Source organism: Juglans microcarpa x Juglans regia, chromosome 2D (assembly GCF_004785595.1).
Source record: "Juglans microcarpa x Juglans regia isolate MS1-56 chromosome 2D, Jm3101_v1.0, whole genome shotgun sequence".
NCBI lineage: Eukaryota > Viridiplantae > Streptophyta > Magnoliopsida > Fagales > Juglandaceae > Juglans > Juglans microcarpa x Juglans regia.
Window position 1 is genome coordinate 29,383,034 of NC_054596.1, and position 72,089 is coordinate 29,455,122.

At 36.4% G+C, this 72,089-nt stretch overlaps 2 protein-coding genes and 1 long non-coding RNA gene across 3 annotated transcripts; all 3 read left to right on the forward strand.

The window, feature by feature from the left end:
- Nucleotides 1-9,927: 9,927 nt before the first annotated feature.
- Nucleotides 9,928-21,132, forward strand: LOC121250581 (ubiquinone biosynthesis O-methyltransferase, mitochondrial). The gene is made up of 9 exons (XM_041149730.1): nucleotides 9,928-10,455; nucleotides 10,537-10,626; nucleotides 13,507-13,585; nucleotides 14,495-14,572; nucleotides 15,670-15,718; nucleotides 15,923-15,972; nucleotides 19,358-19,507; nucleotides 20,761-20,841; nucleotides 20,948-21,132. The coding sequence occupies exons 1-9, from the start codon at nucleotides 10,187-10,189 to the stop codon at nucleotides 21,053-21,055; spliced, it is 954 nt and encodes a 317-aa protein (XP_041005664.1). The 5' UTR covers nucleotides 9,928-10,186; the 3' UTR covers nucleotides 21,056-21,132.
- A 20,191-nt stretch (nucleotides 21,133-41,323) lies between these two features.
- Nucleotides 41,324-42,367, forward strand: LOC121248047. The gene is made up of 2 exons (XR_005937389.1): nucleotides 41,324-41,916; nucleotides 41,966-42,367. It is a non-coding gene; the product is annotated as an uncharacterized LOC121248047 (long non-coding RNA).
- A 3,628-nt stretch (nucleotides 42,368-45,995) lies between these two features.
- LOC121250215 (citrate synthase, glyoxysomal) lies at nucleotides 45,996-54,045 on the forward strand. The gene is made up of 13 exons (XM_041149240.1): nucleotides 45,996-46,389; nucleotides 47,014-47,194; nucleotides 48,167-48,252; nucleotides 49,291-49,395; nucleotides 50,270-50,332; nucleotides 50,549-50,658; nucleotides 50,993-51,112; nucleotides 51,188-51,263; nucleotides 51,471-51,544; nucleotides 51,652-51,772; nucleotides 52,274-52,371; nucleotides 52,476-52,599; nucleotides 53,627-54,045. Exons 1-13 carry the CDS (start codon nucleotides 46,135-46,137, stop codon nucleotides 53,756-53,758), a joined length of 1,545 nt encoding a protein of 514 aa, XP_041005174.1. The 5' UTR covers nucleotides 45,996-46,134; the 3' UTR covers nucleotides 53,759-54,045.
- Nucleotides 54,046-72,089: the final 18,044 nt, after the last annotated feature.

Consider the following 72,089-nt stretch of genomic DNA (forward strand, 5'->3'; position numbering starts at 1 on the left):
ACAACAACAACTTAGCCCAACAACTTCTTCTGATTGTCAGCCTGTTCGGCTGACCTCAAAGGCCGAAATGAAGGAAAGAATTATTTCCGGCCCATAATGATGATTTGGGTGTTGATACCAATGTTTTGAATACCGTTTTAGTCGAGCTATTAAAAAGAGATATTTCGATATCGATATCGTTTTGAAATAGTTTATATATGAATAAATTATATATATATTTCAAAATAATAGTCTATATATGAATAAATTATATATAAACTTATATAAATTATAAATAGTCTGGTCTAAATTGAAGGGGTCAAAAAATGAGTTTGCAGTTTGAAGAAATGAAAAAAAAAAAAAAAGTAAGGGCCAAAATATGTATATCGACCTGTATAGGCCGATATGGCCGAAATTTTGACTAATACGAAACAATATACATGTCTATACCGGCTATTCGGCTGGTACAACATATTTCAGCCATATCGACCAGTACAAAACGGATTTCGAAACACTGGTTCATACGGTTCTCTTTGTGTTCATCTATAAAATAAATAATAAATAAGCAAAAATAAATAAATAAATACACAGGGATTTCATGGTTTGGCATAAAATTCTACATCCATAGTTTGTTTAGGGGTAAAATCCACTATAATATGTGATTTTACAATCTCTCAATACATTGGAGAAATTTAGGGTTTCATGTTGTTGAAGATAATGCCTCCCTTGAGAGAGATTTGGTGGAGTCACTATGCGTGGTGGAGTATATGTGTATCCCCCTTCATTTTTAGAGATTTCTTCCTTTTATAGATGCCTATTTTCTTCCTTGGAATGATTGAGTTCAACTTACCTTATGAAGCTCTTTCCTTTTAGGAGTCTGAGTCAACTTCTTTTAGTTTATCTCTTCCTTACCTTATCTCTTCCCTTATTATTAGTGATAGGTTTTCAATGGGTTGGACCCAATCAATTTTATCCCTAATAGATGCCCGCCATTCTTAAGGTCGACTTGCTCGACAAGATGGCATTGAGAATCTTCAAGTCAACCGTGATGGAGGTAGCCTGTAGAAAATTACAGAAAATCAATATTGGACCTAGTCCATAATTTACCGTTATTATGCGATGCAATGGAGATCTCCATGAATGGTCCTCGAGAAGAATTCGTGAAATTTTTAATAAGGACCTTCGAGGATAGGCCTCTTGGAAGTTTGTTTGTAAGAACGTTTGCATAATAATTTAGGGTACTAATGATTGCATGTGACTGTTTATTGTTAGCAAAGTCCAAATATTTCCATATTTGGTGATCATTTTTGGTTTTTCGTGGCATCAGTGGATTTAGCCTTGTGCTACGATTTTTTGTTGGTGTTTAATGTTTACATTTCAATGTAGATGTAAGAGTTTGTTTGAAGTAACCCACGCTTAAGTGGTCAGGGAGCTTATAGACCCCTTGGATCCACATTAGGCGGTTGTTAAGCCCGTCAACTCGTTCCTGAAGGAAACCCCAAAAGGCAGTTGTAGAGCTCAGAGGCTCGTTCCCGAAGGTAACCCACTGGTGGCGCTTATGGCGAGTGGAGACACTCAACTTTTGTTTTGGTGGGAGGATGCCTCGACTGCGCTAATGGTGCGAATGGAGTTACTCCGCTTTAAGTGTAGCGGGAGAATGTCTCAACCGCGTAAAATGGGGCGAGTTAGGAACTCGACTTAAGTGTAGTGGGACGATATCTCGACCGCATAAAATGGACAAGTCGAGTCACTCAGCTTTTAAGTGTAGCAGGAGAATGCCTCGATCCCGTAAAGTGGGCGAGTGTAGGGACTCGGTTTAGATGTTAGTAGGAGGATGCCTCGACTGCATAAAATGGGGCGATACCTTGACCGCGTAAAATGGGTGAGTGGAGTCACTTGACTTTAAGTGTAACGGTTGGATGCCTCAACTGCGTAAAGTGGGCGAGTGTAGGAACTCAGCTTTTATGTTAGCGGGAGGATGCCTCGACTGCGTAAAATGGGGTAAGTGTAGGAACTTGGCTTAAGTTTAGCGAGAAGATGCTTTGACCGCGTAAAGTGGGCAAGTGTAGCAACTCAACTTAGATGTTAGTAGGAGGATCCCTCGACCGCGTAAAATGAGGCGAGTGTAGGAACTTGCTAAAGTGTATTGGGAGGATGCCTCGACCGTATAAAATGGACGTGTAGGAACTCAGCTTAAGTGTAGCGGAAGGATACTTCAACCGCATAAAATGGGGCAAGTGTAGGAACTTGACTTGTGGGTGTGAATAAGGAGCATCGACTTTGGCAAGACATAGACTCGACTGCGCTGATGTTAGAGTTGAGCTTGACTGCTTTACTGTGGTGGGAGACAAAGTGCAATTGTAATAAAAAACCGAACAAGTTAGATTAGATAATCTAAATCACAAATTTGAGATTTGCAAACTTGAAGCATCTCGCTAAACTGTGGTGAAAGCTGGAGACACACAAGCAAGGCTCACGAGCAGCCATGCTTTGGCAATGATGAAGACCCAGAATGCCCACGATAACGAACGGTATTTTCTAATGATAACAAATTCAGATGCTCGAGCAGTGCCTGAGAGGGGCTTTGTAGGCGATGTTCCGCACCGCGAGGGTAATTTCCAGCAAAGTATATTCCTAGGTCGTGTAAACACTGGGATTCTCATGGAATGTTGAGGAGTTTTATGGGGAGCCTCCAAAAATGAAATTTGTTAGTAAAAGTTAAATTCAAATAGCAAGTTTGAGAGAGGCAACCCAGAGCCATTTAGCTATTGCTTTTAACCTCTAGTCGACTAAGATTGTTTGAGGTTTTTTTTTTAATCAGGATTCTTGGTTGATAGGCGATCAAGGTGCACTGTTCATCAACTCTTCTTTCTTCATGCTCCCAATCATTTGCTCTAGATAGGATTATTTGATTTATAGACATTCTGTACAAACGCATTGCTCATGGTGGAGTTGAGTGTGGGGTTTCAAGTCTTTATGCTTCTCGGTGGTTTTGTCTTTGCTGGTTGTAACTTAGAGCAAAGTTTGTTTCCTTTCTCTTTGGCATGATCTGGCATTGCTGCTACGGAGGAGGAGAGCGGTGCTGGAACCAACTGGTTTGCTCGTCAATCATTTCTCGTGGTGTGTTCTGTGGCTGCGGTGCTGGAGTAGTTGCGAAGAGCATGGGCTACATGTGCATGGGAAATGCTGCATGTGGGTGAATTTCATGGTAAGAAGGGACTTGCAGTGGTGGAGAGGTTATGCTCAGAGGCAATGGCGGAACCACAAATGCTCGCCACTAAGACCTTGATTTGGTTGCACCTTGGAGATGTTGATCTGATTGCATGGTGGAGACATTGGTCCGGTTGCTCGATGGAGAGGCATTGGTCTTGCACAGTAGAGACTGTTGAGTTGTTGGTGAAGTGGTGCACGTTGGTCGCCATAATTTGATGCGGTACTGCTGCAACTCCTTTTGGTCATCGGTGAGCTCCATGCCTGCTTATCAACACTTGTTGGGTGTGATGGTTTTTATCTTGCCAGGGGTGGAGGATCTCACAGTGGTCGCAAAAATGTCTGGCAAACCAAGAGTTGTGCTCACCAACTCCCTTGCAATGCAACAAGGACGTACAAACTGGTGGATTGTCTGTTTGCTAGCCTTCAATGTGCTATGGACTTACCGTTGGTGACAGAAACCATCACCGATAGTTTTCGGTGTCCCCCTCCGTATGGCGCTACCGCTGATGGCTCTAAGCAGTAGAAGCTTATAGTGAGCAACAATGTCGATCTCCTGCAACGAGCATCAGTGATGGTGACGAGAGGTCGAGTAAAGCCTCCCCAGACAGGGACCTTCTTGCTGGCAACAAAAATCTCAGGAACCTAAGGTGGGGGCTGGTGGTGGTCCTACCAGCGCTCAAATGCTTGGTTTTTGTTGATCTTCGGTAGCATGCGTCCTCTGCCCACACCATGCAGGGTGGCTAGCATCAAACCCTACCGGTATTTTGGGAGGGTGGTGGCTACAAGTCCTACCTCGTGGGTGCCTTATGTGTGTTGTGCATGGCACCTGCGCAGTGCAGCGATTTGCTTCCTGTGTTCTTCCTTTATTATTTTTTTTACCATTCGTTGTAGTGTTAAGAGAGTAAATAATAGGAAATAGCAAAGTTGATGAGATCTTATCTAGTTTCTCGAAGACAATCTAGTGAGTCGGAGAATATCCTTCTCCCAATTCCAGTGTAGAAGATTAGTCCATCCCACAGACGGCGCCAACTGTTAATGCTTAAATTTGTACAACAGGTTGGAATGAAGGAAATAATTATTTTCAGCCCACGATGATGATTCAAGTGTCAATACGGTACTCTTCACATTCATTCATAAAATAAATAAGCAAATAAAAATAAATAAATAGAGACATAGAAATTTACGTGGTTTAACATAAAAGTAAAGGTGGGTAGCGGGACCCCGCACCCCGCTGACCAGCCTCGTTCGCCCCGGCCCCACCCATGCGGGGTGGGGGTTTCGTCCCACTCAAGCAGGGTGAGGGGGCCCCGCCCGCACCCCAGGACTCCTGCGGAGGCTTGGGACGGAAGGGGCGAAGCCTCGCTTCGCTTTTCCCCCGCCCCGCTTAATATATATATATATATATATATAAATAAAATTATATATATATAACAAAAAAAAAACCTCCCATAGTAAGTGAAACACGGTACCATTTCACTTTTAGATTTTAGTTAAGGTCCACCACCCCCCCTTCCCCCGTGTCCTTCTCCTTCTCGAACTCTCTTCTCTCTCACTCTTAGACTCACTCTCTCTATGTCTCGATCTCTCTCGCGCTCTCTCAGTCTCTCTGCCTCTCTCGCTTGATCTATTCTCTCTCTCGCGTGACTACATGAGCAGCACCACTGGGACTCCAGTCACTCCACCGTCGTTTGAACTTATTTTGAAACTTCGCATTCGCCGCCACTCAAAGGTAAGAAATCCAAAACCCTAGATTTTATTTTTTTAGGTTTCGATTGGAGATTGGAGGAAGGATGGGTTGAATCGAAGATGGATGATGGGAATAATTGTGAATTTGTGTGCTGTGAAGAAATTTGTGCATGTGTTTGATTCTCTGTGATTTTTTTTTTTTTTTTTTGTAGTTTGTATTTCACTATTTTTGGCCTCTGGGTGTTCGAATTTGGAATCCTAAATCAATTGAAACCCCTAAATTTTAAGGTTTCGGATTGAACCCCTAAATTGATTTAGGGGTTCAATCCGAAACCCTAAATTGAGTTAGGGGTTTCAATTCAAGATTGTTGCAAAGACTGTGGGCATAACATTAAAGAAGGGTCTTTATACTGATATTCCTACCAGATGGAACTCAACCTTCTTGATGTTGGAGGTGGCCCAAGAATATAAGGCAACCTTTCAATTATTGGGTGATGAAGACATTCAATATGTCAAATACTTTGATGAGCATATGGGTTTAGGAAAGCCTAATGTCGATGAATAGGAGGTAGTTTCTACTTTTGTTGATTTTCTCGGGCTTTTTTACGATGTCACATTGAAGTTATCTGCTTCTTTACACCCTACATCCCATGAATTTTATCAACAAATATGGAGAGTGAAAAAAGAATTAGACGACATGTGTAAGGGTTCCAATCTAAGGATAAGGGGGATGACATTGACCATGAGGGTCAAATATGACAAGTATTGGGGAGATTTGATTAGACTAAATATTTTGTTATATGTGGCTGTTATTCTTGATCCCGTCTAAAAATTTCAAGTATGTTATATTGTTTACGACTTGCACATGATCAGGCATGGACTGATCTTATTGGTGAGATGGCCCGAGATACCCTTTATAAATTATATGATGAGTTTAATGCAATTAAAAGTGGTACTGCATCTACTACACCTACACCTACGTCTACCCCAACACCTCTTCTAGACACCAGGGCAACAAAGAAGCGTAGATTGATATGGACTAAGACCCTCGCACATAATCCCACACTAGTCCGTCAATTTACGGAGGTGGTTTCAAAGTTAGACAATTATTTGTCAATGATCTTATTCAAGATAATGATAATTTCGACATATTAGGATGGTGGAATGCAACATCAAAGAAATATTCCATCCTTTCTGAGATTGCCCATTGTATGTTGGTCATCCCTATTAGTACCGTTGCCTGAGTATGCCTTTAGTATCGAAGGGCGCATATTGGATCCTTTCCATAGTTCATTGTCTCCTACAGCTTTGGAGACATTAATATGCACACAGAGTTGGATGATGGGAAATGATATTTATGTTCTGGATGTTTTAAATTTTAAAGAGATCGACGAAGAGGGTGGTAATCAGTCTGGATCTGAACCATCTGGTAATTGTTGTTTTTATTTTATTATTTTGATTTATTTATATTCACTTCGATTCATTAGTATTAATTTTAGTATTGATTGTTGTAGCAACACATGAGACGACTCAGACGATGTCTACTTTCACTGCAATATGAATATGTGCTCAAGTCTCAAAAGACTACCCATCCGGCCATCCCAAATGTCATAGTCAAAGACCCAAACAGCTCGCCTCTTTTTTTAGATTATTAATTTCTTAGAATATTGAAATTTGAATCAGTTGTACGTATTATTTATTTGATTTGTAATTTTTTAATGTTGATGTCCCTTGAACACTTTTTTCTTTGTAATTTTGTAATTGTTTAGACTTTTCATTTTATTTTTGTAATAACTTAGTTATTATTATTATTTATTAGTTTATTAGGTAGTAGACTTATAGTCTATAGTAGTACTTCATTAGTTCATTAGTCTTAATTATATAAATTTGTGTATGTATATATTATTTTTATTCATGTAACTTTTTTTCTTTTTTAAACTCTTTAAAAAAAAACCTTTATTTTTATGGGCCCAAAATGGACAGAAGCTGTTTCTGGGCCATTTTAGGCCCATTTTAGCGGTTTCCCTACGGGGCGGGTAGCACTCCTACATAAAAGCTTACGTCCACGAGTTGTTTGGAGGCAAAATTCACTATAATAAACGATTTTACAATCTCTCATAACTTCATAAATCTCTCAATACAATGGAGAAATTAGGGTTTCAAGAAGTTGAAGACAATGCCTCCCTTGAGAGAGATCTGGTGGAGTCACTGTGCGTGGTGGAGTATATGCGTAGAGAAATTGTAGAGAGCTCCCTTCATTTGTAGAGATCGCCTCTTTTATAGAGGTCTATTTTCTTCTTTAGAGTGATTGAGTTCAACTTGCTTTGTGAATCCCTTTCCATTTAGGAGTCTGAGTCAACTTATTTTAGTTTATCTCTTCTTTGCCCTATATCTTCATTGTCTTATCTCTTGGCTTTATCTCTTCCTTTATTATTAGTTATGGGTTTTCAATAGGTTGGACCTAGTCAATTTTATCCTTAACAATTCTATAAACTACATTCACTTTCATTTTACTGTAATAAGGTGATATTGTCTATCAACATTTGAATTTCTTTAAAAAAATTAAGAAAGATCGAAGGGTGATAAAAGTGTTACATTGTACATAGTGAGATGAAAGTAAAAACTAATATAGTGCCACATTGGTTCTGATACTATTTTGTCATGAACTATGGGTGCGATAGGCAAATTTGCAATTTTCTCTAAAAGGACTTTACATATAGTGCAGCGCTGCGCTGCCATTCCAATTCATCCATCCAACAGAATTTGAATGTAAATGAAATCAATTACTTCTAAAAAAGCAAATGTCAATTATGTTTAGACCAAAGAGTATCTACTATCCCATAAGTGGTAGAGACTCAAGGCAGGGTTTTGATGCTGTGAGAATACTAGGACTGTCCATCTGGGTTCCGCCCCAGGAACTTGGGTATGCCCGAACCGGAACTCGGGTTTTAAACCCGGGCTAGAACCCTGACCGGGTCAGACCACAGCTGGAACCCATTTTTTTTTGTTTTTTTCCAGTCTGCATACGACCTTAAAGGAAAGCCTTTATTCTCTTATTTGCTCACCCTGCTTCGAGTCTTACGTGGTCTTCGGTTTTAAGAAAAAATGATGATCGATGTCGAGATTCCAGGGCTCGGTATCACTTTGATGCTCATGATCTCCTTCTTCCTCTTTGTCCATGCATCATCTTCTTTCGTCCATGTAATTTGTTTTCTTTTTGGGTTAACATTTTGCAGTCTGAATGTTGTTTTTCTCTTGTTTGGAAATTAATATTAGGGTCACAAGTAGAGGATAAAAAGCAATCTTTAGACTTGGCACATAATGGTGGACATGTAACACCAGATGTCGGATTTGCCCTGTTGAACTTCAACGCTTTTGGCCAATCTTTTAAGTTTCAATACTTTTCTTCCTCCTGTCTCAGGGTTACTTAGGACTCCAACTATTCATGCACCATTTTTGACACGTGATAACTAACCTCATTACAAGATTCAAATTTATTTTTTTGTTTTCTAACCATTATTATGAAATGGGTGGCAGGGATTATGAATGAAGCATAAGGCAAAACACAGTGGAGGAGTGCTACCGGTTGAACCATGTTAACCAAACATATGATTTTGCAAGCACAGTTTCTCCAAGTTGATGCTTAAAACAATAAACTAACTGGACAAGTTGACGCATGGATTCAAGTAATTGATAAATGAAACTTGAAAATCAAATTGTAGGTAAAGAGAACGAGGGAAAAGTATGGAAAATTGAAATAAAAAATCGGGTACTGTGTGTACCCGGGTTCCGACCCGGATTTGTTTCGGGCTATAACTCGGAATCGAAATCTAGTTTCTTGGGTTCTAGACTGGGCCGGAAAAAAATCCGGCCTGAATGAACAGTTCTAGTGAATACGTGTTGCATTTGCCTATAAAATCATAAAATGTATGTCCATCATAATTTCATAAAGAAAGAATTTAGTTTACATTATCCAAAGTACTAAAGTTTGTGAACTGCATAGTGAAATAGCCAAAAATTTTAGGAGGGGTCATATATTAGGTTTGTGATGTTTCATTTGTTGGCAGGTTTTTAGAAGGCTTTTTACAAGAAAAATAATTGTAATTGTCAATGCATATTATGCAGCCCTATCACTTGAGCTTGTGTATACTGGTATTAGATTAAGCTATTTTTTTCCTTGTATATACCCTAAAATCTATTTTCTAGATAATCACTTTGCTGTGTTGTTTCATTATAATTTTAGCACTTCACGGCCTGAGGCTGGTAAGGAGAGGAGTATCAAATCACTGAGAAAAATGATATATACAAACTCCAAATACATAAGTTTTGCACAAATCATTTATAAAAAATAATGGATCTCACTATGAAAGAGTGTGAAAAATTCGCCTTTTTTTTGTCTTATAAAAAAAAACTTGCCTTTTTTTTATAGAGCCTACATTTATACAAAAATTTTATACAAAATTTGTATATTTAAAACTTCAAAAATTTTATGTGCAATTACTTTTGCGTATTTCTTATACATTCCACTAATTTAATTGGTTGCATTACTTTTTTTAATATAAAATAAATGCTTTGATCAATTACATTAATAGTATAAAAAAATACACCATACATGATACAACTCATAAAACTTATACCTACTACTCAATGACTAATTAATTAAAAAAATTCAAAACATAAACCTCACATTCCTACAATGAAATATGAGGATAAAATAATAAAATTATATATTTTTAAATAGTGTATAGAAATGTGAGATTTTTGTATAGTACAACTAAATTAATTATTCATTCTAGAAGCTAATAACTTTTGCCGTGACCCCGCCTATCAATTGCCAAGTCTCACATTAAAAGTCATAAATATTTAGAGTAATGCTATACAGAAGATCTATATTTTGTATATCACTTAAAAATATGTGATTTTAATTTTTAATTTTCATATTTTTAAATAATGTATAAGAGTATAGGATTTATGTCTAGAATACGAGGGTAAAAAAATAAAATTATATATTTTTAAATGATTTACAGTGCGTCTAGAATCTATCAAATATTTAAGGAGCCTTGACGATTTGCCGATGTGAGTGGTCTGGTATCGCTGCACTGCCCGTTCAACATCGTGTATCCTTGCACCACCGGAAGCCAAGCGCCACCTTAAGCCGTACAGATCAAGCAGCCCAGGAGCAACTCACGCCAATTCGGTTTCTCTCTGTCATCATTTCGTTTCAGCTACCCCTTTCTCCAAGACATTTTGACCGTCTCTCTTGTAGTTGATCTCCTCCTGTCTCCTCCCTCATTTACTCCTCTCAAACATGGCTTCCAAGCTCCTAAATCACTGCCATCTCCGAGCCCTATGTTCTACACACGTTTTTTCTCCTCGCTTTCCCCACCCTACCAGAGCCACGCTGACCCTACTCCACTTTAGGCCCTTCTCGGATGCCCCCTCTTCCCCACCGCCAGAGAAGCCTCAGTCCTACAATAACACCCGAAACGACATCGGGATGGAGAAAAGTCCGACACAGACTCTGTCGTCTTTGAAAGAGCTCGAACTCGTAAAATTCGCCTCCATTGCCGAAACCTGGTCAGCTTTATCTTTCTTTGGTTCTTTGTTTGTTTCCTTAGTTTGTTTGATTGGTAAACGAAAAGGTTTTGTTTTGAATAGGTGGGATTCTGAAGGCCCGTTTAAACCATTGCATGTGATGAATCCTACAAGACTTGCATTTATACGCTCCACTCTTTGTCGACATTTCAGGTAGATCTTGCCCGCTTTATTCACTCTTTGTTAATTTGCATTTTTAAACATTTAGCCCTACGGATGATTGTATTGTGTTAGCGGATTCCCTGTCATTGCCACAAGTTTCTGTTAATGGCCTAAACATTCAACAGCTCTAGGACTGTGTAAGGGCTCATCTCCTAGGATTGAATGTCAAGATCACCTCAATCCATCTCAAACTAATCATTGATGGGAACTATTATTTTTTTAACTTTTTATAAAAAGTTAAATCCATCAAAATCTACTTCATACATTCATACACATATCTCAACCTATTTACATTTAAATACATCTCAACGAGACCCATAAAATACTATTATTTACAGATCAACTCAGTATCCAAACACAACCTTAAATGATTGTATACATCTGAGATCACCTCAGTATCCAAATACAACCTTAAATGACTGTATAAGGGCTCGTTTGGACATTATCTCACTTCCCAAACATGCTTTAGAATAACTCAGAGTATCTGTGAATAGTGGTGAAATAGATTAAGTCAAGCTGCTTAATTGGGTTTTGGAAAATGAGAGAAAAAGTTGAATAAAAATATTATAAAGTTAAAAAAAAAAATTGTTTGAATATAATTTTTTGATATTATTTTTGTTTCGAAATTTGAAAATTTTGAATTGTTTTTGTATTTTGTTTGAAATTTTGAGAAAATTGTATTAGGTTTTGTGTTTGGATAATGATTAGATGAAAAAGTTGAAGGTTTAAAATTGAAAAGTGTTTGTGTTTGACTAATATTTGCGAAGAAAATACTTGAGAATATTTGAGACTACCCAAATACCTTATTACACAAACAAGGCCTAACTCTTGGGATTATGACAGTCCACCACACTTTCAAATCCAATGTTCACGGCAGCCCACTCTATCAATGTTGACCCGACGGTAGCCCTTCTTGTCTTGACGGCTCCATCACCTATCAATATCCAATGACTTAACAATAAGGGGATGCTTATGGAATGAGATGAGATGAGAAATCTGTGAATAGTAGTGAAATAGTTTGAATTATGATGTTTTATTGGGTTTTGAGAAAGGAGAAAAAAAAAAGTTGAATACAAATAGTATAAAGTTAAAATATTGTTAGAATATAATTTTTTAGTATTTTATTTGTTTTGAGATTCAAAAAAGTTGAATTATTTTTTGTGTTTTGTTTGGAAGTTTGGAAAAATTGTAATGATTAGGTAATGATTAGATGAAAAAGTTGTATATTTGAAATTTAAAAAGTATTTGTATTTGAGTGATGTTTGGGAATGAGATAAGATGAGATGGGATGAAACATCTTCCAAACAACCCCTAAGTCCGGACATAGTACCAATACATCTTAATCTAGTCTGTAAGTTGCTTTGTCACTCGAACTTGTGACATGGTCCCTGCTCTGATACTAGAGGGATGCGTGGGTATTAATGAGATGAGATAAGAATTTTGTGAATAGTAGTGAAATGATTTGTGAATAGCAGTCAAAATTATTTGAGTTAAGATGTTTTATATGGTTTTGGAAAAGGAGGGAGAAAATAGTGAATAAAAATATTATAAAGTTAAAATATTATTATAATATAATTTTTTAATTTTATTTTTGTTTTGAAATTTGAAAAAGTTATATTGTTTTTTGTGTTTTTTTTGGAATTTTGAGAAAGTTGTAATAATTAGGTAATGATTAGATAAAAAAGTTGAAGATTTGAAATTTAAAAGTGTTTGTATTTGACTGATAATTGGGAAGGAAATTTTGAAAACTTTTGAGATGAGATGAGATCATCTCAGTTCCCAAACAAGCCCTAATTGTTAAAAGCCTAATCATTGATCCAAAAACCCTGAGGTTGATAAAAATTGAGTTAGCTAAACTTTTAACCCTTGGATGGTAACAATTTTTGGTGGAAAATGACGAATTTATTACTCATTCTGTGCAATAGTTACCCCTAATGTCTATTCTCATATATATATATATATATATATATATATATTTTGATAGGTAAATCTATTCTCATATTTAGCCATGCTTAATGGCTGGCTAGGTACTTCAAGTACTTGTCTCCAAGTATTAGTTATACAAACACTTATATACCTATGGACGAGTTACAGGGTTAGGTTTTTCCGGCTACATCTGAGATTTTTTGGCTACATCTGAGATTTTTTTGTTATCAAATTTTAAGATAATTTTAGTTGTTGAAGAGAATGATGAAAATCTCTGTTCCGTGCTAACGCTGAACCGTTGTAGAGGTGCTATGAGGAGCACTTTTTCACACGAGATTTCTGACTCTACCTTTACCTATTGTTTGGAACTTATCAAAAAAACAAACACTTAGATACCTATAAAAAAAGCTATACAACACTTATTAAGTTTCATTTTAACTTTGGAAATGTAATTGGATTACCCTATGAATTGTTGTTTAATTGGTAGCTTAACATAGGAGTTAATTTATGCTGTGTTCAATTTCAAGAAAAAAAGAAAAGAAAAGAAAAAGGGTGGCTGTTTCGAGGGAGTGGGGGCTCCTAACATTCTTTTCTGCTCAAATGATCATTTCCTTAATCTCAAAAGAAACTGCTTACAAGAGCCTTGCACCTTAAAAATTGGGCTGGCGATTAGCTAGAGAGAATTCGTATTGAAGTTTCACTGCTGTATATCTTGTTTTTTGGGGTCTGTATTTGGAACTAGGACTTCTAACATTTATTCTATGAATTTTTTGTTTGGATTTATGCTGTTCTATGCATCTACTATTTTTTGTCATGAAGCGCCCACCCCCCCCCCCCCCCCTCCCCCCCCTCTCTCCAAACCAGAGCAATACTATAAAGACATAAAGACATTATTATACCTGCCTTGCACAATTGATAGATTCTGATTAGTTCTTCTTGTTTCAGGAAGGATCCTAACAGTTCTAGGCCTTTTGAAGGACTAAAAATAGTTGATGTTGGTTGTGGAGGTGGCATTCTCTCAGAGGTGCATTTTCTTTAATGTTATAACAATATTTTAAGTTTTGAGAGGTCTATTTTGCTCATGCATCCTTGATAGCTACTCGTACCTCTTAGGAGTTTTTGGTAAGGAGACTTACTTTGATTATACAACCATTTGTCAATGCCCTAATATTTCTTGCATATTGCTTTTTCACCCACCCACCTGCGTGTTTATGTCTCTATTTCCATATTTATTTACTAAACAACTGATGGTGGACTTAGTAACCAAATAATGTGTTTGCAATTCACCCACCCACTGTTGACTTTTATTTTACTAGGTTGGTTCTGATACTATTTTGTCACAAACTATGGTGCGTTAGGCAGGTTTGCAATTTTCTCTAAAAGGACTTTGCATATAGTGCAGTGCTGCCTTTACAATTCATCCACCCAACAGAAGTTGAATGAAGATGAAATCAATTGCTTCTTAAAGTAAATGCCAATTGTCTTCAGACCAAATAGTATCTACTACGCCCTAAGTGGTAGAGACTCAGTGCAGGGTTTTGAGGCTGTGTGAATGCATTTGCCTATAAAATCTAGGCAAATGCAGATTTTATAGGTGAAAATAAAATCTATATCCATCATCATTTCATAAAGAAAGAATTTAGTTTACACATTATCCAAAAGTACTAAGTTGGTGAACCGTGGAGTGAAATAGCCCAAGATTTTAGGAGGGGTCATATATTAGGTTTGTGATGTTTCATTTTCTTTTGCTATGTGGCTATCTTTTAGAAGGTATTTTGCAAGAAAATAATTGTACTTGTCAATGCATAATATGCTGCCTTATCACTTAAGCTTGTGTATACTGGTATTAGATTCCTATGCTATATTTTTTCCTTCTTTTTAAATAAAAAGGTGATCTTCGCTTTGTATATACTCTTTTCTTTTGTTTGTTCAGCCGTTGGCTAGAATGGGAGCTGCCGTAACGGGAGTTGATGCTGTGGAGAAAAATATCAAGATTGCGCGTCTACATGCTGTATGGTCATTCTCTATTGTGACATGTTAATGTTGATTGATGGAAATGGAATTGATGGAAATGGAATTGAGAAGTCACAAACCACTGGATGCCATTATTTTCTCTCTGGGATAGCGCTCTATGATTTCCTGTTGTTAGGACTTCATTAGATTTCTTTTGGATTTCTTTTTCCTTTAAATCTTCCATCAACGGTCAAATGTTGGTGGATTTTTGTGCTAATCAGTGGTGATGGATGGAACGTATCAAATCACTGGTGTCTTGGCACTATTCCATGTTTGCTCCATAAGAGAGGACTAAGAAGTTGTGCACTTATCGCAGTCTAAATTTGTTGCTGTAGATGCTAGTTGATGCTAGTTGATAGGTGCACTTATAAAAAAAAAGTTAATGGTAAAAGATTATTAAAAAGGAAAGGCGCTACTTTGCCTATTACTGTTCTATAGGCAGAGTGAAGATGCTTTGGCTAATAGATAAAAGAGCATCTGTGTGTTGTAGCCTCCATTCTACTGTTAGGGTTTATGTAATCAGCATGCACAGTCGTGATATATTGAAGGGAGGCTAACTTTTGAAAATTGCATTCCAGCGTAGCAAGCTAGTATATCTTTGTTAGTGGATCAAGTTACCATAGGGTTACTCTAGAATTTTTCTTTTCTAGATAATCACTGTGCTGTGTTGTTTCTTGATCATAATATGCACAATAATGAAATCCCTTGATAATGTAAGCATAGTTATAATTTTAGCACTTCATGACCTGAAGCTTGTTAAGAGAGGAGTATCAAATCACTAATACTCCTAATTAATTCTTCATTCACTGATACCATCACTGATACTGCTATTTAATTAAGAAAAGTGGACTGATAAAAAACATAATTAGTCCAGTATTTTCCTAATATATTCTTCAATTGCAAAGCGCAAGCTGCAATAATTCCCAAGTTTTGTGTTTGATTATTAAGTTTATTGGAGTACTTACCAGCTTGATATAATGAGTTGTTTCCGAGATCTTAATTTCAGTTTCATTGGTCAAGGATTATATGATTTTTTGCTTGTATAGATTGTTTTAGACTTGAGTGGAAAATTTTTAACATGGCCTGTCCACACAGGAGTTGGATCCTGTGACTTCAACTATCGAATACTGTTGCACAACAGCTGGTACATGCCAAATGATTACTATTGTGCATTCATAACACAGTCTCTCTATTTATATGCTGTTCCATCTCTTACGATTGATCACATCCATTTGCATGTGGGGTTAAGTGGCCCATATGCGCATAGGACTAGGAAACATTTTTTTTTTCTTGGCAACTAGGAAACATAATTGACATTGTTTCCTTGTGTCTTTGATATTATGGACAGAAAGGCTGGTAGAGGAAGAAAGAAAGTTTGATGCTGTGATTTCTCTAGAAGTATGCTCTCTCTCTCTCTCTCTCTCTCTCTCTCTCTCTCTCTCTCTCATGTACATATGCATACTTGCATGCATAAAATAATAATATCTAGATCATAATCGGTGTTGTTAAACGTGCGCTTAAGCTAAAAACCTCAAGGCCTAAGCTAAGCGAAGTGCATTTACAAAAGCGAGCTTTAAGCACACGTTTTGCAAAAATTCCCAGAAAGTGCGCTTTTTCTATGTTTTCAAAAAGAAAATATAAAATATCATTTCAAGACCCAAAAAATGATGTAACAAATATTTTTATATTTAGATGATATTGAAGGCCATTTATGTACCATAGAGCCACATAGGGACAAAGCAAGCCCCCCTTGCCCCATTCCCCTCTCCAGGCTCTGAAGAAAGTGCACAAATTAGTTAAAAGAAAGTTTACGTCAGGTTAAGAAAATAGTGTATCACTAAAGAGTGTTAAATGCTACCACCGAAAAGGTGCACTTTAGTTATATACTTTTGTTAAATACCTAATTTTTACGCTTAAAACTTATTTACGCAATTTACTGCTCCCAAACAGTGCACTTTATTTATTCACTTTTAATTAGAACATTATATGAACTTTTTGCTCTTGTAAATCTTGTAAAATGCATATTTCATTTTGGTTTTGAATTATTTTTTCTTTCTTATTTCTTAATAACCTTTTATTTTATTAGTGATATTCATACAATTATTTTACAATATATTTTACAACCAACCAGTGTAATAGTGTGACTTCATAAATATACTAAATTTTTTTTATTTAAATTTAAAATTTTACAGGACCATCATCGGTTAAAAACTGAATTGTAAAAATAGTTGTATGATAAATTGTATGTGTATTATTACTCTTATTCTTAGCACTTTAATGGTGTCCCAAAAAATTCAATTGAACAACTTATTCCAACCCAAAATTTCGGACCCCCCCCCCCAAATTATAATCCTTGCTTCGTTCTTGGTGCCACCTGTCATAGGTGATGTGCTTTGAACTCGATATAATAGTCCTAGTTGGCTTTCTAGATAATTTGGTATTTGATTGCTTATGTTAGCATAGAAGCCAATACCTACAATTCTTTTGCTTTTTGGTCATGGTCTTTTTGGTATATTTTGATTTAATTTAACCATGTACTTTAATTTGATTATGGCTATCAAATAAAGTTTTTTTATGAGTGCCTATCAGGTATCATATTTGTGTAATTAGGAAACGATATTGATGGAAGCTTATTCCTTTTTCTTGGACAATGAAATCGAGAAGATTGCGTTAAATTTTTTATTTTCTCCTGATAGTTTAGGTCGCTACTTAAAATGTGACGTTGAGCTAAATCTTCGCCGCCACATAGGTGGCCAAATTTCCATTTTTTAAGTTTGATATTTTAAAATGAAAGTTTGTTTTTATTATAGAAATTTTATTATATAATGAAATTATTTGTTATTATTGTTCTAAAAAACTAATTTAACTATGTAAGAAAAAATTAAAGTTGGCATGTGGCAGATTGTGAGGTTGCCACGTGTTTTTGCTTAACGTTGATGGACAACAAAATTAACAGAGGGTCCTCTTTCTAATTAACTCATCCTATGTGGGATTACTTCTCAAAGCAAAAATTACAATATCTTAAACCTAAGTACCCTATAGCACAAGGGTGTTTGACTAAAATCTCCTAAATTTTATTTAATTAATTGATTACTTGATGTTCATATTGGATAATACTCTTAATAAATAGAGTTTATAGGCTAAATATATTATCATCTTGCTTTTTAAACCTTTTGTTATTGCATTTTTTGGATTTTTTGTTATTATACATTAATTTAAAAATATGTGCTTCACTTCAATCAAGTGTGGGCTTGCACTTCTGTGCCTAGGCTCTAAATGGCATTTGCGAGTGCGCCTAGCGCTTTCACAAACACTGGTCATTATGCGCACAGATTCTTGATCCTTTCTATTAATTTATCTTAAGAGTCTGTTGGATTTAAATTAAAACATCATTTACTATTAAGTCATTTTTACTTTGCATTTTTACATATTTTGGGGCATTTAAATGATACTCAGCTTTTACAGAACTTTTTTCTGGAAACTGTGAAGAGCTGAGAACTGATTATGTGCTAACCAACTCAAATAAATGAGAAAGTTGAACAAGTAAAGTTTTGGTTACCAAGTGTGTAAGGAGATGCCTTCTGTAGGACCAATAAGCCTCCTCAAATCTAGAGATTGATGTGATTATTTAATTTTGAATGTTTGAAACGGATGATGTTCAACTTTGTGTTTGGATTTTTCATCGTGTATGTATAACAACCACAACGGCTTGCCTCAATGGTGGGTAGGTCGGAAATAGTTTCTGTAATGTAAACATTACATTGTGCTCTACTACGCATCAGTTCATCTGCATCATTTTTATTTCTTTTTGTATAAATAAAGATATCAACATTTTATTATATGAGAGTGCTAGGGCCACAACCAATGACACAGGACCTATGCAAAGTAGAATACCTAGTTAAGGCCATGCATCAAATTATACACTAATATCATTTAAATGTAGCGTGAGGACAATGTACACATTTTTTTACCATATAAACTTAATGTTGTCAATCTTAGTTTTGATGGCCAAATTGGGTTGGTTAGGGATTGAATGATTAACTTCTAATGTTTGGGAAGTGAGATGAGTTGAGAACATCTTGTCTCATCTCATCCCATTTCAAAACTTCTCATAATTTCCTTCCCCAACATCACTTAAACACAAAACACTTTTCAATTTCAAATTTTCAACTCGTTCATCTAATCGTTACCTAATCATTATTTTTCTTACTTATAAAAAAAAAAAAAATCATTACCTAATTATTACAACTTTTCCAAACTTTCAAACAAAATACAAAAAAATACAACTTTTTCAATTTTCAAAACCAAAAATTATATTAAAAAATTATATTAAAACAATTTTTTAACTTTATAATATTTTTATTCAACTTTTTCCTTTTCATTTCCCTAAACCCAATAAAACATTTTAGCTCAAACCATTTCACTACTTTTCACAGAATTCTCATCTCATCTCATTACCCAAACACAAGTCCTTCCAAAGAGTGTTCCTTATCTTCAAAGTTCTAGTCATTCCTTTCCCTCCAAATACACTGCAATAGGCATATGGGAACCATCTTCCCCGATACTAGCCCTTGATACACACAGCCTTTTAATCCTTGACCCTGAAGTATAATAAAATCCCAGTAACCTGGCTATTTATTTACCCAAGAAAAAAGGAGCATACTTATAGCTTAAGCACTAAAAGCTAATACAACGAAGCAAAAGGCAAGCATAAAGATGCAATACTTGTTTTTCCTATTTCAGCCCATATTCAATTTGTTTGCAATTGGCGTTTTACTTTAAGGTAATTGAGCATGTAGCAGATCCTGCTGAATTCTGCAAGTCTCTGGCAGCATTAACTATTCCTGATGGAGCTACTGTGATATCAACAATCAACCGTTCTATGAGAGCATATGCAACTGCAATTATTGGAGCAGAGTACATCCTCCATTGGGTATTATTTTTGTTCTCATTCTAAACCTTAACAAGCTTGTTGACTATTTGTTTCACACCTCTTGGGCAGCTGTAAATGACTTGTTTTGGAACTTGGCCATGCTTTCATATTTACTTGCCTCGAATAGAGATCTACCTTGATCTCCAAATATATCCTGGATACATGCCATAGCAGTGAACTTTCTCTTCATACTTTGCAACAACTTTATCTGGAAATTTTCCATATGAGCCATAGTGTAGACGATTGAATTAATTGCATCCTTTCTTCAAAAATTGTTTGTATTCATACAAAAAGAGTTATTGTCTATAAGGCTGCAGGTCATTTACTTTTCTGCTTGACCCAGTTGAAGTTAGAATTGATCCATAATGTTATGAAACATTAAGATTTCCATTGAAATGTAATTGTCAAATTTTTATAGTAGAGCTCTTTAAGTGGAGTCTCTGAGTTTGTAGGAAAAATAATAAGGAATTCAAGTAGAATTTACTTTTACATCTCTCAAGCAGTTATCAGTATACCTCAAAGGGCAGTAGGCATTGCTTTATTCAATTTTGATTCAGCCAAGCTTGTCCAGTCAAGATTCTAGCAAGTAGTTTGCCACTTCCAAGAATTTTGAATCTGTGGCCGTTTCTGACCAAAAACGAAGTAGAAAAGAAGATTGTATACCATGGTTCGTTCAAATTATAAATTTTTGTGCAGAAATATGTATGCACAAAGGAAGATCCTAAAATTGTAGGGCTTCTGTTTCATTTTTTAACAGTTCCACTGGAATGTTTATATAATGAAATATTTGGTGTATTCAAATATAGGTTCAAGATGCAGAATGATAGAGACTTGAATAAAATATAAGATGCTAGTTTACCCAATGTTGTAGAAACATTCACATTTGATCTCGCTTTTCTCTTTTTACCATATATTTATGTCTGATCAATACGTAATCAATGGAATCTGTGGATGAAAGAGCCTTATTCAAATTAGGGGGAAATGGAAATTGAGTAAAGAATGGAGTAAGCGACGGACTAATAAAGACTATTAAGTTCGTTTAGAGCCTTCTTCTTCCTACATGACGAGATCAATTTGATCTTTTCGACTGAAAAGTTACCAATAGAATAGGCTTTAGAGTCGCTCTTTCCAAATAGGTCGAGTAGCCCTTTATACCCAAAATAACTGCTTTAGTTATCCTTATTAAAATGCCCCTGAATATTGAAATTTCACTCCAATTCTCACTTAGATGTACTAAATTTGATGTTTTACAGCTTCCTAAAGGCACACATCAGTGGTCAAGTTTTCTAACTCCTGAAGAATTAGTCCTGATCCTTGAACGTGCCAATATCACTGTACGTAAACTATGTTATTTACCTTTTGAGATTTCGTGAATGTCTGCTACACGGATTAATGCAAGTTTTAGTGAAGCATGTTTGCTGTTTGGTTGGTTCTGTACAGGTCAAAGAGATGGCCGGATTTGTGTACAACCCCTTCACGAGGAGATGGTCTCTATCTGACGATATTAGTGTGAATTTCATTTCTTTCGGTACAAAAAACGCCCAATAAATTAATTTCAATAGTTTGCTCGTTTTGTTTTGTTTGGGGTATGGTTAGGGCTGAATAAAAATTCTGCCATTATGAGAAGATCATCCGCTTGGCCAAGGTCGGTCTTTCTTTCATTCTCAATGGCCCCTTGTCACCATTGTATATTTTGGTCTTTATCGGGCCTTCAGCATTTGCTAGGGGTGGAAATAATTTACTATCCCACATCTCACATCATTGAAAAACATCATTAACACCTCCACAGCCTTTAAAAAAAAAAAAAAAATTTATAGGTGGGATGTGAAAGTGAGTAGTGGCTGATGCATAAAATTTCTCTTTTGGGAAATGACGATTTTATGGTTGATTTTTTAGGGATTTTTTTTTTCTCTGTGAATAAAGTATTTTACACACCGATTGATATTCTCTAAAGGGTGCGGCTAGTTACCTCATGATTTTGCTCCCATAATTTTATTACTAGTGTAATTGTATTTTTTTTTTCTTTTAATTATTTTTTAAACATTTTTAAATACATTTCTCCACTGTAAAACCTCTCTCTCTCTCTCTCTCTCTCTCTCATTTTCTTTCGTTTTTTTCCCTCTAAACAACCTTGCATCACTACAACAAAAGTTCATTTCCATTTCTCTCTCCTCAATTTGGATTTGTGTGAGATGCATATTGAAGGTTTTAATAAAGACGACGAGATATCTGATCGGCATAACTAGCACAGGGTTTTTTTTTTCTTTTTCTTTTTTTTTTTTTTTTTTTTGAAAAAAAGAAAGGCTAGAAGGAGGAAAAATAAATGCTATACGAGAGAGGCATGGTTCCAAAGATTTTTTAGTAAAATAAAATCAAAATATCTCAGAGAATGAAACATGAATTATAATGATACGATGTTAAAGTAGAGTGCTTGAAAAATCAAAATGGCAAGTTCTGAAAGTTTCATACTTTGTTTTTATTTTATTTTTTTTACCGAATACTAGCATTGTTTATAAATTTTATGAGTTTGGTTTTCATTTTCAAATCATTAGTTTTTCGATTATCTTTATCTTGAATAATGTAGTGTGAAAGTATCCAAAAGATCACTTTGTTACTCTTCGTGATAATAGTAATCTAATATTAATAGTGAGCCCGATAAAAATTAGCAACCCCCAATATATTCTGTAGTGTGGTATTTATTTTGATTTTGTTTTGTTTGAATGATATGTAACTTTCATTAAAAAAAAAAGTCCCGAATAACTATTTGATATTGCATTTACAAAAAACTATATACCTAAGTCTTTGTCAATTGAAATTTGATTTGAGATGTTATATATAATTGTGTAAAAGTTTTGGTAAAATTACAATCGAAAGATTATTATAAATAGATTATTAATCGAAATCAATTTAAGACGAGGTAGGCTCGCACATTGTGCGGGATACATGCTAATATAAACACATATCATAACTAAGGCGAAACCACATATATCATAAGGCGAGGAGTCGCCCTTTGAACAAAACACACATATTATAAGTATGGCGATGAATCACTTTTTGGGTAAAACACATATCATGAATCATTATACACATCACCAAGTATGAGAAATCACTCTACCCATTCTACACGATGAATCTCTCTACCCAGCCAATATGTGAAATACATTCACCAAACGACATGAAGAATCACTCCACCCATTCAACATGGGGAATCTCTCTACTCGACCAATACGTGAAATGCTTCCACCAAACAACATGGAGAATCACTCCACCCATTTGACATGAGAGATCTCTCTATCCAGTCAACACATAAATACTTCTACCAAAACAATTTGGGAATCGCTCCACCTAATCAACACAGAGACTCTCTCTACCCACGTTATCATGTGGAAAAGTATGGAAATGCCCCACCCGATCAGCATGGGGAATCCCTCTACCAGAGTGGAACACGTGGTAATACGCAGCCAAGAATGGTACATGGAATCACTCAACCCAATTCCATGAGTATTGGGCACTTTGAAATCACATCACTTGAAATTGCATCATCAAAGTAGTCAATAACCATAATGACAAATCATGTACTTTCATTAGAGAAAATGGGTGAGAAGTAGAAAATGAAATCATGAACATACCCACTAACATTTATCCTATATTAATAATGTAGTCATAGGAGTAAATCTATTTGGATGGTAACTAAATACTCAAAATTATGTTGCAGTTGTTAATCTTCTTGTTAATGAAGACTCGAACCCTTAGTCTCCTTAAAGTACCGAATAGAAGAAGAAAGAAAAGAGTGTATTGAACAAATTAAGGATTTCGAGAGTGAGATGAAGACTGTCATTGAACTGGCTTTTATATGGTAGGATTGTCAATCATGTTTCTGATAGGTCCGATATTCAATTGATTGAAAGAATGATCTTGAATCTTGGTCGTCGACATGTACACTGGACTAAATAATGGTAGAGACTGAGTGGATTGATGGGATGAGACGTGCACATCCCAACAGCTTGTCTCGAAACTAGGCACACAGTCTGCCTTCTTATGAAAATCAGCCACGTGGCGTTAGGCCTTACTTCTATGTTCAGATGTATGGCTTATAGGTTCGTATTCCTCTTATCTCATGCATGCTCTTGTTGAGATGTCATCGTTGGAACATGGGTCTTGGTATGTCACCTACTACCATTTGAGCTCTTCTGTGTTATCTCGAAGCATTCCAGGCTCCGTACAATATCATCTGTTACTCAACGCTCGCCTTACATAGCATCAGCACATCCTTTACTCGCCTGGGTTGAGTGAACCTCCTTGGTCGCCTTGTTCTCTCCATGCTACTTGCACTGGCCTTGCTCGCCACAACGTTCTACTTGCCTTACGTCATTTTTGGCTACAAGTAAATTATCTGATTACCTTCTTCCAGCTTGCTTTTACTCGTGTGAGGGGATTTCTTCCCTCAATTAAGCGTTGTCCTCACATCCTTCCCCTCCTTAACAAAAAATTTCATCCTCAAAATTTGGAGACGACTTCCCTTTGTCTTAGAAATGCATGGGATACTTTTAAGAACCTTAATCGTCTTCTTTGTTTTTATGGATAGGTTCGTTGGTTGATGCGGGGTACGTTCAATTCTTAGTGCACCTCTAGATTCTACCCTTCTGTCATTGGATCAAGGGCATCATCCCCTTATGTTAGTCGTCATCGGCTTCTGCTTTGGCATATCCTAGCTTGTCTGCTAGATTCAGCGATGTCAGTTCCCTATGTAACCCCATCTTTACTTTCTTCCAGTAACTCTCATTCCCGAGCCGATCGTCCTACTTCGAGTGGTCTCATCAGTTGGGTGAACACAACACCATCACCAAAGTCCAAGACTTCATTGTGATGTTTTGCAATTAGAGCCCGTGATAATTGATGTTCCTCCTCAACTCGCCGTTGTTCCCCTAATAGCTTTGATGGTTCATGCCTTTCCTTCATGAATCGCCTAATCACCTCTGGTGATGGAACTACCTTTCCCGCAGTTTTGCTTTCCCTAACCATAGTGATATCTCTCAAAATATCTAAGAGTGTTGCGACTAAGATGAATGGGTTTGAGGGTTATTTATACCTGTGTACCCACCCATCAAAAGTCATAAATGCCCTCATTAAAATGCGTGGTTGTTAAGTTATCATGGTTCGAATAAATAGAGAAATTATTCTCTCGTAATCTTTTCACTTTCCCATGTGATCTCCTCGATTCCTGGTCTTCCTCCACAACACCTTAACCATGGGTATCATCTTAAAACGTAACTTCCATTCCTTACATTCCACCATTCGTATTGGCATTGCCTTATTAGTAAGGTTCAATTGTAACTGACTTTCACTTGGGCTAATTATTTGGACATTCCTGATTTCCAAAACTTTTTCTCAAAGAAGAGACTTGAAAAACGCCATGTATGATGTACCTCTTGGTATCTAGCCACTAATCCAATTATATATGCCACTTGGTCCACCTTTTCCCTTGGTAAGGCCCAATATACCTTGGGCTCAATCTTCCTTTCTTCCCAAACCTCTTTACACCCTTTATGGATGACACTTTAATATATACCAAATTGTCTTTCTCAAAGGTCAAGTCTCTTCTTCTTGCATTTACATGACTTGTTTGTCGACTTTTTGTCGTCGCCATCTTTTCTAAATTAACCTTGACTTGATCCTTCATCTCTTGGAGTAGCTCTAGCCCAATGAGCTTGCCCTCTCTGACTTCATCCCAACATAGAGTTGATCTACACTTCGTTCCGTATAGAGCTTCATAAGGCACCATTTGGATAGTTGCCTGGTAGCTATTGTTGTTGGTGAACTCAATGAAAGGTATATGACTCTCCCAAGTGTCCATAAATCCCAAGGTACACGCCCTCAACATGTCCTCTAGTGTCTGGATGGTTCGTTCTGGCTGCCCATCTATTTATGGGTGATATGCACTACTAAACCTCAATCTAGTGCCATCGTTGCTTGCAAACTCTTTCAAAAATGGGAAGTAAATCTTGGATCTCAATCCTACACTATAGTTCTAGGAAATCCATGAACTATTTCTTTGACGTACATTCAAGTTAACTTCCCTAGGGAATTCATGTTAGTTACTAGAAGAAAATGAACACTTTTGGTCAACTTATCCACGATCATTCACACTAAGTTCCTTTCACTTGGAGTTCTTGGCAGCCCGACTACAAAGTCCATTGCGATATCATCCCATTTCCATTCTAGAATTGGTAGGGGTTGCAAATTCCCGGCAAGTCTATGATGTTCTACCTTCACTTACCTACATGTAGAACATCTTTCGATAGAGTGGGCGATGTCTCTTTCATCCTTTCTCACCAAGAACTTTTCTTTAAGTCCTGATACATTTTCGTACTTCCTGGGTGTATGATTAAGGCGTTGAATGAGCCTCGTTGAGCATCCTTTTCCTTGATCTCTAAATTCGTTTGGACCACTCTTTCATCCTTATATAGTAAGGTGTCATTCCTACTAAAACTGAAATGCATGGGTCCCTTCGCCTTCTAGACCTTTTGCCGAATGTCCATCAATTTCGGATCCTTTCTTTGCCGTACTCTTAAATCATCGTAGTCCATCACCCTTTTCACTCGCATTGTGGCAAGAACTTTCTCCTGTTGTTTACTTCCTAATAACAACCTACTCATCCCACTGAGGAGAGAATCCATCTCCGATGATTCATCCACACCTTCCACCCGAGACTTTCGACTTAGAGCATTGGTGACCAAATTGACACTCCCTGGATGATACTTGATCTTCCACTAATAATCACTTATTGTCTCCACCCACCGCTTCTGTCGTATATTAAGGTTTTTCTGGGTGAAGAGATGTTTTAGGCTCTTGTTGTCCGTGTATATCTCGCAGGCCTCTCTAGAGAGATAATGTTGCCAACTTTTCAAGGCAAAGACCACTACCGCCAAATCCAAATCATGGGTAGGATAGTTCTTCTCATGATCCTTTAATTGTCATGAGGCATATGCCACTGCCCGCCCTTCTTGCATTAACATGCATCCAAGTCCATACTTGGACGCAATGCTAAACACCACCATTGGCTTGTGAGGCTCTGGTAATGCCAATAAAGGAGTCGTGGTCCATCTTATCTTTAATTCTTTGAAACTCCACTCGCATTTCTTAGTCCATATGAACTTGACATTCTTCTTAGTCAACGTTGTTAGTGGACTTGAGAGTCTAGAAATTCCTTCGATGAATCTTTGGTAATACCTAGCAAGTCCCATAAAAATCCTAGTTTCGTAGACCACTATGGGACACTGTCAGGTCTACAACTGCTTCGATCTTACTTGGGTCTACTGCAACCCCATCCTTGGATATTATGTGAATGAGGAATTTAACCTCCTCCAGCCAACACTCACACTTATTGAGTTTGGGGAACAACTGGCGTTCACCTAACTTCCTCAATACTAATCTTAGATAGTTCCTATGGTCTTCCGAGTCCTTGGAATATACCAAAGCGTCATCAATGAATACCACCACAAAAAATATCTAGAAATGGCCTAAACACTATATTCATAATATCCATAAATGTTGTTGGGGCATTAGCCAAACCAAGCAGCATCACTGTGAATTCAAAGTGTCCATACCTTATTCTAAAAGCAGTTTTAGACACGTCACTTTCCTTGATCCTTAACTAGTGATACCTGAATCTAAGGTCTATCTTAGAAAATACTGATACCCCTTGTAACTGATTGAACAAGTCATTGATCTTAGGAAAAGGATATTTTTTTTATTGTCATCTTATTCAATTCTTGGTAGTCGATACACGTCTTCAGTGCTCCATCATTTTTTTTCACAAATAGTACTAGAGCTCCCCAAGGAGACGAATTGGGTCTAAGAACTCCTTAGCTATCAATTCTTGCAATTGTGCCTTTAGTTCTTTTAACTCCAATGGATCCATTCTTTAAGGTACTCGAGATTGGACTTGCTCTCCTTCGCGGGAGGGATAAGGCGGAATTTGGCTCCACCCGTCCCTTTATTCCGTACGAGAGGTAGGTTGTTTGGGCAGTCTATTACTAGACCTGCTCCGGCCTATTGACACTGTAGGGAAGGGTAAGTTTTGGGTCAGGCTGGCGTTAGTCCCACACTTCGTTACAACGGAGGTCGGGATAAGTTATTCGGGTAGCCGTGGGGTTGGTCTTTCTCTCCATTGTGGGGAGACAAGGTGGCCTCTAGCTTGACCCATCTCCTTGGTCAGTGAGGGGGGTAGGTTGTTTGGTCAGTCTGTATCTAAACCTACTCCAGCTTGTTGATGTTTATGTGGAAGGTAAGTCTTCGTTTTAAAGTAGCTGAGGAATACATGCACTCCATCAGAGAGGAGTCGGAAAGCCTCAAGCCAATCCGCCCTTTAGCCCCCTGAGGAGGTAATTTGAACAGCGATGTGGCTGTCAGCTCCTTGGTCGCGATGGGGGCCAGGTAAGTATTTGGGCAGCTTCGGGGCTAGACTCGCTCTCCTTTACGAGAGGGACAAGGCAGCCTCTAGCTCAACCCATCCCTTTGTTCCCTGCATGAGGTAGGTTGTTCAGGCAATCTGCTATTGGACCTGTTGATGCCCGTTGACACTGCAGGGAAGAGTAAGTTTGGGTTAGGCTGGTGCTGATCCTACACTTCATTGTAGCAGAGGTCAGGGTAAGTTATTCAGGTAGCCATAGGGCTGGTCCCGCTCTCCACCCAGCGAGACTAGGCTGCCTCTGGCTCAACCTGTCTCCTTGGTCCGTAAGGAGGTAAGTTGTTCGAGTAGTCTGCTATTGACCCACTTATGCCTGTTAACGCTTATGAGGAAGGTAAGACTTTCCCTTTGGGCAACTGAGGATTGATTGACTTGTACTCCGTCATAAGAGGAATAAAGCAGCCTTAGGAATTACACCCATCCATTTCAATGTGATTGGTCCGCTCCTTCCCCGCGATGGGGGTCCGGGTCAAATTTTCAGGCCATCGAGGGGGCTGTTCTCGCTCTCCGGGAAGAGGAGGTTGAGCCTCCTGCTCATCTATCATCCTTCATGGGGAGGTAGGTTGTTCGGGTAGTTTGGGACTGGACCCACTCCCGTTCATTGACATCGTAGGAAAGGGTAAGTTTGGGTTAGGCTGGTGATGCTCCCACTCTTCGTCATGGCGGAGGTTGGGGTAATTTTTTTGTGTAGCCTCAGGGTTGGACTCGCTCCATTGCGAGAGGGACAAGGTGGCTTGCTCCCACCTCTTGATACTCACGAGGAAGGTAAGTTTTGTCTCCTGCACTCCTCCATGGGAGGGACAGAGTAGCCTCTGACGTGACTCGTCAGTTTGATGTCCCACGGGGAGGTAAATAGTTGATGAATATTTTGTTGATCGAGATTTTGTTGATCGAGATTACATTGATCAAGATTTCCTTGATGGAGATTTTGCTGATGGAGATTACATTGATCGAAATTACGTTGATGGAGATTTTGTTATATCCCTGAAACTTAACATTGAAACACAACACCTCTTTCATTAAGATTCGTAGTATATACACGAAAATATAAATTTACAATAATTAAGCTAGCTTTAGCAATAAAATTTTCATAGGTATTCGGCGTTCCAGGTAGAGTTTTGAATACCATTTCGGTTAAAGTACTAGAACAAAATATTTCGGTATCGGTACCGTTTCGAGTATCATTTCGGGAAAGTCTATATATAGATAAATTAATTATATATGTATAAATTATATTTCAAAATAAAATTAATGCAATTCTTAAAAAGTTAAACACATGTTTATAAAACTCAAAAATACTTCTAAATTCTCAATCCAACTATTAAAAAAAATCACTCATCTTCATCATGAAAAGGGAAGTAGGGATTTGATTTTCAGTCCACGAGCAAAAGAGATTAAAAAAAGTTAAGAAAATAATTTTCAGATGTGAGACTTGGAGTGAAAATTATGAAAATATACTGAAAATATAAAAACATGAAATTTTGGCCAGCACACTAAAAATTGGCTAGTACACTGAAAATCGTCTGGTATTGACCACAATGCACTGGTATTACCAGTATTTGATCTAATATGAAACACATGCATTCCATGTACTGGTCACTACCCCGACATGGTAAATTCCAGTTGGTACGGTACAATATTTAAAACTTTGGTTCCAGTGATGTAGCAGCTCATTTTCTTGGGGGTCTCGGAGCTTGTAGGAGCCCCAGCGATTGGTGGCGGTGACCACATAGTGGCCTTCCCATTGGATGCCCATCTTTCCCTTGTCCCGCATTGTTGTTCATGTTTCTTTGATTACGAGGCCTCTAACCTTGAATGCTCTTGGGCGCACTTGCTTTTGAAACATTGTTTGACCCTCCTTTTGTTGGTGGCGGTTCTTATCTCTATCTCCAGTCTGACTTCTTCCAAAAAATCAAGTTGTTCTTCTAGCCGCCTGTCATTAGAGTCATGCTCGAAGTGCTAAACTCGGTAGGTGGGGATCCCGATTTCTACTAGCGGCATCGCCTCTTGGCCGTAAGTGAGGGTGAAAGGAGTCTCCCCTATCGGTGTCTTTACTGTGACCCAGTAGGCCCACAGGACACCAGGAAGTTCCTCTGCCCACACGCCCTTCCTGTCGTCGAGTCTCTTCTTGAGAATTCCCATCAACGTCTTGTTAGTCACCTCCACCTGCCCGTTAGACTGGGGGTGGCCCGGAGATGAGTACTGGAACTTAATCCCTAGCTCCCGGCACCAGCTACGTTAGTGCTCAGAATCAAACTCTCTCCCATTGTCCGATATGATAGTGCATGGGATGCCAAATCTGCAAATCACCGTCATCCATAGGAACCATGTGATGTTGTTTGCCGTGATGGTTGTTAGGGCATTAATCTCAACCCATTTGGTGAAGTAATCTACAGCTACTACCATAAATTTTACTCCTCCCTTGCCGGGGGGAGTGGACCGACCAGGTCAATTCCCCACTGAGCGAAGGGCCAAGGTGAGGTGATCGACATCAATTCATTTGGCAGGTAGTGGGACACTTTGGCGTACTTTTGGCACTTCCAGCACTTCCATGCATACTCCCTCATTACCTTTTCGGTTAGCGCCTTTCCTCTTGAGTGACCACCGCAGATTCCTTCATGTATTTTTGCCAACACATACTGCGCTTCTTCAAGGAAGATGCACCTCAAAAGAGGTGTTGAGTGGCCCCTTCGATAGAAAATTCTCTCGATCAGGGTGTAGCGTGCCACTCGATTCCTAATCTTTTTGGCCTCTTGTTTGTCATCGGGACCTTGTTGGCATCCAAGTACTTGAGGATGTCCCTCACCCAATCTGGGGCTCTGGGCTGTATCTCCATCACCTCAATCCCTATGATGGGTATTTCGAGTCTTCGACTGTTCGGATCACTGTTTCCTCTGGCAAAGGGGAGTCTTCTTGCTCGGATCCCACGCTTGCTTTCTAGTTTTCTGCCTTCAGCACCTGCTGAATCTGGAAGTACCTAAAATGGGGGCGCTCTGCTTCTACTAGTGCCAAGTATTTTTTTAGTTTTTCACTCTTCACGGCGAACTCCCCTCGTACTTGATTGACCACCACTTGCTAGTTGGCTCGCATTTCAATTTCTGCGACACCCAGAGACCTGGCTACCACTAGTCTTGAAAGCAATGCTTCATACTCTGCCTCGTTGTTCGTGATTTTGAATGTCAACTTGATGGCGTAATTTTACTCCTTTCCCTCAGGTGTAATGATATGCACCCAACTCACCCTCCAGCTCGACAAGATGAGCCATCCATGAAAACTTGTCAGGGCTTCACGGGAGGTGCATGTTCAGTCTTCATCAAAAAACCAGTAAATTCAACTACGAAGTCTACTAGTACTTCCCCCTTGATGGTATTTAGTGGTGCGTAGTCAATGTCAAATTCGCTCAACTCTACTGCTTAGTTCATGAGCCAGCCCTAAGCGTTAGGCCTTTGCAGGATTTTTTTTTTCAGAAGAGTTTATGTGAGGACCCTTACTGGGTAAGCTTGGAAGTAGGGGCGTAGCTTGCGTGTGGTTACCACTAGAGCGAAGGCGAGTTACTCTATGCGGGGGTATCTGGCTTCAGCTCCACGATATGCTCAGTTGGTGTAGTAGACCGGTCTTTGGACTCCATCCTCTTCATGCACTAATGCCGAAGAGACTACTTGGGGGGAGGGAGACTGCCAGGTACAGGGTCAACGTTTCCCCACACCTGAGTTTGCTAAGGAACAGAGGACTCGTGAGGTATTTCTTGATAGCCTCAAAAGCCATGTCAGACTCGTCGTCCCATATCTGTGCCTTTCGCAAAACCTTGAAGAAAGGCAGGCACTTATCAGTGGATCTTGACACAAACCTGTTGAGAGCCGCCACTCATTCGGCCAATCTTTCTACCTCGTTTATGCTTCGGGGTAGGGCCATGTTGAGGATGGCCTCCACCTTTTAGGGGTTGGCTTCGATTCCACGTTTTGACACCATGAATCCTAAGAACTTCCCTGATCCGATGCCAAAGGTGCACTTCGCCGGGTTCAACTTCATTTGGTACTACCTCAGTATTGCGAAAGCCTCCCTCAGTTCGTTCAAGTGTCGTTCCGAAGTCCCACTCTTAACCAACAGGTCATCCATGTAGACCTTCATGTTTCTTCCTACCTTATTTTTTACATACGATTGACCAACCACTAGTAGGTGGCCCCCACGTTCTTAGCCCAAAAGGCATTGCCGTGTAACAATACAGACCTCAGTCAGTGATGAAAGAGGTCTTCTCCTCGGGTTTATGCGAATCTGGGTATACATAGAGTAGGCATCCATGAAGTTGAGCATACGATGGCCCACCGTGAAGTCAACAATCAAATTGATGCAGGGAAGTGGAAAGTTGTCCTTCAGGCAGGCTTTGTTGAGGTCGGAGAAGTTAACGCACATTCTCCATTTTCCGCTCAGCTTTTTTACGAGCACCACGTTGGACTTCCATTCTGGATAATGGGCTTCTCGGATGAATCCAACAGCTAACAGGCGATCCACTTCCTCAGCTATGGCCACGTTCTTTTCTATACTGACACTTCGACATTTATGTCTCACTGGCCTTTGGGTATACACTAATGTTGTGCTGTATGACTTCATGGGCTATTTCGGGCATGTCCTTCTGGCTCCAAGTGAATACTTCATGGTGCTCGGCGAGGAGTTACTGCATGGCACTCCGCACCTCCGGCATCAATTTGCTGCCAATCCTTGCCATGGCCTCTAGTCGATCTGAGTTTAGGGGAATGAACTCCAACAACTCGTTTAGTTTCACCTTTCTGAGCCTTTGCTTATCTCGGATTTCACCTTCAACTAGGGCACAGACGGGTTGTGGTGGCAAGGTGTAGTCATCCACCGTAGGGCACACCGCGCTCACCCTGCCACTCAGAGGCATCCCTCCCTGGGTATGTTCCCCCCTCTCTTCCATGACATCTCCTCCAATCCTGGGAGTTTGGCTTTCTATTTGGTCAGCTTCCATGTTCGTCAACACTATTGTGAGCTTCCGAGTTGTTTAGAACGAGTTGTCGCAGGAATACGAAGTACACGCAAGATCTACAAGGATCCCACAGATAGCGCCATTGTTAACGTTGTGTTTTGTACGCATTTGGGATAGGTTCCAACAACTTAAATCTTTAGAATTGGGCCTGCAAAAAGGAAGTAGAAAGCAGCTAAGAGAGGGCGGCCTTGGGGCTGGGGAGTCTCCGATGCCAAAGTTAGTAAAGTATCTTGGACGTTTGCAAATAATGAGAGAGTCCAAGGATCAGAGAGAGTTTTTCGTACCTGAAAGTGGCTATTTATACCAGGAGTCTGAGGGGACACAGATCGTGTTTGCCCCCGTGGAGTTCATGCCCTTTATACTGTTCATTTTGCCAGAGTCCTTTAATGTGGCATGCCTCTGCGATGGTGTCATTAATATGGCGTGTAGCTCGGATAGTGGTGCCATTAATGCGGCGTGGTTCCCTGATTCGCTTTACTATACTGGTGTCTTCAGTAGCCCGTCAATGTTCCCATGTCAGAAGATCAGAGGTTCTCCATCTTTCCCCTTTTTCCCTATACAAGTCCACATGAGCGGAGTGTGACTAAGCGGCATTAGGCTAGTCCATTACTTTTCCTTACAAACGACTTACTTCTGGGCCAAGCTTGGGCCCCTAGCGCCGAGTATTGGGTTGAAGCCTAATGGGCCTGTGAAGTGGGGGAAAATCACCTTACAAAGAGTTTTAGGATGTCTAAGAAATATAGGTTATACTAGAATTTTAGGTCTTAATTATAAAGTACGTGTTTAATTATAAATTTATGAAAATTACATGTCTATTTTATAGGTGATCGATCACGCAATGAAAATATTGGATTGGTGCTATAAGGTAAATAGCTTGATCATAAAATTAGGATTAATACTCTTTAGTTAGTAAGATAAATTATTATTAAAACCAGCTCTTTGGAAGCCAATATTTATATACCATGCATGCCATGATATCTTCAAGTATGTTATGCATCATAATACATGATCATGTTTAATTCCTCATTTTATGGTTATGTACATATTATGTATGTCATGCATCTCACGTTACATAAGACACGAAAGTTTTTATACGATCAAGTGTAAGATAAAGATTAGATTAATAAGATAGTCATTCAGATGTATCGTAACAATACGATCTATCGGTGGATATGCAAGCCATGGACTCAAACATGATACATCATAGTATTCCAGAATATTATCAACGGTTTTCTTATAGCCATAGGATGTGGGGCCAGCCACAGATAATACCCCATCTTGGCTAGGGAGTTGTGATCTACTCACCCACCTAGAACTCATTTTAAAATTGGATTGTAAGTATTTTTATAAAATAACACCAATTCTTTGTCAAAACAGTCAGTAAATACAGTCCTAATCTACTCACACACCCAAAAATTCTTTCAAAACTAGATTGTAAGTACTTTTATAGAGTAACATCAATCCTTTATCAAAACAGTCAGGGGATGTAGAAGATGTAACGCTGAATATACTTATAGACATTACCCAACATTACTAGCATCGTCATAGGAAAGATCCTATCTTAGCACTAAGTTATAACTGAGTGTCGCGCTTAAGAGATTAGCATCCTTATTTGATGAAGACTCTGACGTCTGAGGCCATGAGAATACGAGCTTAGCCTCCCCTTGAAGTTTAGAATAGACGAGAGAGAAGAGTTTGAATCTTGAAGATCTCGAACATGTGATAAAGGTTAACGGCAAGATATCCCTTAATACGGATAGTCTTGTCTTTTCACGTACTAAAGAGAGGAAGAAACTAGAAATCACAAAAGCTTATTAAACACTCTTACCTTGTTTTGTCTTTCAAAAATGAGATATAATCCACTGAAATTAAGTGTTGTTTGAAATTAATGGTAACTTACCGTGGCAACTTTTGATTGAGACCTCATCTGATTTGAAATTAGCCCATGCTTAGATGGAAGTGAAAGTCTACTATATTGAATAGTTTTCCATGTACAATAAAAAACTTTCTCAACTTCTTTTCTGGTATTCAAAACTCCTCATTTCAATATATTTCATTTTCCTATTAAATATATTACTTTGATAAAAATAAACATTATTTTAAATAGAGTAAATCTTCTAACCAGGCTTGGTGTTAAAGACCAAATAACACCCTCCAATGGTGTCTCGCCATTTAGGCCACCCATGGGTCTATGAGACCGTAGCACACAAACTCTCTCATTCCAATCCAAACAATTTATGCATCACCCAGTGCTCATGACCCCTAACCATCTCTCCCATTGACTGTCGAGAACCCTGACGCCATGATGTTAAAACCCTATGTAATTCTCCCTGTATCTTACTGTACTGTAGTGGATTCCGTAAAACAAGAAGAATGCTGGAATGCACTAAGAACCGAATGCAATACATATGTTTGATAAAATGGAAATGAGACAATCAGAATGGTGAAAGGGCTGAATTCATTCATGAAACATGTTGGAACTATTCAAGGTAGTCCCTTCCTCCACTACAAACGTACTACTATGAAAATGACCTTACAATCCGGAATGGTCCTTGCACAGGTCCTCCCTTGCCATAACACCGAACCTGTAACAAACTCTCCCAGGTAAGGCTACAGTGACCCACCTGGTATGACATACAGCACGCAGCGTTTTGGTTTGTGCCAACCAAAACGCTTTGTATAGCTTTAAAGATAAAAGGTTCATTACAACCTTGAACACAAAAGGAACCTACTAATTCGTACACACTGTTTTAGCTTGTGAAAGCCAAAACGGTGTGTTTTAACAACTGAAACATAAAAAACTGAAACATAAATTCTAATAAATGGAACGCACCGTTTTGGCTTATACATGCCAAAACGCTGCGTCTGAGTCTCTCTTCACGACGTCGTCCCACTTGATTCACTTCACTTCACTTCAACTTACTTCGTAGCACTTCACTTTACTTCTGCACATGTTGTCTTCCAGTCAACCCTAAGCTTCTTCTCTTCACTCGACATCATAACAATCCCTCATTTCTTCACAGCACCTTGCCCACAAGGTGTGGGTAGAGCTGTTGAAGCTTCCACAACTTCTCCCTTGAGTTTTCTTTGTCCCCTAACCCCCTCCATTTCACCAAGATTTCTGTTGTGGCCCGATTTCCTTCTCTCTTCATGCGTCGGTCCACCACTGACTCGGGCTCGAGAATAACTTCTCCTTGTGAATCGATGGGTGGCAGGGTAGCTAGCGGCTGAACCGAACTTCCCACCTTCCTCTTGAGGCACGACACGTGGAAAGTGGGGTGGATCTGGGAAGATGGTGGTAGTTTCAGGCGGTAAGCTACTTGTCCAATTTTTTTCTCCACTTGAAATGGCCCGAAATTCCGAGGGGCGAGCTTCATATTTCGGCGATGCGCAATGGATTTTTGTCAGCATGGCTACAACCTCAGGTATACCCAATCTCCCTCCTCAAATATTCTTTCTGTTCTATGCTTGTCAGCCTGTGTTTTCATACGATTTTTTTCCCCTTCCAAGTTTTCCTTCAGTAATTTGATAATCTAGTCCCTACTCTGTAACGTTTGGTCTACTGTTTGGTTTGCTGAAGTCCCTAGTATATAAGATAGCAATAGTGGTGGTGGGTAGCCGTATAGGGCTTGGAAGGGTGTTAACTAAGTGGTCGTGTGGTAAGAAGTATTGTACCACCACTCAGCAAATGGTAGCCACTGAGACCATTTATGAGGTTTAGTTCCTGCATAACATCTTAGGTAACCTTCTAGACATTTGTTGAGAGCCTCAGTTTGCCCATCTGATTGTGGGTGATAGGCAGAACTGAGGTTGAGTGCTGAGCCCTGTAAGGAGAAAAAAGATTGTCAAAAAGAACTCACAAATATTAGATCTTTATCTGTCACAATGGTATGGGGTAGGCCGTGTAATTTGAACACATGATTCATAAACAAACTGGCCACTACAGCTGCTGTATAGGGGTGGGCTAAGGGTATGAAATGCCCAAACTTTGTAAACCTATCAACAACCACTAGGATTACATTAAACCCACTAGACATGGGAAGCCCTTCTATGAAGTCCATAGAAATGTCGGTCCAAGCTTGCTGGGGTACGGGTAAGGGCTGTAACAACCCTGGTGGTGGTGTTGTTTCATACTTTACTGCTTGGCAGGTCACACATTCCCTCACCATTTTTTTTTGTCTTTCTTCATCCCCTTCCAGTAGAAATCATCCCGTTTAGCCCTTTGGTAGGTCTTTAGATAACCCGAGTGGCCCCCCATAGGATTATCATGTATGTACTGTAGCACCTTCCCCTTAAAAGATGATTCCCTTGCAATGACAATTCTCCCTTTTTTTAGTAGCAAACCCTGCTGTAACTAATATTTTTTTACTGTAACAGTACCATCCCTTAGCTGTCTCAGGATTTCCTTCAACTCCACTGACTCCTCATAGCTCACCTTAAGTTCCTCTACCCATTCGGGTGTTGGAAATGTGATCATTGCTAAGGACCCACCCTCTAAGTCATGTTCTTCCTCTTTTCTTGATAATGCATCTGCCACCACATTTTCTTTTCCTTGCTTATAGGTAATAACAAAGTCATACCCCATTAGTTTGCTCACCCACTTTTGCTGAGTTACGGTTCCCACACGTTGCTCCAGCAAAAATTTCAAGGCCTGCTGGTCCGTTTTAATCACAAAAGACTGACCTAAGAGATAATATCTCCATTTTCTTACCGCCATTACCAAGGCAAGGAGCTCTTTCTCATATGTGGAGAGAAGGAGTTCCTTACCCTTCAAGGCCTTGCTCATAAATGCAAGTGGCTGCCCAGCTTGCATTAAAACTACCCCCATTCCTCTTCCGCTTGCATCGCACTCAATGGTGACGGGTTGAGTGAAGTCTGGTAACCTCAATACCGGGGACTGAGTCATAGCCAATTTCAACTCCTTAAAGGCTTCGGAAGCAGCATCATTCCATACAAAAGCATGCTTTTTAAGTAAATCTGTTAAGGGTGCAACAATTGTCCCATAACCTTTTATAAACTTACGGTAGTAACCCGTTAACCCCAAAAATCTTCGTAAGGATTTTACATTAACCGGTACAGGCCAATCCAGCATAGTAGCCACCTTTCGTGGGTCAACCATCACACCCTTGTCATTGATAATGTGCCCCCAAGTAATCCACTTCATCGACCTCAAATTGACACTTTGACAGCTTAGCATACAACTGATTTTTTTTTTAGTACCCCCAGCACCACACGCAAATGCATCAAGTGATCTGTCCAGCAGCTGCTGTACACTAAAATATCATCAAAAAAACTAATACAAACTTTCGCCAATAGGGTCGAAACACCTCATTTATCAGCCCTTGAAAAGTTGATGGGGCATTAATCAAACCAAAGGGCATAACGAGAAACTCATAGTGCCCTTCATGAGTTCTAAAGGCTGTTTTTACGACATCCTCAGGTACCACCCTGATTTGGTGGTAACCGGACCTCAAATCCAGTTTAGAGAAAACCACCGATCCATACAACTCATCCAAGAGTTCATCAATAATGGGAATAAGAAACTTATCCTTTATGGTTTATTGGTTAAGTGCGCGATAATCCACGCACATATGCCAACTCCCATCCCCCTTGCAGACCAAAAGCACCGGGGAAGAGAAAGAACTTGTGCTAGGCCTTATCACTCTGCTCTCTAGTAATTCAGCCACTATCTTTTCAATTTCAGACTTTTGGTAGTGGGGGTAACGGTAAGGTCTAGCGGTTATAGGTTGAGTTCCTTCTTTAAGGGGTATTCTATGGTCTTGGGGCCTTGAGGGTGGTAAGCCTTTCGGAATCTTGAACACTTGTGCAAACTATGATATCAGTTGCTGCACCTTATCTCCTCCACCCGAGGTCCTCAACACATTGGTTTCACTAACAAGCAGCAAAAATAACCCCTTCCCCCTTTGCATGGATGTAAGCATTGACTTTTCCCCCTTAGTAAGGGTCAAACCTTCCAACTTCACTCCCAACAACTCAAAATTCTTCCCAAGATACAGAAATTTCATGGACAGCTCATGAAAATCCCAAACAATGGGTCCAAGTGTCTCTAACCAATCCACCCCAAGAACAACATCACAACCTCCAAGAGGTAAAACATAAAAAGAGGGATAAAATGATATACCTTGCACCTTGATTTTGGCATTGCTGCAATAACCTAAGCCTTGCACTATTTGTCCGTTAGCAACTTTGACAGCAAGTCTCTTTGCCTCATCAACCACCAGCTTGGCTATTTGAGCAATAGAGGGGTCCACGAAGCTATGTGTTGACCCGGAGTCAATCAAAAGGACCACTTGTGTGCTCCCCATCCACTCCATGAGTCGCATAGTCTTAGAACTAGGAGTTCCCGTAATGGCATTTAAGGAGATCTCGGGTTCAACCACAACCCTTTTCTGTTTTGAATCCCCTTCACTAGGTACTTCAGCAACCATAGCAATCTCCTCTTCACCTTCCTCCGTCGCCTCCGAATCCCCAACTCCTTGTAGAAAGCATACCTTAGCTTTATTGCAAATGTGGTTGGGGTTCCATTTTTCATCGCAATGATAGCATAGCCCTTTCTTACGCTTCTCATCCCACGCTGTGGAGAGAACCTTTTTGATAGGAGGGCTGTATTTCTGGTTGTTACTCGTTGTACCACCGCTATTGCCATAAGAAATATAGTTGTTACTAAAACCAAACTGCCCCTTCTCTCCCGAGAACTTCATTGGTTTCTTAACACTATTGAGGTATTCTTCTTGAATTCGTGCTAATCCAAAGGTTGCCGTTAAGTTGTGTGGGTTGAACATGCGGAGAGGTAACCGTATTTCATCCTTTAAGCCACTTAGAAGACAACTCAACTTATGGTGTTTGGAAAGACCCCTTACTCGATTTGACAGCGCCTCAAAGCTGGCCTTATAAGTTGCCACCGTAGTGACTTGCTTTAACCTCGTTAAGGTCTCTATAGGATCGTCATACGCAGTTGGTCCAAAATGAACCAACATAGCCCGCACCAAAGTCTCCCAACTCACAAACTGGGCTGTGTCTACGGCCTCTTGGTACCACACCAAGGCATCCTCCTCCATGTGATATGAGGCTAGCAATAGCTTTTGGGCAGGAGTGGTTTGATGGTATTTGAAGTATTGGGAAGCCTTAAATACCCATACTGATGGGTTTTCACCAGTAAAATGAGGAAAGTCTAAACGAATACCTCTTATGTTAGTCCCCCTTTGCGGCCCATGCTCATTATCTTGCTGGTTTTGCAGGTCACGTGCCATGTTCCCCTGGTGAGCCACCAAAGTTCGAACCATTTTAGTGAACTGGTACAGCCTCTCATCAATGGTGCTGAAATGTTTTTGGGTTTCTTGATGGTTTTCCTCTGGGGCATCAAGCTGTTGCTGCATTTGTTTGGATCAAGTAGCATCCACCATGGTTGAAGCTTAATGGTTTTTGGAATTTATGGGCAATTGGGAATGGTGTTTGGCTGTGTGTATGGGTAGAATTTATGGGGAATGGTTTGTATTGTGGAATTGGATGTAAATCTGTTTGGCTGGTTTGATTTATCTTTGGATGATGGAAAATGGTTATGGATGAGGGTGTGGAAGGTGACTATGGCAGGATCGGTGCTCATATACCACTTGTTAAAACCCTATGTAATTATCCCTGTATTTTACTGTACTGCAGTGGATTCCGTAGAACAAGAAGAATGCTGGAATGCACTAAGAACCGAATGCACTACAGATGTTTGATAAAATGGAAATGAGACAATCAGAATGGTGAAAGGGCTGAATTCATTCATGAAACACGTTGAAACTATTGGAGGAAGTCCCTTCCTCCACTATAAACGTACTACTATGAAAATGGCCTTACAATCCGGAATGGTCCTTGCCTAGGTCCTCCCTTGCCCATAACACCGAATCTGTAACAAACTCTCCCAGGTAAGGCTACAATGACCCACCTGGTATGACAGACAGCACGCAGCGTTTTGGTTTGTGCCAACCAAAACGCTGTGTATAGCTTTAGAGATAAAAGGTTCATTACAACCTGGAACACAAAAGGAACCTACTAATTCGTACGCACCATTTTAGCTTGTGAATGCCAAAATAGTGTGTTTTAACAACTGAAACATAAAACTGAAACATAAAAAACTGAAACATAAATTCTAATAAACGGAATGCACCGTTTTGACTTATACATGCCAAAACGCTGCGTCTGAGTCTCTCTTCACGACGTCGTCCCACTTGATTCACTTCACTTCAACTTACTTTGTAGCACTTCACTTCACTTCTGCACATGTTGTCTTCCAGTCAACCCTAAGCTTCTTCTCTTCACTCGGCATCATAACACATGACCCCCTGACCATCCCTCCCATCGCCTACCGTGAACCTCGATGCCGTGATCCCGTGACCCTCTCTCCATTCACTCATCGCCCCTCAATGTTGTGAACCTCATGGTCGTGTAAAGATATAGAAACCCACCCATTGCAGCTAGATGCCATGAATCGGAATTGGTAAAATGTCAATACTCAAAGTAGAACAAATATTGTTTATTATCGTTGCTTTGACAATTGATTTGAGAAATTTAATAGACTTGTAATAGAAAGCAATGAACGCAAAAGGAAGAAATACATAAATTTAGGCATAAATTATATAACAAGCAATGTTGGGCATGCCTGCTCTTTATATCTATATCAACTTAGATTGATTACTTGTGCTTTATACAATTTCATCTTTTAACATCATAATTTATGCTTGAAACTTTTGTATTTCATCCTTTTGCATGCATTGCTTTCTGTTACAAGTCTGATCAATTTCTCAATTTGATTGTCCAAGCAACGATAATAAACAACATTTGTTATAGTTTTACTATTGACAAAATGTCGTGGCTATTGACTAAATTACCTATTTCGATTCACGGCGTCGAGCATCAATGTAGCAGCGATGGGTGGGTTTTTGTAGCTTTGCACCGCCTCGAGGTTTATGGCCTTGAGGAGCGATGGGTGAATGGAGAAAGGGTCACAGGGTCACAACATTAAAGTTCACGACAGGCAATGGGAGAGATGGCCAGAGGGTCACGATGTCGAGGTTGGTCGATGGGAGAGAGGGTTAGGGGTTGGGTTAGTGGTCATGGTCGATGGGAGGAAAGGTCAGGAGTCACGAGCATTGGGAGATGCATAAATGGCTTGAACCGGAATGAGAGTCTGTTTACTGCGGTCCCATAATTAGAAACCATGGGTGGCTACGTGGCAAGACACCAAAGAAGAGTGTTATTTGACACCAAGTCCGGTCACAATATTTAAGTGATGTTCGGATAGTGAGTTGAGATGAAATGTGTTAAGATGAAAGTTGAATAAAATATTGTTAGAATATTATTTTAAAATATTATTATCGTTCTGGAATTTGAAAAAGTTGAATTGTTTATTATATTCTGTGTAGGAATTTGAAAAATTATAATAATTAGATGAAATGAGTTGAGATGATTTGAACGCAAACCTTACTAAATCAATAATCCATCATATCATAACATGTGTTGAAACTAGGGGTGTAAGGAGTTCAGTGTAGACAGTAAAAATTGATCGGACCAGACCGACTGGTCTGACTGAAAAAATTCGATCCGATTCCGGAATCTATAAATTTTGGATCGGATTGGACGGAACTCCTATATATATTTTAAAATATTTTTAATAATTTAATATATTATTTTTTATAATAATTATATAAGTAAATTATGTAATTTATTATCATTGACCATATAAAATATTTTTTTATGAGTTAGTTACATAATTCACATTAATGATTCACTTAATTTTAAATTAATAATTTAAATAAATTTTTTTATTAATTTTTTTTAAAAAAATAAAAAATAATTAAACTGGACCAATTGAACTAAACGGAATCAATAGCTATCGAACCAATCCAACCATTACAAATGTTCGATCTGGTCCCCTCCGAAGGACGAGAGACCGAAATTCATCACCTCCATACCAGCCCATCTACACCCCAAGTGGAAACATCGGTTGCATCATCTCCGAGTCTCCACAATTGTTGTTGAGAATCCCGAGAAGTAGCTTTATCGTTTTTTGTCACGATCTTCAAGAAGATAAATCCGAACGCCATACGCTATATAAGTCATTAATCCTATCCGCTTTATGTTGAAAACTTAATCTCGAAATCATTCCGTAAACAAGTTCTATACGCAACTCTTGCTTCATCAATAGTTCATTTGCATATTGTTTTTTCTGAAAACCAAGTTGTTTCTCAAAAAGCGAAAAAAAAAAAAAATCACGTTTTAAGAGTTTATTCTTGTTTCTTTGTGGCTAAGGTTTTACAATCTATTTCATAGTCCGCTCGGTACTCATTCAGTTAAACTCAAATCGAATTCAATTCATAAAAAATAAAAGTTCATTCTTGAATACAGATACCCGCTCAATTTGTAAATAACACATACCCGATAAAAGTCGACTCGACTCGACTGAATTAAGACTCATTAATGCTCACTCGTTTATGCTCGAGTCGATTCGTTAGCTCGAATCGACTAAAACTCATTCATATATTGATAAATATATATATATACCTATGTATATATACATATATATATATATATTAGCTAATAATATAAGCATACCACTTTTATAATTAAATATATGAATAAATCTTCACAACCTCCTAACGCTCCACACTCTACATTTTTTTAATTTTTATTATTTTTTTCTTTTATCAAATATTTATTATATGAAGAATGAATAGAAAATTTGAAATAATTTTAAAAAAATAAACTCAAAAAAAATTTAAAAAATATTAAAAAATTTAAAAATTTAAAAAATTGTGGAGTGTGGTGGAGGTTGTGTAGCAAAACTCTAAATATATAATATGTAATCTAATTACTTATGTCTATATAGTGAATATACTTCATAGGTATATTTTATAATTTGTATAATAATTAGTCGATAAAATTTAATAATTTCATATACTAGTATGTGTGAACTATATATAAAATAGATATATGCTATCATATTAAGTGTATATATTAATAATATATACACGCATATAATATATTGTTATTTTGGATAAATATTAATTATTTATAATTTTTTTAAAATTTTATAATTCAATAGAGTTCTACTTGTTAGTTGTATAAATTCAATATTAGATTTTTTATTTTTTTATTTTATTTATTAATTATTAAATCTTATTCAAAAAATAAAAAAATAAACAATTCGAGCACGAGTTCGACTCGACTCGAACTCGTTTGTGGGACGAGCTCGAATTGAGAGTTAAGCTTATCGAGTCGAGCTCGAACACAGAATAAAAAAGAAATCTCGAACTCGAGCTCGAGCTCAAGCTCAAGTATTTTGAGTCGAGCCGAGCTCGACAAGCTAAAGCTCAGCTCGGCTCGACTCGATTACAGCCCTATTTGTGGCAAAACATATATAGGTTGCCACACCCTTAAGTTAAGACAACATAAAAAAATCTAAACATTATTTGATTAAACTTTTGCAATCTTTGATTTGGAATGGCGAGCTTAATGATATGGTACTCTTTTTTTTGTTTTTTGTTTTTTTACTATAAATATATATTTTTAATAGGTTATTCTTAAATGCTTTGAGAAGTTATTTTTCCCTTAAAAGAATGCCACTCGTCATATTTTTAATATATTCTAAATTGTCTTTAAATATAAAATGATTGAAAAAATATTTATTAATATCGATAAGAGAAATGAAATTTATAATTCTAAAGTGTATAAATCTCGCACATTACTTCTAACAAAAAGTTGATAAATTTAAGACCTACGTGAAAAAATTATTTTTTTAATGATAACTATTTTTTTTAAAAGAAGTGCGCTAGACTTACACACATTGAAACTGTATTTAACATTATTCATAAATAACAACTATTTTTCTTTATAGAGATTATATTTTAATGAAAACTTTAGTATATTCACAAATGTGTCAAAAGACTCAAAACACGAATTTTTGATTTGATAAATCGTAAATCCTTTTTTGGGAATTTTCTTTTTCTCTCTATCCTTTACTTTTTTTTTTTTTTTGGTTAATGGGCGAGGTAATGGATTTAGTGAAGCATTTATTTAATTCATTTATGATTTGATTCAACTTTTTTCAACTTTTTTATTGAAGAGAGAGAATTTAAATTTTTGAGTTAAAGAGAAAAATATCCTTCTTACTTTTATCTATATTAGGCTGTGTTTAGATGTTAAACTGAATTGAGTTGGAAGATAAAATATTATTAGAATATTATTTTTTAATATTATTATTATTTTAAAATTTAAAAATGTTGAATTGTTTATTATATTTTATGTTGAAATTTAAAAAAATTATAATAATAAATTGAGATGAATTGAGAGGAGTTGATGATCCAATCGTACCGTAAGAAATAATGGAAAAATCACGTATTCTTATGTGATAAAAAGTTATAAAAATTAAAAACAAAATAAAATGAAAAATTAAATTAATAAAAAAATAAAACTACAAAAAATGAAAAATAATATAAATTACTAATATAGAAGTTTTTCTTAAAAAAATATATTTACAAGCTAGTGTCGGCATGAGCGAGATAACGTGGTTATATATGTATTTATATATATATATATTTATATTTATATTTATATATATATATATATGGGGAGGAGATTTTATCTTTGATTTTTTTTAGTGAGAAATTAAAATGTTACCAATTAATCTAAAAGATCTTAATCGAGATAACGTGATTTAATTTATAAAGTAATTTGATGAAAAACATATATATATATATATATATATATATAAAATAATACTATTATGCCTCCTTAATTTATCTCTTATTTTGACTGCTTAATAATTTAATTTATTTTCTTAATAGATAAATAGGCGACTATTAGTATATTTATATTTTTTAAAAATGTTTAAATATATTTAAAAAATAATTAAAAAAAATATTACACTGAATGGACACATGTAGGCAAAGTAGCACCATACACACACACACATATATATATATATATATATATATATATATATAATATATTATGCCTGTGTTCACCTCACAGATGTTAAAAAGTTCGAATTGTGTTGCTGGGTCTTCGTTGTTCGTATAGCCACCCTTCACGATCCCAAAAGATTCAGGCGAAAGGTAAACACAGAGAGAGAGAGAGAGAGAGAGAGAGGAAATGTCGAGCGTGAGAGAGTTATCCGTGGAGGTGGCGCGGGGCCGCTTAGCCGTTCTCACTGCGCACCTTTTCTCGTCAACTGACCTCATCGATGTCGCGCCAGCTCTTGAGCCCCACTGCCTCTCCGCTCAGACCTCGGCCCCTCCACCCGGCAACCTCCGAGGCTCGCTCACCATCGTCGATGAGAGGACTGGGAAGAAGTACCAGGTCCCCGTCTCTGAGGAAGGAACCGTCAAAGCAACTGATCTCAAGAAGGTATATTTATGTACATATATCTACATAAAGCGTTTTTTTCTCACTTGATTGCTGAATTGTGTTTGTTTTGGGTTTAGTTATCTGGGTATTGTTTGTCTATATATATTTTTTTTTGTTAAAGTTTGTCTTTTTGGTGAGTGATGGCTGTTTATAGACTGGGTTTTTGTGCCTGGCGAGATATTATAAAACAGCAAAGAAAACAAGAAAAAAAAAAAGATGTTGGGATTGGGTTTTCAATTATTAATTACGCGGGTTAGTAATTTAAGCTTTCAGTAATTAGCATGTGGGGCTTCACGTGAGTTTGTTCTGATTTGGGTTCGATCTAAGCGTTCTAATGTTTGTGTTTTTGGTTGGTAGTTATCATGTGCGGTCTTTTTAGCTGTTGAGAAAATGTAGAGTAAGATCAGATATGCTTTTTTCCCCCACCTTTTCCATCTGTGACTCATTTTATTTTTAATCTTAAGGTAAAATGATAAAATGTGAATTTTTTTGGCTATTGGATCTTTATATGTTTGTTTGTTATTTCTGTTGGCATTGTACTTTTTCTGTATTGATGGGTAACATCGGGTGAGCTGATTTCTTAATTCCATTTTACTTGACCTTGTGGAATTTCTCTTCATACAGATTACAGCTATAAAGAATGACAAGGGGCTCAAACTTTATGATCCGGGCTATCTGAACACAGCTCCTGTCCGGTCGTCGATTTGTTATATTGATGGTGATGAGGGTATCCTTAGGTATAGAGGCTACCCAATTGAAGAGTTGGCAGAAAGTAGCACGTTTTTGGAAGTGGCGTATCTCTTAAGTAAGTTCACTGGAAAATTTCCAAAATGTGGTAGTCTCTGATAACAAACAGTCATGATAAATTATCATGACATTAATAGTTTGCTAGAGCTGTTCTTTTTTTTTTTTTTTTTTTTTTTGTGAAAAACAATTCCTTAGGAAACCCATCCTTGATTGCATAGGGTAAAAAAGAAAAGAGAGATTATTGAGCAGATTCAACTTCAATTTGAATTCTGAACGGTGCAGAACCCATCAGCAGAGTACACTGGGCATCCAGAAATGAAATATAGTTTAGGTGCATTGGACATTTAAGACCTGGTCACTTTTTACTTTTATTTTTTATTGAAAGTGAGTCGCAGGTTGATTGAGAAAAAGTGGTAGAGAAAGTGGGTTTTAACCGATATGATGGTTTAGAAGTACACCTAGCTAAGGAAGGTTGATTGCTTTACTCTCTCTCTTGCAGTACTGTCTCTATAAGCATTATCTCTTTAGTATAATCTGTCATGTTCCTAAATTAGCATAAACTTTCATCTTCCTAACAAAAATATTCCATTACCTTCATATGCAATTGATATTCTGTGCATGCTCAGAGGAAAGTGTGTTACAGTTATTAATTATACTGGAGAAACCCTAGGGGTTGGTTAAAGTGGTAAGGGCCTTGTTTATGGGGTATGGCTCAAGGTCTAAGGTTTGACTCCTAGGTACAAAAAACTTCTATGAGCCACGTCCTATCTATGAAAAGCTAGTGATTTACTCAATACGTGTTATGTGGGCGCATTACATGGGTCTGGAGTTGAGTAAAATACATGTTGCAATTGCAGGGCTTCCAGGGTTCCTTATCAATAATAAAAAAAAAAAATACCAGAGAATTTCCAACAAAAAAAATTATTATTATTTATAACATAATTTTGTTGCTTCTTCAAAAACTTTCATATACCATACTTGTATTCAATTATTAAATGGTCATCTGAATTAATTTGCTTTCTTCTTTCAGTGTATGGGAATTTGCCTTCTGGAAGTCAGCTAGCAGACTGGGAGTTTGCCATTTCTCAGCATTCAGCTGTACCACAGGGAATTCTGGTCTGATATTTTTTCTCAGTATACCTAGTTTTGGAATATATATGTTACTTGTCTCAATGCGATTGAGCTTGTTCTGCAGAAGTACTCTTATGGCATGAAGGAAATATGTACTTTCTATATATATATATGTATATATGTATATATAAATTGCATATCATTGGAAAAGTGGACATTGGTGTATATGTTTTCAAAAAATTAATCATCTGACTTCATGGTTTTGGTAATACTTTTAAGTACTTGTATGCAGTCGAAGTGATTTAGTCACAACCATCTCTAGAAAGATGGAAATGATACTTTCGTTAGCAGACAACTTGGAATATGTCTGTTTTAGTCAAGACTAACTTACCAATCTTGCATATGTGAATAGACACTGCTAATGAAAGGACATGATAAAATATCGTTTTTGTTTCTATTATTCAAATCATGGAAATCAATGCCCCACTTAATCTGTTGCTCCCATATCCATTTTCTGATTTGCTTAGATAAACCATGAACAAACATTATACGGTCACGTGATTAGCATGGCCTAAATATCACATTATTTTATGCTCCAAGAATTTTAATGTTTCTTATATTGATGATGTGTCATGGCATGGGTTGAGCATAAAACATGTCTGTCTGTGAAGGATAATAAGAAACATCTACTTATAAGAAAAAAAGAAAAAGGATAATAAGAAACATCTTTGTGGACATATGATTTTCACCACCCTAGTTTCCTAGATGGCATTCAGAAAAGCAATATAATTAGGAAAATTGTACTTATTTTCGAAGATGTGATTTAACCCCAAGGTTTGGTTTTGGTAGTAAACATAATTTTCTGAATGTGTGCTATCTAGCTAAATGATTTAAATCTGTAATGAAAGCTCTTTATCCTAGGAAATCCAATTATTTAAAGGGCTTTTGTGATAGAATGGATAGGCTGAATTTTATCTTGAACATCAAGAAAAAACTACATCTCGCTTGAATGGTTTTCTACTTTTTTTAAGCACCAACTTTCATTTTTGACAGGAGGTATCCTTCTTTAAATTTGTTTTATAGGACATTATACAGGCAATGCCTCATGATGCACACCCAATGGGTGTACTTGTCAGTGCAATGAGTGCTCTTTCAGTCTTCCATCCTGATGCCAATCCTGCCCTTAGAGTAAGTTTGATAATTTGAGTTTGAGGCAGTTTCATATTTGCCTTTATATGTAGGCATTGGTATCTTACAAGTATGATGTTTAACAATACAGGTACCCTATGTTGTTGCACATTTTTTATGTTTTCTATCAGTTATGTTCTTTAAAGGGAAAACTTGTGAAAAGTTCTTCCACCTTCCATTTTTGTCCACATCAACTCTAGGAATTACTCCAATTTAAAAACTTTGGATTGAGAAAATTTTTTGAGAGAAGTTTTTATTGGGGTTTTAAAAAGTGGCGGGGCTCACTGAAATATGTTTGGATGGAGAAAGGTTTTTTAAGAGAGGTTTGTGAGTTATTTATTTCTAGTTTTTTGAAAGTTACTTTTGGTTTTTACTTGTTATGGAAATCAAGGTGAAATGTTTTGATGACTGAGATTGTTTGGTATAAAGATGTTTGGATTGAGAGTAGGAAACTTTTGAGAAACTTTTGGTTCCCAAACTTGACCCTGAAAATCTATCTTGATAAATGGACGAATTTGAAGTTATTCCTGGATTCTGGGTTGATGTAGTTTCTGCTGTAGCAAACAAACTGACATCGTGATTTACTTCATTGACAGATCCTGTTGTTTAAACGTTCTTGTTATGTGAGGAGTGTTATTACTCAGAATATGAATAAGTTGCACCCCCTTATCCCTGCTGATTTGGAAAAATATTGCTGCGGCAATTACTAAAAGACAATTCTTTTTTTCTGTTTTTAATTAATAAACAGCCTTGCTAGGACCAAAAAAAAGAGTAACAAATGATAGCCTGAGTTGTGGCAGTCACTTTTAAAAACTTATTGTCTCAGTTTCCTTGAACTTGTTGACGTTTCTCATTATTATTTTTGTTTATAAAGGGCCAAGATCTTTATCAGTCGAAACAAGTGAGAGACAAACAAATAGCACGCATTCTCGGGAAGGTTTGCTTATTCAATTTATTCTTCTCTCTTATTTTTGCCTTGCAAATGTTGTTCAATAATTATCAATGCTGACATGCTTGGTTTTTGAAACTTATGTAAGCTTTTCCTGTTAAAGTTTTGTTAGCACAGCTGCTGCTGCTATAGGCTTGCAGTGAACAACTGATTTTGTTCCAACTGATTTAAGTAAAATCAATATTCTTTTTTTTTTGGTTGCAGGCACCAACCATAGCAGCAGCAGCTTATTTGAGGATGGCAGGAAGGCCTCCAGTTCTCCCATCCAGCAACCTTTCTTATGCAGAGAATTTCTTATACATGCTAGATTCATTGTATATAGCATCTTTCGATCTCAATGATATTGTGGATAACATACTTATTCTCTTTCTAACATGATAACTTTTACTTCTGATGTTATTTCAGTACTGGCCTCTTAAGAGGTTTTCTTTCACCTATCCAAAAAAAACTTGTTCTCTAAAAGGCCAGTACTGATGCGTTGAGTTTTGATCATTACATCCTCTTTCCAATAAATATGAATTTATTCTATTGTTCTTCGGAATGGGACAGATGGAATCTTGTTTTTTTCAACATGGTTTTTATTATTTTCAAGATTTTGATTTTTGTCTCATCTAACCTGATTAATATTTTCTTCCTACAAACTTGCAGAGGCAATAGGTCGTATAAACCCAACCCTCGACTAGCTAGAGTTTTAGATATTCTCTTCATACTGCATGCAGAGCATGAAATGAATTGCTCCACGGCTGCTGCTCGACATCTAGCATCAAGGTAGATAGCTTGAAACCCGACCAAATTAAATTAACCTTAAACTTTTTGTTCACATAGCTGGCTCTGTCTCTGCAGTGGAGTTGATGTATACACTGCTCTTGCTGGGGCTGTTGGTGCACTGTATGGTCCTCTTCACGGTGGAGCTAATGAGGTATACAGTGTATCAACATTTTACTTTCAGTCTTTTTCCACACTTGAGAGGTCCTAGTACTGTAATTTAACACCTCCATGGCAGCATAAATATTTGATATTTAATATGGTTTAGGTCTTTGATTCTATCTTTTCCTGAAATGTTATGCTCAAACTATGTTTTGCGTCACTGGTAAGTAAGCTTTTCCCATTATCTTGTATATTGTAGGCTGTGCTTAAGATGCTGAGTGAGATTGGAACTGTTGAAAACATTCCGGAGTTCATTGAGGGTGTGAAGAACAGGTAATTATTTTGTGACATTCATTGCTTAACTTTGTAACAGGCAATAATGGCCTTCTTGCATGAAATTATACATTTATTTTGGTAAATTATACACTTCATTTCTCCAGGAAGCGTAAGATGTCGGGTTTTGGACATCGTGTATACAAAAACTATGATCCAAGAGCAAAGGTGATAAAGAAACTGGCAGAGGAAGTATTCTCCATTGTTGGCCGGGATCCTCTAATTGAGGTGTTATCTTTTTATTTTTCCCAACACTATGTTCTCTCTCTTCATGGAGGACAGAATGTGTCCTCTGTTGTTTGTTCAAGTTCCTTCTGTTTTCCTGAGCCCTGGCACAGTTCTGATAATAAAGATGATTAACAAATTATGAGCACTGGCACATTTCTGACATCATAGTCAATTACAAAAGTAGATGATTCTTTAAGGGAGAACTGAATGAGAAAGATAAACCTATTTTATAACTCAATGGAACGGAAAAAATCTTATGACTCTGCAAGGTATCAACTCTGATGGCATAAGTTGTGAAAACACTTATTATTTAAATTGATGAGAGAATAAACTCTGTGGTAGCATAAACTTTATTGTTCTAGGCATACGTGGGTCCCATTCTCTTCCAGTTCACTTTTGATGTTTTTCCATATAGTTTCACATCTTAATAGCATGCCACTGCACTAGGATTTCTTGAATAAGACCATCTGAACTCATCTTTTATCTTTATGCCATTTGTAGGTTGCTGTTGCTTTGGAGAAGGCTGCACTATCTGATGAATATTTTGTTAAGAGGAAACTATATCCAAATGTTGATTTCTATTCTGGTTTAATATACAGGTACACTAAAATTTAACAGATTTCAATGCTTATCCATCACTAGATGGATAACTTTGATTTTTCTCTGAGCACATAACTGGTATGAATCAATTCTTATTGATCAGGGCAATGGGATTTCCGACAGAGTTCTTCCCTGTTTTATTTGCAATCCCACGAATGGCTGGGTATTTGACACACTGGAGAGAGTCCCTGGATGATCCTGATACAAAGATAATGAGACCTCAGCAGGTTATTTCCTCTGTAGTGATTTTTTTTTTCCTTTAATTTTCTTCACTGTTTTTATATTTTTGTGATAAATTTTTATCCTCTGGCAGAACAAAATGATTGTCTTGCTTTCTTGTATAAAACTTTTTCTTAGAGCAATCTTAGTCATTCTAAATTTTGTCATCCATAATTACTTATGCTGATGACATTTTAAGTTGTTTCATATGTCTATCACTTAAATGGAAACTACTTAAAATATGCCACATCAGCAAGTGTGATTGTGGATGGAAAACTTTAGGATGAAGAATAACATTTCCCCTTTTTTTTTTTTTTTTTTTTTTTAAGTTGTAGATTTGATTTATAATTTTTTTAATCATATAGTGGATTGTATATAAGATAATGTTAGATACCATTGGACACTCTTTCTTTTGGTCATCTACTGGATGAATGATTTTTTTGCCCTTTTAAGTACAAGGAGCTGTAAATCCATGGGTTGCACATTCTGTTGAATTAAGCTGTTTAAAATTTCTCCTCAGCATTTATGGTTGCGGCTTTTAAGGTTTTTTTTTTTATTCCGTCCTATCTTTTAGTGTCTGTTTGGGATTGTTGTAGGTAATAGAGCATTTCATTATAGAGCTTTATTGAAAAGTGCAAGCGGTTTAGCGCACCAAACAGCGTACCGACGTTGATATGACTTTTTTTTTTTTTTAAAGAAAAAAGAAAGGAAAATTTTGAGAGAAGAATAAGACCAAATTTTGAGAGAAGAATAAGGTCTTCTGTCTCACGAAAATCATTTCTGTCTCAATTCGTACTTTTTCATTAAATGGATGCCTTACATGTCAGCATCGGTGCGCGTTTTGATGTGCAAACTCGCTTGTAAGAAACTTTTCCTATCTATAAAAGAGCTTTTAGATGGTTAGAAGTACTTTTTAAGCTTCAAACTCAAAACTAAACGGGCACGAACTTGGGGGGGGGACGCGTTTGAAGAATCTCATTATATTTCCTGATGTTCTTACTGTTTACTCATTTCCGTGATTGTCTGATAATGCAGGTTTATACTGGGGTATGGCTGCGGCATTATATGCCACTCAATGAACGGATGGCATTGACAGAGACAGACAGGCTTGGTCAGGTTTCTGTTTCAAATGCCTCGAGACGGCGGTTGGCTGGATCTGAGGTTTAGGCAAGGCTTGTTCCAGAATTCGCATGCCGAAAGAATAACATTTCTACCACATCTATTTACAAGCAGGAATAAATGTCTTTCTTTGCAGATCATATGCCTACAAGTAGAAGTGGAATGCTTTGTGGGTTATGGTTTAGGCATTGTATTACAGCACAAATAAGAACGGTGTATGTTGTGGTATTGCGAAACTTAGTGACATGATTCTTCTTCTTAATTTCAAATTTCCCAAGTGACAGCCTGGAAAGTCATCAGAGCATCTTTATCAATGAATTCTAGATGTTTTGGCATTGCTTGGTTTATGGCTCCTTTAGGTCTCGTTTGTTTTCACAACTATTCTCATCTCATCTAATCATTATAACTTTTTTAAATTTCTATACAAAATAAAATAAACAATTCAACTTAGATCAAATACAAAATTAGTATTTGGATTCATTGTCATTACAAATTGAGATTGTAGTTTTCAACTTTTGCAATATTTTTTAATTGAACAAAATTTTATTGAGAATATGAGAGCTTTAATTCATCCATGGACCACTCAATTTTCAAAGAACAAAGAACGATGCTAGTATGTTTCTTTATTTTGCTCCCTCATTTTGGCTACTTATGCATTTAATTGTTTTTAAAATTTTTTTTATATTTATTGATTAAGAAGTGACTATTAGTATATTGATATTTTTTTTTTTATATTTTTTTAAAATGTTTAAAGATGTTAAAAAAATATGAATAAAGAAAATGAAAAAAATTAATAAAGTAAATTTTGCCTAAGGAGTATGCTTTGCGGTCACTGCTGGGCGGCATTCTAGCATAACTCATTTTCAAAACCTCCTTTGTTTATCTACCTCTAAACACATGGTTGACAGTATAATTGCAATATGTGAATTAGCCTAAAGGTCTTTTCAAGATGCTAAGAGAACGATGATTCTTCTTGCCATTATCGAAGCTAGACTAACTCTAGCAAATAAGTTGGTCCATGGGGTTGTAAATCTGAGATTGAAATAGTAGAAGTCCCACTCTTTTGTACCATTGATACTTGAGAATCTTTAAAAGTGCTCACAATTAGTTTTCAATTGGCAAACATGTGGCATTAGTAATTTAGTATTAATCCATGCTAACGATTTAATTGCAAAATCTTAAAAATACCTAACTTTCTGTTAGTTTTTTAAAAAGAAATTAACGGAGTTCTTTCTATTCTAAGTGACCAATGTTCTATTACTGATTTTGTATTTAATTCAAAAAGTTTAATAAAGAAAATATATGCTCTAATATAAAAAGAGCATTGTTTTCTAACTTCACTTTTTTTTTTTTTTTTTCATTGAGAACGACGGTCTACTGCTTTTTCTATTTGGAGAACGATGACCAATGGACAAGCACACATCCATAGGAAAGCCTCGCCATTGTTGTAGCTCTACCCCTTCATTTTCATTTCTCTCTATTTTGAGCATCGCAACACGAATGCATCAAGCCATTGTCGAGACCAAAAGCCACACTACCATCGCTCTAGGTTTTGTATTTCTATTTCTTTTTGTTGTCATCCCAATATCTCTTTCACTCACTTTCACCTGTTATAATCTACAATGACATGCTTTTAATTTTGTTTGTTTGGAATAATTTCTAAAAGAGCATGAATGAAATTTCTAAGATGAGCGATATGAAACAATGAGCATGGTAGAATTATTTTTTTCATATTCAATGGCTAAACTCACTGAACTACTACTTTATTTGAATCTTACAAGTTACAACACTATGGATTTAAATCCATAAAGTTATTTTTTTGTTTTTTTGTTTTGGTAAATGTTTTCGATCTCTCTACTCTGTTTACCAAGTTCCGACTGTTTTTTAACATCCCAATTGAACTATTGACATTATTTGTTTATTTGATGAAAGTTGTAAATAATAGTTCTATTAGTAAAAAAACTATCATTTTAATATGTTTATTAGTAGGAATTTACAAGTTTCTTGTCTTGGGTATCTATCTAATGGATAGCCTTTCGTAAAAGAAATTCTCTAGTCATTTTTACTTGGATGTCCAATCTTGCAAATAGAAGTTCTCCCGCAAGTGATAGGACTGAGCAAAAATCCGACTCGAAGTTTTTTTTAGTTGGAAAGTGACTCCAACTTTGCCCTTTGACTCCGATATTATACATATTTTATAAAAATATGTATTTCTCTATACATTAATCATAGAAATTTTTTATAACTATATCTTATAAGTTAGTTAAATTGAATACTATATTAGCATGAACTAATTATTATAAAATAATATATTTATATTATAATATATATAGACTAAATTGACTAATAGTAGTTTAGTATATGTAAACATCATACTATTACAATATTACTACCATGTAATACTAATGTATAATAACATGTAATCCTAATGAATAAACACTAATCTATAAATTTATAATAACATGTAATAGTAATGTATAATAACATGTAATAGTAATGTATAATAACACTAGTATAATAACATTAAACATATAATACTAAGTCTAGTATATAATTAAATTTGAAACTAATATAATAATATGTAATACTTTAGTACAACAATATGTAATTAAATACAATAGTACAACTCTATAATACTAATAGGAATAAGTTAGAAATTAGTATAAAACATTATAATGAGTTAATAACATGTAATACAATAGTATAATAACATGTAATTAGACACTAGTTAAACAATAATTGTTAATAATAAATACTAACAATTAAAATTAAGTGATAAAAGAATTATAAAAACCATAAATAAAAAACTTATGGTTACAATTGATTTAGGGTTTAGGTTAGGCCTTTAGGGTTTGAATTAGGGTTTAGAAAAAAAAAAAAAAAAAAAAAAACCCAACAACCCAGCCCACAGTCCACGTAAAATGGTGTCCTTTTTATATGGTAAAATGGCATCGTTTTACATAGTAACCTAAAACCCTAGGCCCCTAAGGGTTCCCCCCTCCCGAATTCTTCTTCTGATTTCTGTTCTCTTTTCTAAGTTCTAACCCTAGGCGCACGACTTCCCCCCTCGGACGGCCTCTCTCTGTCTTCTGGAGACCCTGTAAGCCCCCCCCTCTCTCTCTCTCTCTCTCTCTTCTATTTTTTATTTTCTCTTTAAAAATTTCAAGGTCTTGAGGCTAACGAAGCTACAAGAATTAACAAGGCACTGAAAAATTCCGTGTTGTGCCATCACGGTATCAAAGTGAGTTTCGTGAAATTTTGTGAATCTGTGACACTATGTGTTGATTTGATTTCGAAGTGTAACTGAAAAATGGATTGATCTATTTCGTTATGCTTTGTGAATCTGTGTAGATGGGGGTAGATGCTTTGTGAATCTGTGTAGAATCTAAATGGGTATATGCTTTGTGAATCTTGAAAATGGGTAGATGCTTTTTGTGAATTAGGTTGTGATATGGTTTTGTAATTTGGTTTTGTAATGGGTAGATGGATAGATATTTTTCTCAACACGTCTTTATGATTCACAAATTTCAACATGCATCATATTTTGGGGCTGTGTTTTTGTCAATGTGTATAATTTGTGAATCTGTTGGCTTTTATGTGGTCCCAATAGAAAATGATTTATGCATTAGATTTAACTTTCTCTACTTAACTTGCTTATCTTAAAAGATTTAAAGATATCGAATTCTAGGGTTTACCCATCACCTGATTTGGTTGTGAATATGTGTAATTTTGTGTAATTCTGGGTAGATGCCTTTCATAGATACATGAATCTGTAATTTGGTTGTAATTCTGGATAATTTTGTGAGTCTGTAATCTGGTTGTAATCTGGTTACTCCCATTTTAAGCCATTACTTTGTTTGTGAATCTGTAATGTGGTTATTATAAAATTCCAGTTAATATATGTGGTGTTTTTGGGGCTATTTTTGTGGGGGTGTCGTGAATGATAAACCTAAACATGTGGGGCTATTTTAGTGATTTACAATCATTAAAAAACTCCAATTTGAGTTAATATTTGAGCTAATATTTCTTATTTGTGTTTTTGGGGCTTGTAAATGTAAAAGTGGTTGGCTAGGATTAGATGACTAGGACGATAGAGATTTATTTAAGTTGGGAGATTGGATGAATGTAAATATTTTATCTTTATCTAAGAACATTTAATTTGAATTAAACAGTTATTAAATAATATCTCAGATAAGTCATAAGAGTGTGTATCCAAAGTTCAAGGAATCTGAAATTATCTAGTTGAATGAAAACTATATCTGATGAGAAGACTTAGCACCAGGTGTCAACAAACGCATCAGCAGACTTGTTCTCAACAGAGTCCTCTCGTCAGCAGATTCCTACTGCACTTGAAATTCCTAACAGACTCAGTCCATTAGCAAAATCCTACTACAGATCAAATACTGGGCATATTATTTAATTGACGTCTGAGGGTTGTATCTTTTGATCAATTAATCTTGAGAGAGCTTGTAGATCTAAGAGAGATTCAAGAGCTTGAGTGTGAGAAATTTTCTAGTGTTTTTCTCTTTCTCTCTTCGAGTGCGTGCTTACTCCGTATTGGAGTTAAAGTGATCAAGTTCAGCCGCTGAAATTTCACGGGGGAAGTCAATAGTTTGAAAATTGCCAGAGGTTCTGGCTACTGTTGCGGTAAAAGACAAATGAGTCATTTGTTTGGTCAAATAAGATAGTCAAGTTACAAAGGTTTTGTAATTGAGATTTACTTGTAATTGATTTTCAAATAATAAAGTTGACTTTCCTGGGTTTGTCTACCCCGTAGGGTTTTACCTTTGAAGAGTTCTTCAAATGATTTCTTTTCATAATCAAAATTGGTGTTACGCACTTTATTCATTCTATGTATTTGATTATTTATCAAATTATCACATAATGTACGACTAACCAATTTGTTGAGTAAATTGCTAGATATTTTCGTTGCATTACAATACAGGGACATTTGGGTAATTTCAATTGGCATCAGATAGTGGGTCACTCATTCAAGTGTGATCCATGTCTCCCTGCAGATCATGTCGTCATCGTTATATATCCCACCACACTTTGATGGAGAAAACTATGCTTATTGAAAAGTTTGTATGAGGGCTTTCCTCAAGTCATTGGATGAGCGTGTTTGGCATGTAGTTGAGCAAGGATGGACTAAGCCCGAGACTGCTATTGATGCATGGACAAGAGATGAGATTAACAACTGTAATTGGAATAGCAAGGGACTTAGTGCTATCTTTATGGCAGTTTCTCCTGAAGAATTTAAGAGAATTTCCATGTGTGAGGTGGCCAAAAAAGCTTGGGATATCTTGGAGGTCACACATGAAGGAACCAAAATTGTAAAAAATTCTAAATTGCAAGTACTAATCTCAAAGTTTGAGGAAATGAAAATGCTGGAAGATGAAAACTTTAATGATTTTTATGCAAAACTTAATGATATTGTAAATTTCAGGTTCAATCTAGACGAGAAGGTGGAAGATTTAAGAGTTGTGAGGAAGATCCTAAGATCTCTACCTGAAAGGTTTTGCCCAAAGGTGACTGCTATAGGAGAAAGTAAGGACTTTGATGCAATCAAGGTTAAAGAACTAGTAGGTTCTCTACAAACGTATGAGTCCTCTCTTCCTCAAACTAGAAAAGGTAACTCCATTGCTTTCAAAACTGTGAAAGAAGATCGAGATAATTTTTCTGATAAAGAAAATCTAAAAGATGAGGATATCGATCTCATAGTAAGAAAATTCAGAAAATTCTTATTTAACAAGAGAACAAATAGAAAGAAAAAGAGAGGTAAGGAATTTCCTGCTAAAAAGAGTGATTCTGAAAAATAGAAGAAGATAAATCTGCGCAAAATGATAAAGTTAAGTGCTATGAATACTCAGGTTATGGCCACATAAGAATTGAGTGTCCAAACTTTAAAAGAAAGAATGGAAAATCTCTTAACGTCACACTTAGTGATTGTTTTGATTTTGAAAATTTCAGTTCATCAACTGAGGATGAAACTTCATTTATAGCTTTTTCTGCTGTTGTTAATGAATTTTTTGATGTTGATCTAACCAAATCTGAAAGTGACAATGATGATAGTGATTCGGAGGTTGCTTTAGTTGTGGCTAATCATGAGCTAAGTTTATAAGAAGCCTATAATGATTTATGTGAAGAGCTGGTGAAGCTGAAAAAATTAAATAAGAAGCTGTATAAAAAGCTCACAACTGTGGAAAATGAGAAGAGTAACCTATCCAAGGCACTAAAGATATCTGAAACTGAAGTATCAAGGTTACATGTTCAACGAGGAGTACTTGAGAAGGAGTTGAAAAAGATTCAAGAATGTAGAGAAAAAAAATGTAACTCAGAAACTTGACGAGATGTTGAGTTGTCACACGGGTTTTGGGTACATGATTTCCCATGGTATGGAATTTGAAGGCTCATCATCTGCTGCCACTTCGTCAAAATGTATCATTTTTGTTAAAGGAAGTCAAGATGAGGAAACAACAAAGAAGGTCGTGCCTAAAACTCATGTTTCAAGAGGCTCACACGATAGATCAATGACAAAGAAGCCCAACCAAGGTAAGTCTGAAGGTAAGTTTACTCCTACTTGTCATTTTTATGGTATGCTTAGTCATATAAGGCCACACTGCTTTAATTAAAGAAAAGTGCAAGAAAAAGAAGGAAAAAGAAAAATTACAAGGAAGGAAAAGAATTTAGAAAATAAGGTTGAAGAGTTGAGTCATCAAATAAGTTCCAAAAGCCTTAAGCTTGGTGAACTAGCATAATTTTGTCTTCTCAACAAAGGAAAAAGTGTGCAAAGTGATATGGATAAGTCAAAACTTAAAGCAAAATGGGTGGTCAAAAAAAATAGTGAGTGGACCTTGCCAAGAAATAAAGCTCTTGGTGTGTGTGATATCAAGTGAGAGGCACCTTATGTTATTGTATTAGTCTAGGACATGCATTTTGGTTTGTTTTGTTTTATGTTTCTGTTTTTCAGTTTAAAATACATTTTTTTTTTCTGGTTTGTTTTAAGTTTATTTTTTAAGGAAAGTGCATACTTAGTGTGTCAAGGTTTGAGCACTTGAGCTTTCACGTAGTAAATTCTTGACCTTATGCATCTTTCTATTTTGTGCAGTCAACTTTGAGCTTGCTAACCCTATGAGTCATCTTGACAAAGTTCATTTTCAAGCACTGTGAGGAATAAGGGTGTAAAACGGTCGGTCTGGACCGGAGAAACCGACCGGACCGGACCGAAAAAATGCATGGTCGGTTTCAGTCAATAAGTAGGGAAAGTTTGGTCTTCGGTCTGGTCTCGGGGTGGAGATTTCTTGGACCGTACTGACCGAATAAAAAAAAATATTATATATATATATATTATTTATATAATAATTGTACAATTAACAATATAAAATTTTAAATATGTTATTAATACTTGTTAATAACTAATATATAATAATCAATTAGTTAATTGTATAGTAATTATATAAATTAATAATGTAATTTTCATCTAATTTATTATTATTGACCATATAAAATATTTTTTATTGAGTTTGTTACATAATCCACATTAATAAGTCACTTAATTTAATTTAGTATTTTAAATAAATTTTTTTTATTAATTGATTTAAAAAAAAAAATTAGGCTGGACCGAATGGATTGACCGGACCAGACCGAACCGATAACTACCAGTCTGGTTCGGTCTCTATAAGGGTGTTTGGTCCGGTCCAGTCCGGAAAAATGATGGACCAAAAATATTCGGTCCATCGCCAGGCCGAATCGGACCGGATCAGATTGACCATTTTACACCCCTAGTGAGGATCTTATAGTTATGCTTATTATAATTATATTCCATATTTATTATTGAGATACTCACTATAGAGGGAGTCCATACCTTAAATTGATTAATACTAGTTGAACCTAGTACTAAAAGTAAGAGATCTCCCATTGTCGAACATAGATGATTGATCCATATAGAAAAAGCCAGTATTTAATCATTGTGGAAAAAGACAAACACTCTACATGGATCTGTCTCTTAAATCCTTACAGAAAAAATCATTGCTCTAATCATTGCGGAAAAAGATGAGCAATAAAAATGGATATATCAAAGGGTTGTGCAAACATGTATTTGGAGGAGATATTCTTTCAAGTATCTAAGCCCTATCATAAAATTTGACTTTTAATGTAAGAAACAATCTCTTAGGAGTATCTATGGAAATAAAGAAAAAAAAAAAAGAAAAAGAAGAAGAAGATGAAATATATATATAGATAGATGATTTCTTGAAGTAAGTATTCTCACTTACACACTCACATGAACTTTGATATTGATGATCTTATGAGGTGTAAACAACCATTGTGATTGTTACACATATGAGTGTATTTTATCTTTATGTGTGAGTGGCACTATGCTTGAACTGAGATGCATTTAAGTATGTTCATTGCCTATTTTTTTTTAAAAAAAAAGGAAAAATATTTTTTTTAAAAGGAAAATATAAAATATATTTTATATTCTTTTTATGGTTTTGTCTTTTATATTTTGGTCTTACTCAGTTTTGAGTAGTTTAGTGTTTGGTGCATGAGTGCGGGAGTAATTGGTTCTGTTTAAGTCCCAGTGGGACTCTTTGACTTAATGGGTGAATCGGTTAAGTCCCAGTAGGGACTTGGGGTGAAGAAGGGAGGCACGTGCTTAGCACGTTGGTCACTTAAGTGACTTAAGTCATTGTCTCTCCTCGATAATTTCTAGTACCCACTCACTCACGACATTGATTCCTTGAGCCCTAGCTGTGTCTCACCTCACTTCAAATCATATTCTATTTTCTCGTTATTAAGAACTAGTCCAGACCATCCTATCTACGATTCTCTATCACGGTAACTACTTTCTATCATCTATCTTAATCTACTTTTCAGCTATAGGGATCGGCACACATGAAAAGTGGAGATTGGGATTTTGGTTTTTGATTTGTGTTGTTGGGGTTTCGGATTGGATTTTGTTTATAGTTGGGTTGTCTATATTTGATCTAGTCATGGGTATATCTTGATTTCCATGTATTGAGGATAGTTTTTGTGTGTGGTACGACATTGTTCATCTCGATTTCAAGTAATGTCCACCAAGTGTTTGGTTTTATGTCTTAACCAGGTTACCTGAATTATTTGCTCACTATTTGACATGCATTCATACTCATACATTAGATTTATCAAAATGCATGGTTGAATTAAGATCAGAGAGAGCTTTAGCAATTTTTCTTAGTGTTCTCATCTTGGCACACATAGGCTTGGTGTTTATTCTTTTGATTCTGATGAGGAGGAGCTTTTAAGCCGTGACAGATTTGTGACAAAAAGTGAGAGATTTAAGTGCGTTGTTGATGGGGAGTTAAAAAGTCTTTTGTGAAGTGTGAGTAAAAAGTGAAGGGCAGTAGCAACAGAATTTTAGTAGGATTAGATTACATCTAACCTTTAGTTTGATTGAGACTAATTTCAATTAATGTTCTATGTCATTTATTCTCATTATTGTATAAATATTTTCTTCACAAGATCTTGGTCTGCTTGTTGTTTTTGTTTCGGGTACACACTACATTCATAACTAAGTATTTTGACACCAATCCGCCAAAGGGGGACATTGTAAATGTAAAAGTGGTTATCTAGGATTAAATGATTAAGACGATAGAGATTTATTTTAGTTGAGAGATTGTTGAGATTAGATGAATGTAAATATTTTATCTTTATCTAAGAACATTTAATTTGAATTAAGCGGTTATTAGATAATATTTTAGATAAGTCATGAGAGTGTGTATCCAAAATTCAGGTAGTCTAGAATTATCTAGTTGAATGGAAACTATATTTGATGAGTAGACTTAGCGCCAGGTGTAAACAGACGGTTCAGCAGACTCGTTCCCAGCAAAGTCCTCTCGTCAGCAAATTCCTACTGCACCTGAAATTCCTAACAGACTCAGTCCATCAGCAGAATCCTACAACAGATCAAATACTGGGCATATTACTTAATTGAGGGATTCGGCTGAGGGTTGTATCTTTTGATCAATTAATTTTGAGAGAGTTTGGAGATCTAAGAGATATCCAAGAGCTTGAGTATGAAAAAATTATTGTGAAGAGTTTTCTAGTATTTTTCTCTCTCTTTGAGTGCGTGCTTACTCTGTGTTGGAGTTCAAGTGATCGAGTTCTGCCACTGGAGTTCCAGGCTGGAAGTCAATAGTTTGAAGGTCGCCAAAGGTTCTAGCTGCTACTGCGGTAGAAGACAAATATGTCATTTCTCTGGTCAAGTAAGAGAGTCAATTTACAAACGTTTTGTAATTGAGATTTACTTGTAATTGACTTTCCTGAGTTTGGTTGCTCCATAGAGTTTTACCTTTTAGGAGTTTTTCAAAGGATTTTCCTTTGTAACCAAAATTGGTGTTATGCACTTTATTCATTCTATGTTTTTTTATTATTTATCAAATTATCACATAACTTACGACTAACCAATTTGTTGAGTGAATTGGTAGATATTTTCGTTGCATTACAATACAGGGACATTTAGGTAGTTTAAGGGCTATTTTTGAAAAATTAACCAGATTTTTGGCACTGTTTTTGTTTGTGTGTTGTGGTTTCGAACTATTTTTGTGGGGATGTTTTAAACGATTAACCTAAACATGTAGGGCTACAACAACCCCAATTTGAGTTAATATTTGTGTATTGTGCTTTTGGGTTGTCTTAGCTATACTATTTTGTTTGTGTTGTGTTCTAGTTCTCAAATTATGAATTGTGAATGCAAAAGTACCCCTATGTCCAACTCTGCATCTTGTTCAGAAGGACCAATACCACAACATTCTATTAAGGGACCCATACTTGAAGAGTCTAGTGGACCATTAGACTCTTCGGTAGGCACTCCTACCACTTTCTGTTCTACTCCCCATTCTCCACCTGGTAGTAGAAGCTCCAGGAATAGGTTTGAGATATGGGATCACTTCACCAAAGTATCTGATTGTGATATCGAAGAACCTGTACTTGTAACCATTATGGGAGGCGATGGAAATGCCATCCCAAAACGTAAGGCACCTCGGCCATGAGAGCACACATCCACTTTTGCCCTAAAAATTATAAGAGTAAATTGGACAAGGGTCAACAATTCTTGGTCCCGGAGGCAAGAGTTGAAGGAGGGGAAGGGGAGAAGAATCTAACGATAACCAAGTATAATAAGAAAAAAAGTTAGAGCTACCTTTACTAGGATGGTGATAATGGATGAGTTACCCTTTAGGGTTGTTGAGGGCCAAGGGTTTTGGGACTACACTAAATCCCTTGATCCTAGATTTTCTATTTCTTCTTGATTTAAGGTAATGAGGGATTGTATGAGGCTATTGTTGAGAGAGAAAGATAGCTTGAAGAAAATATTTTTGATAGCCAAACAAAGAGTGTGTTTGACCATCGACACTTGGACTTCTATCCAAAACATTAATTACATGTGTGTTATGGCTCACTTTATTGATAGTAGTTGGAAGTTGCATAAACGGATCTTTTCATTTACCTAGGTTAGCGATCACAAGAAGGCAACGATTGTGAGGGAGTTGGAGGAGTGTATGCTTGACTTGGGCATTGACAAAATTCTTACAATTACGGTAGACAATTCTACCTCTAATGACTTTGCTATTGATTGGTTGAGAATAAGGGAAATAGGAAGTGAAGAGTGTGTTGTGGATCATGAGTTTATTCACATGAGGTGTACTGCACGCATTTTAAACCTTGTTGTGAGTGAAGATTTGAAAGATGTTGATGTCTCAATCATAATGGTTTGAAATTTGATTAAGTATGTGAAGTCTTCTCCGCAAAGACTTGCCACTTTCAAGTCTTGTATTGATAGGTCAAAAGTTTCATATTTTAGTTTCTTGTGTCTTGTCTGAGAATGGAACTGGGAAAAAGGGTCTAGGAGCTCATAGGTCTGATGATTGGGAGACCATAAGAAACTTTACAAAATTTCATCATGTATTATATAATGTCACATTGCGTATTTCTAGTAAACTATATGTCACATCAAATCTATATTTTCAAGAGCTTATTAATATTCATGCAAAGTTGAATAGTCTTTGTGACAATAGTAATCGACACTTGAGTTCAATGGCTTTTAGAATGAAGACAAAGTATGATAAATATTGGGATGATCTTTAAGAGATAAACTGGTTGTTGTTTATTGTTGTCATTCTTGATCTATAGTATAAATTGGTCACTCAAGCATATTGATTCAACCAAACATTGGGCAATGAGAGGGATGAGGCATTTGTTGCTCTCCTTAATAGGGATATGAAATTTTTGTATGAACAGTATGCTATGTTTGGTGCTGGGTGTGCAAGTGGGTCTAAGTCAACTATGTCTCACACTCATAATGAGGATAGTATATCAAGCGGGAGTAGCTGTACAATTGATCCCTTGGCCTTTTTGAGAAATTTCCATAAAGAGCGGAAATAAATAACCTTGATGGATTGTAAGTCGGAGCTAGAATAGTATTTTTTGGAGGATGTTGAAGTTCCTACAGAGAGTTTCAACATTTTAATTTGGTGGAGGATCAACTCCACCAAATATCCAGTTCTTGGTCTAATGGCAAGAGATATCTTGGCCATTCCGATCACCACCATAGCATCTAAGTCAACATTTGGCACATGAGGCCTTGTCTTAGATCCGTTTCGGAGTTCTTTAGCTCCTAGAACTATAGAGGCTCTCGTGTGTACACGAAATTGGTTGAAGTTCACTTCTATATACTTGAAGTAAAAAATATTTGGATGCAATTGATGATGCAGATAGCTATAAGTTAGACTCAAGTAATGTATTTAGAGATTTGTTTTAGTTCTTGTTATATATCTCGATTTTGTCATTTTGTAATACTAATCTCTTATACTTTAACATTTTAATGTAGAATTAACCACCAATATGACAAGTTTACTTTATGAAGATGATTGAGGTTTGAGGTGTACTTGTGCAATTGTTTGTTTCATTATTTTTGTTAAATAAATAGAACGTGCTTTGATTATTCTATGCTTTGATTTTGTTTTATTAGTCAATTATAGGGTCAATGAACAACAAGAAGACAAGAGTTCTACTTACTTGGCAATAGCACTATTAGATTTATTAGTGTCAAAACTTGGGTTATTTTAGTTATAATTGAATATTATTAGGTTTGGATTGAGTAAAAGTTGGATATCTTTTTTTCTATTGTATAGTAGATATCATATATCATAATAAGTAATATTCGTGTAGATCATTTAGTATTTCTTATATATTCATGTAGTTTGTTGAGTTTGCACTGATGTTAATCAAGGCTCGTATTCTATTCATGGAATGGTTCACATCTAAGATCCCTTGTTAAAATTGCAGGTAGCCTGAATAGAATATCCACTATCCAAATGTTGATTGATATTTGATTCTCTTCCTAAATGACTTGTAACTTGCCACATATCTTGGGGAAATAGATTTGATGAACAAGATATATCTCATTGTTGTGTAACTTGACACATGTCTTGGATTAGACCATTTTATTTGGATAGAAAAATCTTGATTTTCCATTCAATTCTAGCGGTAAATAATAAATCTTGTGATTATTATCAGTATTTACTAACATACATACATATATATATATATATATATTATATGGAGGTTTTGATTTCTTGACCACCCAAAATGGTACTCATGTTTATGATTTTCCTGTACTGATGCATCATGTAGGTCTAAAAATATTTTCCTTACTAATCTTGTCATCTTTTTTTAGGGACAACTTGGAAGTTGGAATGGCATTTGGAACATATGATTTATTTTGGTTCATTTGTTGAGAACATATGTTGTTGTTGGGAACATTTAATTTGGTTGGTACAAAGAATCTGTTTTATTGTTGTTTTGTTTCTTTTACTATTGGAATGAGAACTTAGAAAGTGTTTATTATAGTAGTTGGAAGGAAATATTATTATGATAGATGATGGGTATTATTTATTTTTAGATTGTAATTTTTTGAAAGCTAGCATGCATGCAGTAGATATTCTGAATTACTAAATTATTTATATTTAGATTGTAATTTTAGAAAAAATATAAATTTGAAACCCCACACAAAAATTCTTTTTTGAAAAGTGCGTCAAATATAAAGTTAAAAAAAAGCCCAAATCGGACTTCGCTTTGACTGCACTCCGACAAGTCGGAGTCAGAGTTGGATCAGAGGATTCACATTTCGGAGTCGGAGTCTGAGGTAGGGCATACCAACTCTAACTTGGTTTTGGGTATATCATACTTTTACAATTAGTTAATACATGCGGCATTATGTGATGTTTAAGCCCAATGTTTCGATCAAATAGCCAAATATGGAAGAATTAATTATTCTCGTGTGAACAGATTTGGTTCATAGGCATTAAGTATTCTACCACTTTGTCATATCAAGTGTTGTTTTTTTTTTATTTCATTTTGAATGCACAAGATGTGATGGGTTATGAATATGCCCTTTGATTGGCAGTTCTTTTTTGTCAGAAAATAGTTGTTATGTTGTTAGCTACAATAACTGAAGGGTGTGACGCTCCCAGATTTTGCTTGGGATCGGACATATTCTAAAGTGTCGGGACATGTAATACGAGATTACCTGCCCCTGTTCATGATAATTAAAGATGCAATTCACGTATCATGCATATAGCAATATGCAATATTCGTAGGGGATAATAAGTTTTTTTTTAGCAATGCTATGCACCAAATGAAATATATCCCAAAAGCTTTGAAACATAATACATAAATATTAAAGTGATAGACATTCACAATAACAACATAAGTCAAAAGGGTCTGTAATATCAAAAGTTGAATAGTCAGAGCTCTTTAAGTACATGCATAAAATAAATAGTCTACTAGGCTAATCAGTCGAGTAGCTCGTGCAACTCGGTCAGGGATGCCATAATACAATCTATGAATCGGAGCATGGAGGCTATGAGCTCCACGTCGTGCCTACGTTGCCTAATCGACCGTCTCCAGTCGGCCAGCATCTGTTGCATCTCCTCGTCCTGACACATCGTCTACCCTTCTGGGGAGAATGGTAGTTGAGACTACCATGGTGAGATTTAAGTACAAATTTCGACAAGTTGACAAAGATCTTAACTTATAGTTTAAAGATGCATACATGATAGTAAAAACATGGATGCATAACATGATCATAAATAAGTTTGAAGTGACTTAATAAATAACATGACATGCATTGACATGAAAGAACTGAACTGTCGTGACGTTGAAACTAAACATGACATAACATGATTTGAACTGAACATGAAATAACATGAATTGAAATGTGAATATAAACTTGAACTGAAACTGAATATGAATTGAACTTGAACATGAATTTGAACATGAACTAAACATGAATTGAACTTGAACATGAACTGAACATGAGACTGAACAGGAACTCTGACAATCAAAATGATTTCATCAGTTGTTTCATCAGGAATAGTGAACAATCTAAATGATTCTTCCCAACATATTCCGTCAGAGATACTCAGACAATCATAATGATTATATCTTGAGTATTTTAAATGAAATACCCTAACAATCAGAATGATTAAGCTAAGAGTACCTAGTAATATTCTGACAATTAGAAAGATTACGCTAAGAGCATTTGAGGTATTCTAACAATCAAAATGATTACATCGAAAGTACCTCGCATGAATTATCAATCGAGATACTTAGACGATCATAATGATTACGTCACGAGTATCCTAGGCATGATTGACTAAAAAAATACTATTTCCGAGACATACTCTATACTCGAGATATGATGTGACGTGAAACAAGATGACAGTTGACATAACATGTACGTGAGCCAAATGAGATGACATAACATGAAACATATAAACATTTCATGATGTAACATGTAACATTTTGTGACATGGCATAACATGTAATTGGTAACATTTTGTGATATGGAATAAGTTAATAACGTGTGACAGATAAACATTTTGTAACATAGCATATTTGTGTAACAGATAAACATTTCGTGACATAGCATATTTGTGTAACATAAAATATTTAGTGACATAGCATATTTGTGTGTAACAGATAAACATTTTGTGATATGGCACAATGTGAAATAGATAAATATTACATGACAGAATAAAATGTGCAACAGATGAACATTGCATGACAAAATATAATGTGTAATAGACATATATGTAGTGACATGATATAGCATAACATATATGATAACATAAGAACATAGACAACAGTTCCCTTACCAACACATACACAATAATCTGACAGTAAAGCTAATTTATAGTGATCGTTGTGTGACGAATTAAAATGTGTGAAATACGAAAAATTGTAAGTAGAGATTTGCAAACGTCAAAAACATATCATTAACAGTTTAGAAACATAAAAATACTATCATAGAGGAAAATGACCATTTTACTCCTAACTTAAGGATTTTACATCCTAACTCCAAAACTCACCAAAAGCTATATTCCTCATATGAGTTTTGTCCTAAATTCAAATATTTAATTAGAAAAATTTAAAACACATCACAATTATGTGAAACATGACAAGGCCAAAACATACATGGGCCAAATCCCTTGATTTTTGTTGCCATTCTATCAAAACTCACTTCTCATGCTTAAACTGAAATATTGTAATATGTAAAATCATATCCTATGATCAAATAATATATAAGAAAAGCTAACAAAACTAACTTCACAAAATCACAAGTATTTTCAATGCAAAACTTCATATTTTTAACATTAAACACAACCCTTGACTGTCAAGGTTTCATCTCTTTTTTTAAAACAACTCTAAGAACTCTAAAAGTTCACAAAAAAACTTCAAATACATTCATAACAGATTCCTATCAACTATCATGCTTTGAATCATCAAGGCAAAATCACAAAAATACAAAAATCCTTCTTAAAGCACTCAACCTTAACACATTCACAAAAACCGATTCCTATATATGGTTTGGTTTTGATAAAACCATTTGATCTAAAACATTTCATGAATTAATCATAAATCGAAAATATCATATGATTATAAATCATGTCCTAAAATAGATTGAAGTATCAAACTCAAGATTGCATGGCCAAATTTGCATCAAAACATCAATCTTCCCAAAAGCCTTAAACACATGACCTATCTGAACTCCTTCATGTAAACAAAATCATATCTTAAAAAAAAACACCATAAATCATAAACCTAACATCCTAACATGTAAATACTAAAGCCATTGAAGTATGCTTTCACAACCAAAGATTCAAGCTTAGTCAAAATAGAAATTATTTTTAACCTTCCAATTTTCAACTTTTTAGATCTAAGTAAAAATCTCATAAAAAACTTATACCATGAAATGAATCTTAATCAAAATTATATATTAGCATGTTATATATACTCCATAGAAAAATAAGACCAAGATCTTGCCAATAACTTGGTCAAAATCATCAAAATATCACACACTGTCCAGATTATCGCCCACAATGACCTCTTCATTCTTAAACCAACTTTTAACCATCAAATGACCATGAAACTTAATATAAAATGTACCAACAGAAACTAGACATGAAGAGGATTAACTTATGTGAGGATACTTTGTGAAAAAAAATACTTACAACAACTTCAAAGAGTTGAGCAAGATAAGCCATAAAATCTATCCGAGAGCTTCTCTGATTTTCTCTCCAAGAAAAGGGTTGGAAAGTGGTCAAATGAAAGGGGAAAGGACTTGGCTGCCTCTTAAACATCTAGAGGGTGATATGAGGGGTGTGATTGAACTTAGAGTGATGGGTGTATGACCAACCTATGGTCAAGCTACCGTGTGAGAGGGAGGGGTGAGGTGGCCCTTGGCCTTCCCATCATGCACTATTTGGGATTGCTTTGGGCAGTGATTGGACCGCCATGGTAGGAGGAAACTTCCTCCACAAGCCTTGCTTTGGTATTTCAATTTTGTGGGCTTTAACGGGCCTTAACCGAATGGGCTTCCATTTAGGGTTTCAATGGGGTTTGGGTTGCTATCAAGTCCAAATCTAATTTTTCTTGGCCCAATAAAATTTTCTAGGTTTAAAAGAATAAACAATGATATAATAATATGAATTTGAGTGGTTAATATCATGTGTAAGTTATTTAATCAAGTAATTAAACACTAAACTAAAATTAGATTCATTTCAGGTTTGGAGGCAAACTTTGGGATTTGGGAAAACTATTTGGGGTTTTAATAGGATTTCAAGTGTTTAGGGTTTCATTAAAGTTGAAATCTTTTTTGGTTTGACACAATTGGGTGGTTGGATGGAATAGGGTTTCGCATAGGTGGCATGATCACAAAACTTGATTTCCGTCACATTTTTCATCTCATGGTTTCTTTTGGTGCCAAGTGTCCAATACTATTCACCAAGTATGGCTAAGAAATTTCTAAGTGTCTAAATAAAATTTCTCTAACCTAATT

Bases quoted from the DNA above. Each gene is read 5' to 3' on its own strand.
- LOC121250581 (XM_041149730.1), top strand. From the start codon at position 10,187: ATGGCTTCCAAGCTCCTAAATCACTGCCATCTCCGAGCCCTATGTTCT. The intron at 10,456-10,536 runs GTCAGCTTTATC...TGTTTTGAATAG, and splicing joins GCCTCCATTGCCGAAACCTG to GTGGGATTCTGAAGGCCCGT. The intron at 15,973-19,357 runs GTATGCTCTCTC...TTTTACTTTAAG, and splicing joins ATGCTGTGATTTCTCTAGAA to GTAATTGAGCATGTAGCAGA.
- LOC121250215 (XM_041149240.1), top strand. From the start codon at position 46,135: ATGTCGAGCGTGAGAGAGTTATCCGTGGAGGTGGCGCGGGGCCGCTTA. The intron at 51,113-51,187 runs GTAGATAGCTTG...CTGTCTCTGCAG, and splicing joins GCTCGACATCTAGCATCAAG to TGGAGTTGATGTATACACTG. The intron at 52,600-53,626 runs GTTATTTCCTCT...CTGATAATGCAG, and splicing joins AGATAATGAGACCTCAGCAG to GTTTATACTGGGGTATGGCT.